This window comes from Spermophilus citellus, assembly GCF_964194105.1.
Source record: "Spermophilus citellus genome assembly, chromosome: X".
NCBI lineage: Eukaryota > Metazoa > Chordata > Mammalia > Rodentia > Sciuridae > Spermophilus > Spermophilus citellus.
In genome coordinates, this window is record NC_138190.1 from 68,960,140 (window position 1) to 69,032,228 (window position 72,089).

The 72,089-nt window shown below is 44.6% G+C and overlaps 1 protein-coding gene across 2 annotated transcripts; it reads right to left on the bottom strand.

Annotated features, from left to right (window-relative positions):
- Positions 1–10,749: 10,749 nt before the first annotated feature.
- Positions 10,750–56,075, bottom strand: LOC308639208 (uncharacterized protein CXorf49 homolog). 2 transcript variants are annotated; one of them, XM_081277365.1, is made up of 9 exons: positions 55,967–56,075; positions 55,618–55,668; positions 15,143–15,312; positions 13,605–15,060; positions 12,865–13,018; positions 12,260–12,339; positions 11,948–11,993; positions 11,317–11,358; positions 10,750–11,202 (listed from the first exon to the last, which is right to left on the bottom strand). In XM_081277365.1, exons 4-8 carry the CDS (start codon positions 14,916–14,918, stop codon positions 11,318–11,320), a joined length of 1,635 nt encoding a protein of 544 aa, XP_081133491.1. In that variant the 5' UTR covers positions 14,919–15,060; positions 15,143–15,312; positions 55,618–55,668; positions 55,967–56,075; the 3' UTR covers positions 10,750–11,202; position 11,317. The 2 variants fall into 2 exon arrangements, with proteins under 2 accessions (XP_081133491.1, XP_081133490.1); XM_081277364.1 differs by having other exon boundaries at positions 13,605–15,312.
- Positions 56,076–72,089: the final 16,014 nt, after the last annotated feature.

Here is a 72,089-nt window from a genome sequence, read left to right on the forward strand (position 1 = left end):
TAAAACTATTTAGTTTATATAATTCCTGTCCCCACCATTCATATTGTTGCAGTTATTAATATCAGGGATCATGTAGTTGACACCAGATGTTTAATGCTAAATCTAGTTTGTGCCTGTTTTGTTGTTGTTGTTGCTGCTGCTGTTGCAATCAAATGCTGATCCCATCATTTCTTTCCATGTGGCAATTAGTGTTACAGATGTCAAAGTAGCACCATGAACTTATTTTAAGGCTGTATAATGGTTGCTTCCTTCCCCTTTATCTAAAAGGGGCTGGAAAGTGATTGGGACACTACAATTTTACAGAGTAGAGATCCTGCTGCTGGGCTACACTCAGCTCAGCCAAGTGACAGCAAACCTCACTCCATGCATTAATTAGCCCTACTCAAGCTCCAACAATACTTCAACACATAGATTAGGGAGAGAAAACTCCCAAGTTAGCAACCAGTCCTCATGTAGAAACAGTTAGAGGGGGATCTCAGATCCCATTCCTGAACATATATTTATACAGCAAAAACAGAAGTTCTAAGATGATAGCTCAGAAGAGCCCATAATATCATAGCAGCTCTCCAAGAGTAGAGTAAATCAGCAGTTCTACAGCAGCAAACTGAGCAGAATTGGAGGTTGAAATTAATTCTTGCATTATGCTAAGCCTAGGAGATGAAACTAAAAGACACCAAAACCACAGGGCACACTCCAAAAAAAGATAATTATAACCAAATGAAACACACATATAGAAAAAAGGAATAAATCTCAATGGATAGGAAAGTCTAAAACCTAATAAAACATGAAGATATAGGCAAATAAGTCTTAACCTTAAGTTTATAATTACCCAACAACACTACCCATAGATATGGAAATGGATGAAATTCCAGTAAATTCAAATACATTTTGTTGTTGAGAAGAGGAATCACAGAAATGTTAGAACACTTTGGCTTTTGTCAAAGATTCAGGATGCTGAGACATGAGGATCATTTTTTTAATGGCAAATTGTTTTAATTAAGAACTTAAAGCCAAAATTAATAAAAAGAAACCTATGTAGGTAGCATTAATTTTAAATAATACTGGATTATCAACCAACTTTAGACTTCCAACCTAAAGACAGTTTTAAACTATCTCCCTGTCTTGTGATATGTCCCAAGAATTAGGAACATGATTACAACTACATCAGTTCCCAGTAATAAGAAGAAAGTAGGAACATCAAATTATCACAACTTGGGCTGGGGTTGTGGCTAAGTGGCAGAGCGCTTGCCTAGCATGTGTGAGGCCCTGGGTTTGATTCTCAGCACCATGTATCCATAAATAAAAACTAAAGGTCCATTGACAATTAAAAAAATATTTTAAAACATTATCACAACTTCTAAAAAATTCATAGGCTCACTAGGTATGGTGGCGCACACCTGTAATCCCAGTGACTCTGGAGGCTGAGGCAGGAGGATTGAGAGTTCAAAGCCAGCCTCAGCAACTTGGCGAGGCACTTAGCAACTCAATGAGACCCTGTCTCTAAATAAAATACCAAAAAAAGGGCTGGAGGTGTGGCCCAGTGGCTAAGCGCCCCTGGGTAGGCTTGAAAGGTAGCTGAGGAGGGACCATGGCTACCACACTCAGCTATTCGTTGTTCATGCACATCAAAAATTCCTTAACAACCTTGTTCATTTGTCTTCTAACTGAAAAAAAAAAAAAAGGCGGGAATTTGCCAATATGCCTTCCATATTCACTTCTGCCTGGAATTCAGGGGTAAGTGCACAAGTTGAAGTGTATTTTCTAGGTATCTGGTGAACCACAGGCTAGAGGAGTGGGATGCCAGGCACTGTACCCCCATCATCTGAGATGGTCAGATGCAACCTGATGCTCAGCCAGGTAGGTGAAACTGCCTGAGCCACACCACTGCCATGCCACAATCCTGTTGTCACAGCATTTGAAGACTTGTGATGGGTTAAAGCAAAGTTCACCAGAATTCCTAGCCAGTGTGTTTGACAACATGTAGACCTTCCTCTTGGAAATACAACCTCAATGACGAGGTGCATTCTCCATATGGAAAAATTCAACTCAAGACTACACAAATGTCCAGGATTCTCCAGTATGCATTTTCACTGCTTGACACAGTGACAAGGTGAAATTGTGACAACTTTATGTGGAGTGAAGCCAGATTGTGTGCTAAGAGCCACTGGACTTCAGACACTGAGTAAGAACCAAGGCAGGCCTAGCCTTGGGTCTTACACCAGCTTTCCACTCACACCTGAGGGTGCTAAGCTGGAGGCCAAGCACCTACTAGTCCCCCTGGAGCACCTGCCCTCATCCTTCAGGGACAGAACTCACCTCATGGAGAGGCCCACCACCTGGGAAATGAGTGTCTGTGAAGACTGTTTCCCATCATAAAGGCAAATGCACAAAAAGGACTCAGCGCTGTCGAGACACAGCCGTGCCTGCTCACAGTGACCCCAGGCTCACAGTAAGGTACAGATAAGATTGGCTGGCCAGAAAACAAATATGGCCAGTTCAAACTAAGCATGAATAGTATACTAAGTTCTGTGGAAGAAAGAGCAGAGAAGGCAAGGTAGACAGGATCTCTAACGTCTTCCCTTTCCCTCTCCCCACAGGCCAATCTCAATTCATTACATGTGATTTCAGGTTATGAGTTGCACATGTTCTGCCAGCTATTGCAAAAGAAGCCAGAGTCCACAACCTATAACTGGTGGCTGGCGGTACCTTACGTGTTCTAAAGAGAAATTCTGTAATTAAAAAGAGTGGTGACATAAAATCAAAGAAACTTCATTACCACCTAAATACACAGTGATTGGCATCACATCTACTGGAATGTGTGTAACTATTAAACTACTGAGTGCCTACAAGTCCATTCAGAGAAGCAGGCCCTCACCAGCCCAATCCTTGAATAACACAGCCCATGTGAAGGTTATATAAGCTGAAGCACAAACACTACTTTAGCTTTCAGTAGCCACCACAGCCCTGCTTCACCACACATGGACTTGAGAGGTCATGGTGTGATATGAACTCAAGATCGTGGTGAGTACTGTGTGCTTGAGACTCTTTTACAAAGGAAACCACATGTGATAGTAAATGCGAGTCTCAAGCAGGATGGGGACCTCACAAATATGGATTCGGAGGCCCCTAGGATGGGTGACATGTCCCACCTGCACCCCCCAGAGGGGGACAGAAGCCTCATAGCCATTTAAAGGCATCTGGTGTGAGCACCTCAAAGATGAGGTGCTCAGACACAACTCACAAGAATACCAGGGATCTGGGGGTTCATCTTCACGAGTAACCAAGTGTCTATAGCTTCAACATTCTTACCCACTACTTAGGTAAGTGACAAGATTCACTGACACAACAGCCTTCTGGCCATTCTCTGAGAGGTCTGCCCAATTCTGAGTTCAAGAACAGTCTGGCCCATTGGTGAATTTTTCAGGACTGGCCCATATCTATACTTTCGTTGAGTTGTAGCACATATACTCCATCACCCAAGGGCTCTTTGCAGAGGGGCCTTCACCTTCCTGTTCTTCTCCACCTCTGAGGAGGGCAAATACCTCTGAGCAGCTAGCTTTCTGTTCTCTACCTGCCTCCTGTTCTTGTCTAGTAAAGCTGATTCTTGAATCTCATGCTCTGAGGCAGACACACAGAAGTTGTGAGTCTTATGGCTTCGGTGCTCATCTTTCTCTTCAGCCCTGAAGAGAAATGGGTGCTTGTTTTATTTTACTGGATGATCTTTGGGAGCTTCTGACCACTTCTCTATTTTGTCTAGCAAATAAGGCACTTAGTTGCCATTGGGGTTCAATGCTGCTGGGTAACTTATCCAACTCTTTCACTCTGGTATGTTATTCTTGTTACTCTTATTCATATTTCATTGGCAGCGATGGCTGCATGCATGTCTTGCTTCTCCTAGCCTCTGTGCCTTGCTCCCCTGCAGGTTGTTCTGGCTCCTCCCAGGCCAAGGCCTCTGTGGGCTACGAGGCCTCTGAGGACTCCTCTGGGTATACAAGCAAGCACTGGGGCACAGGGTCTAAGACCACAAATGAGGCCAAGCCATCCGAGGCATAGTCCAGGGCCCAGGCATCCAAGAGCCAGAACACAGGCACCTGCTGCAGCAACCAGTGGCCCAGGCAGTAGCTCAGCAGGTCATGGTAGCATGGGGCTTATTGTCTTAGAACGGCTCGGGACAGCATTTCACATATGTGTTCTTCATACAGCTGTCCAGTGACAAAAAGCTGCAGCCGCACCTCTGACTGAGGGATTCAAATGAAACAGAGGCCACGCCAGTCGAGCCCTGAGGATATTAATTAGAGGTCAGACTGGGCAACTTAGTGAGACCAAGTCTGAAGTTTTTTGAAAAATATATATGTTAATAAAGGCCTGGGGATGCAGCTCAGTGGTAGAATACCCGAGTTCAATCCCCAGTACCAGGAAAAAATGTCTGTTGCCTGTGAGGAGTCACTGCAATCAAAAATCTGTCATGGTAGAGTGTCAAATTTTTATCACCTATTCTTTAAAGTTCTCATACTGAATTAATCCACATGGCTTTCTAGAGAATTCAGGAGAATCATTTAACAAAAAATGGAGCCAAATTCATTTATATTTGATTGATTGTTGTGTGTGCATTATGTCATCTTAACCTGGTTCAAAGAATCTGTCAAAAATTAGAAATAACTGAAATTTGGACTCTTACAATGTAGTTCTGAAATTAATTCTGGTTTTTCATTTATCTTTAAACAGGGAAAGGAATTGTAGCCAGATTATTGCATTCAAAGATAAAAATTTGAGGTGTTAGGTCACAAAATATTCTGGATTATGTAAAATAAGAAGAAAAAGTACAGTGAGGGTATAAACAATCATTTACATGTTAAGATTTGAGGTAACAATAAAAAAATTCTACAACCATGGATGCAAAACTGTATTCTTTTATGGTCAGAATCCTCAAACAATGACATTCTTATAGCTGTCAACACCAAAGTCGTATCAATATCATTAATAACACAGTGCTTTTTAAAATGATTATGTATTTTCTATATTTTATAGTAATACTGAGTTAACAAAAAATAAACTACAATAAAGCGATCCAGCTATCCCACACCTGCTTATTACTAAAAAGAAATGAAGTCAGCATACAAAAGAGATGTCGCATATGCATGATCATGACAGCGCTAAATTCACAATGGCTAAGATATCAGCCCAGGCACCTGTCATCAGATGAATGGATAAGAAAAATGTGGTATTTGTACACAACAGAGTTTTTTTTCAGCCACAAAGAATGAAAGCTTGGCACTGGAGGTCATCCTGCGAAGTGAAGTAAGTCAGGCACAAGGAGCCAAGTATCAAACTTTTTCTGTGTTACCTAGAAAAAAAAGAAAAGAAACATGAAACTAGAAGGGCTATTGGGATTTATTACTAGGGACTGGCTTGGCTATGAGGGGATGGAGGGAAGGGCAACAGAGGTGGGAGAAGGATGGATGGACATGATCCATGCACAACATATGTTCACATGAAAATAGAGTGAATCCAATTAATCTGTAAATTAATTAGTGTTAATAATTATAAAAAAGAAGCAACCCACACCATTTTTCAATTGTTTTCCTGCATAAATCACCAAACTCATGTACGCCAGATAGGCATTTTCTCTTGCATTTTGAATGTTGGTCATTCCATGAGCACATCACCATGAGGAAAATATTTTTAAACTGGGATCGATCCATGGCCTAAATTTCAGAGGAACTGTTGGAGCAGGCACAAACAGCTACAGATAGGCTCCCTTGGTGAGGCAGACTATGCTGTTTTATGTTTTTAGTACGTAGCCAAGGCCGAGAATAGGCTGCGTTGTGGTTAGTGTGTAGTCAAGGTCAGAGTCATTCTGGTCCAGCACATGTCCTTGAGGATGTAAACATTTGCTTGTGAGCATGTGTCCACTGATGTAACCTGTTGGCAGTGTGCCTTCTTTGCTTGGAGTGTCTATAAAATGAGGGCAAAATGGAACTGGGCAGAGCTAAAGTTGAAGCTGGAGGACAGAGGTTGTCTCCACCTCTGAATAAAGCACGTCTACTATCCTGTATCTTGCATCTCCTTCCACCTGCTGGGACGCCAGATCTGTTTCCTGGATAGGAGTCCCTATATGACAGGAACTCTTTATATAAATACTCTGATATGAAATGCAACTGCTTATGTGTGCATTGTTCATTCCTTTACTTATTTATTGCTGTACTGGGGATTGAACCCAGGGACACTCTACCACTGAGCTGGATCCCCAGATTATTTTAGTTTTTACTTTGAGGCAGGGTCTCACCATGATGTCCAAGCAATCCTCCTGCTTCAGCCTGCTGATTCCCTGGGATTGCAGGTGTGTATCACTGCACCCAGCATACTTCTATGTATGTTTCACTGACAAATATTATGTATAATTATGGTGTGTGGCATAATGTGTTGAAATACGTGCATTGTAGATTGCCTAATTGAGCTAAGTAACATGTATTATTTCACATACTTACCTTGTTTTTGGATGATGATGATACTGAAAACCTCTCATAGCAATTTTATTGTCTATGAAGATTTTAGACCGATACATCAAAAACATGAAAGCTCAACAAACGACTGGAGTACCATGTGGCGTTTCAATATGCATACATTGTGTAATGTGTAAATTAGGTTAAAAACATCAATCTTCTCATTTATCATTTCCATATAGAGAAAATATACAAAATATTTTCTTCCAGATTTTTCTTTTCACCAGACAACAAAGTTTGTGTTATGGGTATTGTTTAGAAATCATTTTCTCCATTTATCGCTACACGGGCAAAAGTGAGTGTAGTGCTCAACATGTTGGATCTTACAAACTTGATGCAAACACTGCCTAGAGAAGGGAAAATGGTCCCCAAATCATGCATAGCCAGGAAGCCAATATACTGTCAACCTCCAAGGACACACAAATGAACATGGTGGATACCCACGCCCTGAAACTTCATTCACCAACATGAAATAAGCCTTCTTTGGGACCAGATCAAAAGCACATTTCCTGCCAACAATCTGCAAATGTCCAAGGATACTTTTTTTATTAGTTGCTCAAAACATTACAATGATCTTGATATATCATATATCATACATTTGATTCAAATGCGGTATGAATTCTTAATTTTCCCACGTGTACAAATTGCAGGATCATACTGGTTATACAGCCACATTTATACATACTGCCATACTAGTGTCTGTTGTATTCTGCTGCCCTTCCTATCCCCCTCCTATCCCACCCTCCCCTCCCCTCCCCTCCATCACCTCTCTCTACCCCATCTAAGGTAACTCATTTCTCTCTTTTTTCCCTTCCCCCTCACATCCTCTTATAATTTTGTATAACAATGAGGGTCTCCTTCCATCTTCCATGCAATTCTCCTTCTCTCTCCCATTCCCTCCCAACCTCTCGTCCCTGTTTAATGGCAATCTTCTTCTCATGCTCTTCTTCCCTGCTGTTTTGAGCCCGCCCCCCCTTATATCAAAGAAGACATTCGGCATTTTTTTTTTTTTTTAGGGATTGGCTCCAAGGATACTTTTGTAAGATTTTTATAAGATTTCTGCTGCTCCAGAAATCTGAAATACCCTTTCTGGGGTACCTCCAGAAAACAAGTTAGTGCTTCAGGGAAAGGAAGCAAGACCCTGCTCATCCTCAAAAGTGAGTTTGACTGGGATTCACTTGCAGGTGATCTTCCCAAACATTGTGCTGCCACCAGTCCACGCTGCCTGAGACTTAGTGATGTCACCTGCCATCTCACCTCTCTCCCGTCGGTGGCCATGGGTGAAGTCCACTTCTGGCTCTTTGAAATGTGCAGTAAATAATTGTTGTGTATATTCAACAATTGCACACCGGGACTCCTTACCCCTACCTAACTGTAACTGAGTGCTCATTGATCAACCTTGCCCCACCCCTCCCTCTACTCTCCTGGGCCTCTGGTAGCCACCATTGGTTTTTGTATTTTAGTGAGGGATCTTCTTTGAGAGCGATCGTTCATCCTTTCAGCAGAAGTAAATGATACATGGGGAAGTTGTTGGAGTGGGGCACCCAGGAGGGTCCCCGTGCTGGCAATGCTGTGATTCTCACTCTGAGTGGTGGTTACCTGGGATTTCTTTCCTGCCAAACTGCCAGATCCCAGCTCAGGTCGTCATCATGCGAACACTGCAGCATGGCTTCACATGGGTATGGCTCGCATGTCCATCCTGGCGGCCACAGTGTACACAGCTGAACCCGGCAGGCACCTGAGCTGCCTTCACCCTAAAAGGAGATGGATCACAAGGAATTGTGGACGAGGAAAGGAGTTCTTGGAGACAGGTGGGCACAAAGTTGCCCAAGTTCACCTGGAAGTTTGTGAAGCAAGGACTAGAATCCATGCTTGTGACCTACCACCATGATGACTCTGATGTAGTGGATGTCACCTGATACTCCAGAATGCACTCTTTCGGGCCTACTCACAGCTGGGGATGGCTGCACTGGATGCCTCTTGCCAGCTGACTGTCTGGTACCCCTTTTGCCCTAGTTGGAGCCTGGTGGGGATTCCATCATTATTGCCCCCAGGGTGAAAGCTCATGCTTGGAAATAAACAGGTGGGAGATCGGATACCTGGTCCAAGTGGATTATCACTCATGTCTCCAAGGTGCAGCTGTATCAAGCACAGGCATATGGTCCAGCCAGCCTCCAGAGCTCACTCTGAGAAGAGTAGCACCAAGAGGCAAGACCTCACTTGAAGCTCTCCAGGCCAACACTAAGTTCCCCTGCATGGCAGAGGTGGCTTGGGGGAAAAGCGGATGTGTGTGGACACTGAATGAGGGAAGGGGTGTGAAGTTGGTTCCATCTGAACCTGATAGAACCTCAGAATCTGTCCCTAATTCTGGTCGTTCGGCACCAACAATGGCTAGTGGCATGGTGTACTTGTAACAGCAACACTATTGTGCTGTATCTGGTATGAGCAGGGGGCAGTCAGAACCTGTGCTCCGAAGGAAGAAGCAGGGCTGGTGGAAGCTGGTCACCAAGAGTCGAGTTTGTGCCTAGGCAAGGCTCGGTCAATAGGCTGCTCTGGGTCAATAGGCTGACCTGGGAGGATGGCCCCTTGCCTCCCAGGACAGAGCATGGTGCCAGAATTCACCCCAGTTGGAACTGACCTGAAGGTCTCCAGTGGCAGGAACTCCAGCCACAGAGTCTCCGGCCAGCTTCCTCAAGCAGATGTCAATCTTGCTGTGTTTTACCCCTCCAAGGAACAGCTACTTGTGTCAGGGTCTCAGCCACAGCCTAAGGAACCCAGGCCCCCTGCTTAGGGGGAGGTTTGAAGTGGATGGTGTTAAGTCCCTCTGCTGCTGATCCTTTCTGGCTCTGAGGTCTACCGTGTGTGTGAAGGTCTGTCTCCCTAAGCCTATCCCATGGGACTCAGAGGAGACACAGAGTGGAAGTCTAGGGAAAGGTGTTCCCAAGCCCGATCCAGTCCGCAGCAGGCAGTCCCACTCTTCATCCTCCACGGGAACATCCCACTTGGGTTCAGCTCAGGGCACGGCCATCGCCCAGAGGTGCTTGCTGCTTTAAAGGCAAGGGGAGAACCAGATATTCTGAGGTAGCCTTGTGCATTTGATCCCTCTGGTTTCTGCGCCCTGCCACCACAGCCTCCATTCCCAAAGTCATATCTTTTTTTTCCTCAATGGCCACCATCTCCAACTCTGGATGCAAACAGCACATGTGGACGTACAGACACACACACACAGACACAGACACACACACACACACACACACACACACGCCTTAAAAGCAACATCTTCATTAGTTTGACTTGCTTATTATGCAACCAGCATGTTTGGGATAGGAGCTGGAGAACCCCACACTTGTCTCTCCTCACTCAAAAATGAATGAATCTATCACTGAGTCTTAGGCACAGCTAGACCAACTATCCATCAGGGACAGTGACATCAGAATATGGAGCTCAGACAAAATCTCATGTGTCCTCAGGAGGCAGTCTGTGAGATTGTGCTTTTCACAATATCATCATGTCCAGGAGGCTCAGTGCCATGGGGGTGCTCAGAAGGTATCTGGATGGGGACCATTCATGCACACGCAGATCTCTCATCTACATTTGCCCTAGAAATGAACTGGACCTTTTCAAACGAGAGCTATGGAGCTGACAGGATCGGAAGGGCTGGTCGACTGACTAGGATATGGGAGGATGTGGACACTCTCGTGCCTGACCGTTTATTCCAGGTGCCCGCAGGCAGTGTCCTCTAGGTTGGCCCACAGACCCAGAGACCCCTCCTATAACCAGAGACAAACCACTTTTCTCCAAGTTACCTGTACCCTTGCATTGTTCTTTCACCCACTGGGCTGTGACCTCTGCCCCTACTCCTCTACTGAAAGAAGAAGGGAAATGTGACAGAATTTGCCCACTGGGCTTCAGAGGTGATGGGTAAGAGGGAACTAAGGATGATGGGCGATTTCTAGCTGAGCTGTCCCTCTATGTGGTGACACCTGAGGAAGACAATGATACCAGAAATAGGACTAGGCCTAGGAGGGGGAAGGTGAGCTCAACTGTGCCCTCCAAAGCCTGTTGAAATCATTCACTCAGGACAGGCCACCAGGGGGAGCCATGGGAGAGATCAAGGATGCTCAGGATGGAAAAGAAGGATGAGAGGGGAGAAGCAGGGCAATGAAAAAAAAAAAAAAGGCTGGGAAGGCAGGGGAACTGGGGCTCTGGATGGGCCTTAATAATTCCTGCTGAAAGGGGTGGGGGGTGAGAAGGCCAGAATGGGTCCTGCATGACCCTTCCCTCCAGAGGGAAGGACATTAGGAGAGAGCACCAAGAGCGCTGGTGGGCAAAGGGAGGACATGCTAGCAGGACTGGACCCAGGCCACATGGAAACCAAACCCAGGGCACCATGGAGCCTGAACACAGGGCTCCTGCTCAGAGGCCACCCAAGAACACCCGCCTCAGGGACAGGCCCACCACGAAATGCCGTGGGTACTGTTCCTAACCTGCTCTGAGATGGGGCAGCTCCCACCCATCTCCTGTCCCCTACAGGCCCCCACCACTCAGAGAGAGGGCAGAACACAGGGACATGAGGGGAACTTTAATTGTGAACTGCAGGGGGGCCCTGGCTGAAGAGCCAGAGGGAATGAGCTTGGCCGCTGCTCCTGGGCTTCACAGGTACCAGCAGCTCGCCTCACTGGAAGATGCTTTGTTCGGCCTGACAAGCAGAGCAGAGTCAGGGCCAACCCAGGACCAGTGCAGGCTCACAGCCACCCCCAATCCCCAGATAGCCAGGTTTGTGGGAAAGAGGGATGATAAGCTTGACACTCACTTCAGAAGACCTGGAACTTGTCATCCAGGGACTGCATGACCGCTGAAAGAGAGAGGCATGACCGAGCACTCCAGACACAGGAGTGCAAGAGACTGTCCCCCTGCCTCCCCTTCCCAGCTGCCCCTGGAATCTGAGTCCCCTCCAGCCCCTGTCCGATCAGCCCTGGGAATGACTCCCCCACCTGCCACTGGAACTCAATGTGGAAATGTCTTCTATGACAGAACATGCACCGGCAGTGCTCAAACACTGGGGTGTGGCAGAAGCATCCAAAAATGTGTTAAACGCAAACAAGCAAGCAAGCATACAAACACCGGACAACAACCATCAAGCAAACCACACCAACCAGCACTTAAAGGGAAAGTAAAGGAGGCGTCTCAAAAGGTCCTCAGAGAAGGAGACCTGTGGGACTCAAAGGCAGAGTACATGGAGCTTAGATGATTCACTGCTCTTTGTGCACGGCCCTGGCAGTCAAGGCACAGAAGGCTCCCGGGCCAGGCACAGCAACGTCCAGCCCTGTGATGCTGCCTGTCCCTGCAGCCCCACCCCGCCCCAGACACCTGCACCAGGAGACACTGAGGTCTGCCTCTGCCCCGCCCCTGCCACAGCCCCCCCCCACTCCAACTCCTCATACCTAGTTGTTCTTTGAGGTCCTCTATTTCTTTCTGTAGAGCCACACACTAGTTACAGAGACATCGGAGAAAGAGAAAAGAGAATGATATTCTGCTCTCCACTCTCTGCCTCCTTCCACTCGCTCCCACTCCTCAGGTCCCCCATATGCCAGAACCAGGTGACAACACAGGCAGAGGGAAACCTCAGGGGAAAGGTGGAGCCCGACGTCCCTGTGGTGCAGGATGCATGGGAGCACCAAAGTCAGCTTAACCTGCACACGCAGCCCACCATCTCAGCGGGAGCCAGCACTCCTAGAAGCCACAGAAAGTGGTACCTGGAGACAGCCCTGTGTTCCGGGTGGCTGCTGCTGCTGCCTTTCTAGAACTGGGTGATGCACAGCTGACTCCTGATCACCTGAAAGAGAACACAAGATCCAGCTCTCCAGCCTGCTTGGAAAATGGAGAGGACCTGGCTGGGTCTAAAGGGAGGCAGCATCCCCCTCTGCAGGCAGCAAGTTGCACCTGCTCTGCCCCACAGCTCCACCCCTCTCTCTTGGCCCACCTTCTCTGCTACCCAGTGTCAGCCCCAGCTGCCACTGTGGACCCCCCTGTGGCTCCGGGTTGGACACTAACAGAAGTGCAGACACAGCCAGCCCCTGGGAGGAGCCATGTGACTGAACAGGCCCCAATTCAAAAGGCCACGTTCTACTGCAAGTCTACTTCTGCAGATGGCATCTGGGGCACTGTTACAAAGCATCCCTTCACATAAACCCCACACAGGGAATCAAGTGGCCCGAAGCCAGCCTTGCTCACACCTAGTTTCCTGTGGGAACACTTCCTGCGTAGGCACAAAGGCCTGGGATCAAGGCCAGGGTCCCCAGAAGTGATAGAGTAAGAGGGTCCCACCCTTCTCCCCTCCCGTCCAACCCACAACACTCACCAGAGGCAGGGCCTCTGGGGGTGAGGCCTCCCTGACTCAGGTCCAAGGGCTGGGAGCTTGCCGGAGGCTGGGGGGCTCTGGTGTTGGGGTCACCACTGTTGAAGTCTCCACGGTGCATGCACAGGCAAGGTGTACCCGGCCAGTGTGCTGGACACTAACACAGATTTCTCAGTGATTCGGGTTAGGGGGTGTGCCTGTTGCGTATGATTAGGTGCGTGCGGGGGCTGGGGTGAGGTGGGGAATGAAGGGAGAACTCCAAGGCTCATCTTGTCAGCACTGTCTCCCTCTCTCAGCCCCAGGCCAGGAGGTGGACCCGGGCCAGGGAGAAGCGTGAGGGTCATGGAGAAAGCTCAGGCCTCCTGGGAGAAGTGCTGGGAAAAATGAATCTGGAGGCAGATGGGACTAAACACTCTGCTGTGTGGCCCAAAGTGTAAGGGGACTCCTGTTCATGTTAGCAGCCACAACTGCTTCCTACCCCAGCCCGTCTGGGGAGGAGGCAGGAAATGCACAAAGTGTGGCCAACAGGCACCAGCCCCTACTAGGTTCTTTGTTGATGTCCGCCCCGACCACAGAGACCCCCAGACAGTGGGCACCCGACAACAACCCGTGAACAAGAGGCAGAGAGAGTAAGGGCAAAGAAGTGTGGGCTGGGTGAGGAGAAAGGCAGAGTGAATGGACCAGGAGGAGGAGGAGGAGGAGGAGGAGAAAGAGGAGGAGGGGGACTGCAAAGGCCTACTCACTTGGGCTGTTGGAACTGTAGCTCTATTTGGGCCATTATCATCACCAGCCACAGGATGGGATTCCTGTGTCTTCTTCGCCATAGATCTCTTTGCAGTGCCACTGTGCTTGGGCTGCTTGGGTTCCAAGGGCACCAAGGAATACCTCTTGGACCTCCCAAACAGGGGAACACCCGGGATTGGGGGAAGGGTGGCCGTTTCCAGAGGAGCGGCTTTGAGTCTCTGCCCCCATATAGGGAAGACCCTGCCCAGGCTAAATTTTGAGCCACCCCCCAGGGATTTCTTCTCCTGGATGGCCTTCTTCCTAGGAGTGGCCCTGGGCAGGCCTCCTGAAGCACGAGGAGGAGGAGGAGGAGGAGGAGGAGGAGGAGGAGGAGCAGCAGCAGCAGCAGCAACAGCAACAGCAGCTGCTGCTGCTCCAGGGTAGCTGGGCCTCCTCCCTCCCTCGCCCCAGATCACGCTTTGCCTTTTCTTGGAGGAACAGGATGCCAGCTCTCCCAAGGCCTGCCTTTCCCTGGCAGAGGTGAGTCGGCCGGGAGCAGAGGTCGGCAGAGAGGTAGGTATTTGAAGGAAATTCCCTCTGGTCCCTACACAGGCGCAGTTGGCTGTGTCTCCCGGTTCCCTGGGGCTGCTGGAACTGGTCTGGCCTCCTTCTTTCGGGCAAAGGCTCACCCTCACCAGCTGTATCTCAGTGAATTCATCTGAAGACTCAGGATCAGAAGGGGGCAACTGGGCTTCCCCACTGCCCATCATCCTAGTTTTGGTGCCTCTCCCGGGGTTCCCCCAGGCCCGTCCCACCTGAGGCCCACTGGGGTGACGCAGAGGGGCAGCAGATGGGGCCTGCAGCGTTTCCAAGGAACCTGGGGCCAGCGCCCATCTCCGGCTGGGGCCCGCCTCTGCGTTAGCCCAAATGGCGGACAGTTCAGCCACCCAGCTCTCCGGGGACAGGTATCTGTGGGCGCCCGGGGTCTCCTGGCCTGTCAGCTGCTGCACACTGGCCACAGACTCCACAGCGAGGTGGGGCACGAAGTCCAGGGCATCCCCCTTCTTATCAGCCATGGAGCCAGGCCTGCCTTCGCCGACCCGCAGCACCGCCCCTCCTGCCTCTAGCTGTTCCCCCTGGGCCTCCAACTCGAACTCATAGCCCTCGGGGTCTGGGAGGCCGCCCTCGCCCTCCCCACTCCGCGGTGGCCCCAGCTCAAGGCCCAGGCCCGGTACCCGTGGGGCTCTGGGGCCTGCACTGGTGACGATGGTGCGCTTCACACCGTCCAGGCCAAAACCGTCTTCCTGAACCGAAGCCTCCTCGGTTGAGCTCATGTCGGGCAGGCCTGGCAGCTAGGGTCGAAGACAGAGGATCGCCCCCGTCCGAGCGAGAACAGTTAGGCCTTCGCGAACGCGGTCACCACAGGAGACACAGGAGATTCCACAAACATCGCGTGGTTTCACGCCTCTTCAATACCTGCATCGCGGCCTTCTCATTGGCCCGGCCCCTCCCCCCTGCCAACCGCCACGCCCCTTGTTGGGTCATCAACAGTAGGGACCTGGGTGCTTGGACTGCTGGGAAGTTTCTGGTTCTACTGGCCGTTTCCAAGCCAGTCCCAGCAGCGGAGTTCCCTTGTGGGTGCGCTCTTGCCCACGTTCCTGACCCACGCATTCTGGCTGGCAGCCTCCTTTCCGATGAGGGCCTCACCTCGGAGCCCCAGTTTCCCATCTGTACAGTGGGGGAAATAATATTGCCTGGATCAGGGTTCAATATAAAGACGGGTATGGAGCACCCAGCACAGGAAGAATTTGCAAGTCCCTGTTCCCCAGCAATACCTCCAGACCAAAAGGAAAGTGGGTGAGGAGATCCATAGTCAATGGTCAGTGCTCCTTGTACTACCTTTTTTTTTTTTAATGAAGGTCATAGAGCAGGTGTTTTGTGACTTGCAATGTGGCTGGATTTCCATAGGCAATCAAAATAGCACATGGATGCATGCCCAGGGTACTTTAGTAGCAGTATGTTGTTCGCCCACTCTATCAGAACCTATCCTACTCCCCACACTAGTTAATGTGTAGTAATGGGGATCCCTATGTCAAAGATGCCCCAAGAGATGTTCAACATCACTGATCCTAAAGATACAAACTAAAATCATGAATCAATTTTCGTAGACCACGTTTACAACAGTGAAAGAACATGCAAACCATGGGTGGAAGAGGTTGTGAACAAACTGGTGTTTTTGACATCCACTGGGGGTGTAGGTTGTGTGAGGGGGTGGGGAGGGGCCAGCCAATAGGGAAGCTAATTGAGCAGAATGAGCAGGGTGCAAATTCCCGAACTTTCACTCTGTGCCAGCCCTCTCCTTAGCACTGTAGATAAATATTAACTCATCCTCACAGGACAGTCCTAGGTTTAGGAGACCACAGTTGCCACCTTACTAAGGAAAGGAAACAGACTCAGAGCTAAGTTCAGCAAGGGCTGGGCACATCCTCTGGGGAAAAGCTGGTTATGTGTGGTGCACAAAGACACATGCACAAGAAAGTTAGTGAAGGGAATAATCTGGGAATACTCTGAATTCCCATTGGTCAGGGGCTGCAGGAAGGCAGTGTGAACTGTGTATCCAGTACACGAAAGTGAGGAAGTATCACTATAGTAGGCAGATTTTTGTTCTTTGGGAGACATACCCATGGGTGGGATAGCTGGGTCATATGGGGGCTCCATTTCTAGTCTTTTGAGGGAATCCATGTTTCTTTCCCAAGTGGTCATACTCATTTGAATCCCACCAACAACGGACAAACATACCGTTTCCTCTACATCTTCACCAGCAATTATCATTATTCGTATTCTTGATGATTGCCATTCTAACTGGGGGAAGATGAAATCTCAGGGCCACCCTGATTCCCATCTCCCAGATTGTTAAGGATGTTGAGCATTGTTTCGTGTACTGATCGCTGTTTGTATTTCTTCTTTTGAGAAATGTCTATTTAGATGTTTTGCCCATTTTATTGAGAGGGTTATTAGCTGTTTTGCTGTAAAGGTTTTTTGACTGTTTGTTTTCTTCATATATTCTTTTAAATCAACTGCCTGTCAGAAGAGTAGTGGGCAAAGACTTTCTCCCAATCTCCAGGCTCTCTCTTTGGGTTATTCTTTCCTTTGCTGTGCAGAAGCTCCTTAATTTTATGCCATCCCACTTATTGATTCTTGGTTTTATTTCTTGAGTTTTAGGAGCCTTACTAAGGAAGTTGGTGCCTTCACCAATATGTTGGAGAGTTGCCCCTACGTTTTCACCAGCAGGTTCACTGTTTCTAGTCTAACTCCTAGGACTTTGATCCACCTTGAGTTGATTTTTGTGGAGGCTGGTAGGTAGGGATCTAGGATCCATTCTTCTACCCGTGCTGTTATGGTTTACATATAAGGTGACCCCCAAAAGCTCATGTGTGAAACAATGCAAGGAGTAGGGGTGAAATGTTTGGGTGATGAGAGCCATAACCCAATCAGTGTGTTAATACCCTGATAGGGATTAACTGAGTGGTCACTAGGCAGGTAGGGTGTGGCTGGAGGAGACGGGTCGCTGGGGGGTGATGTACCTTTGGTGTATATTTCTTGGGCTGAGCTTAGCCTCTCTCCGCTTGCTGATCATGCCCTGAGCTGCTTTTCTCCACTACACACTTCTGCCATGATGTTCTGCCTCACCTTGAGCCCCGAGGAATGGAGCCGGCTGTCACTGGACTGAGACCTCTGAAACTGTGAGCCCGAAAATAAAGTTTTCCTCCTTAAAATTGTTCCGGTCAAGTCTGTTGCTCACAGCAGTAAAGAAAACCTGAGTAAAACATATGGATATGCAGTGTTCCCAGCACCATTTGTTCAAAAGTCTATCCAGGTGTGCTTTCCGCACCTTTGTCAAGGATCAGATGGCTGTATTCATGTGGCTTCTTTGTCTTTTCTACTCTGTTCCACTGGTCTTCCTTTCTGGTTTTATGCCAGTACCATGCTGGTTTTTGCTCCTATATCTGTAGAGTGTAATTTAAGATCAGGTATTGCTATGGCCCGAGGCTCATTCTTGCTGCTCAGGATTGCTGGGGTATTCTGGGTCTTTAACTCCTCCATCTACATTTCTGGGCTGTTTTGCCTAGTTCTGTGAAGAATGTCATTGGTATATTGATGGGGATTGCATTGAGTCTGTAGATGGCTAGGATTGGACCTTACCTTCCAATTAAGGCTGTCAGATGGCATATTTTGAAAATGGTCCTATATCTCACACCAGGATCAGAGCTGAGTGTAAAAGTAGCCACTGGTCCAGTTTCCGGGTTCTCTCAGGCTAATCCCGCGAACCACCTGCACACCGCCAGGCATACTCTGTTCCTTTCCTAGGCCTGAGTCCACTTGGGTGCAGTTTTTCTGTGCCTGTTTCAATCACACCTCACTCTTCCAGAAGCACTCTAGATCTCACGACAGGTACGTGCAGGGACAGTCTGATGATGCTTAATATGAACCCCAGGGGCTCCCCCACAGCAGAGGGTCCCTGGGTGGCCAATTCCAGGTGGCCTGCTGCCTCTGCTCTCCTCTTGCCAGTGGAACACTTTTACACACCAGCTCACTGTGCTGCCTCTGGATCATTTAAGACCAGACTGCCTCTCTGTTCCTTGGCTATCCCCACGCCAAATACTTTGTAGATTTTTCTCTATTTTAGCCTGGGTCGCCCCTCCCCTCTGTGGTGAACCAGCGTCCCTGGTGTGACCGAATTTCTGGGCCTCTGCAATTCTGGTACTGAAACTTGGTGAACAGTATCCCCGCTGCTAGATTCCCTAGCCATGAGGCAGCTGGAAAACACACCCTTCCTCAACCCTGCCATATTTATTTCCTCCTAACCTGGGAGGTAATGAATGCCCTAATTTCCCTCTGTCTTCAGTTTTTCCTGCTAAATTTTCAGCACTCTTTGGAACATAATCTTTTCCTGGAAGTGGCTGCAGATTGTTTGTTTTATAATGTTTTTAAAGGATTATTTGCCTGCTTTTCTGTCCTTGGTGAGTTCTGAGTAACATAGATCAGTCCTTCAGCTAGTCCTAAGACAGACCAGAATGGAAATATACAGTTCTTTAGGAGGTCTAGTCAACTTTCTTGGGATCCACAGAGCAGAGTCTCACACCAAGAGTATGGACAGCAGTATACAGGACTGCCACTGAGCAAGGTATGGGCATGGGGCAAGGACCAGAAAGAAGGACACAGTTATTTCCTACTGTCTTAAACGTGCCTGTTTCCTGGCTCCGCTTTGCCTGGTTGTGGAAAACGTAGGCTGTTTTCCAAACTTCTGAGAAACATGATTTTGATCATTATTCATTGATTTTTTGTTTGTTTTTCAGGAAGCCCTGGGAGCTACCTGCTTCACTGCGTCTGCGGATTTGCTCATGCCAGCCAAGTTTTTTAAAAGTTGAGAAAAAAATTCAATGCAGAAAGCAAAGTCTTTCACAGATGGCACTGCAACATTTGGCATCGAAGCACACACGAACACACAACAGACACAAATAAAGCAAAACAAGCAAAAGTGACAAAAGGAAGGGGAAAAAAGGAATAAAACCTGAGTCTAATATTACACCTTATACAAACCTTAGCTTATGATGGATCATGGGTCAAAATGTAAAGCGTTAAACCAATGACATTTTGGCAAGCAAATGTAAAAGAAAAATCATTATCACCTGAAGTTAGGTGAAGAATCCTTAAAAATAACAACAAGAATGCTGGTCTTGAGAAATTATAACTGCCATTTCTTATACAGCTAAAACGCAATTTGTCATATAATTCAACAACCTCAGGTCGACGCTGCTTGACCTGAAGGCTGGACCAAGATACATGTTCACCCCCAAACACGTGCATGAATGTTGGTAGAAATCTTATTCATAATCAACAGAAACTAGCATCAATCAAAGAGGAATTAATAAGAGCCGTACAACAGGACACTATTGAACAATATAAAGGAAGGAACTGTTGATACATGCAATAACAGGGATGAATTGCAAATGCATAACTGCTAAGAGAGGAATGCTGATATGAAATGGTCACATACTATAGAAGGCAAAGCTAGCTACAAGGACAGAAATCAGATCCCATGGTTGTCAGAGGATCAGAATAAGTGAGATGATTTGATGACCAAGGGTCAGAACGAGGGAGATTTTTGTGGTGGTGGTACTGCTGTGAGTCTTCAACAAGGTGGTCACTACATGGGTCGCTGTCCATGTGTCAAAAGTCTCAGTACTAACAACCAAGACTGGCAAAATAGTAGCAGCCTTCTCAAAAGTCATATTGGAAGGTAGAAAACAGTGGAACTACATCTGCTTCATGGTGCTTGGCAAAACTGATTCTCTAGCTAAAATTAAGTGCGAAGCTACAATTAACTATGAGATTACAGGTACTTTCTGTTCCTACAATTATCTCACGAGATCCTGTATACCATGTATCTTGACTAGTAAGTTCCTGGAGGAGAGGTCCATTCAAAACACTGGAGACAACCAAGAACAGGTGGAATCCAGGAAAGAGGGGATACTTCCAGGGGTTTCACAAAGCGATATTCTAAGGGCAATACCTTTGGATATCAATCAAGTTTGAAGCTAGGTCTAGAAGGTTGATCTCCAAAGACAGAAAACTGCATTAGTTGAAGATTTGGAAAAGACAGTTTGATAGGCCCATGAAAGAAATGTAAGCTCTTGCGGGGGAGGAGGGGTACTCTTCTCTCTTTCTAATTGATGTATTTCCAAGTCCTAAAAAAGTACCTGGCAGAGGAGGCTCCTGTAAAGACTGATGCAATGAAAGGGCAAAGTGGTGTTGTAGGGCACAGACGAGGCAGGGCTCCGAAGATAGCAGGAAACAGTTTTACTTGGCTGTAGCCAGGTTCAGAGGGTACAGCTTTTGCTATCATCAATTAATCCCCTGAGCCCCAAGTTCAAATAGATTCAAAACTTTGTACACAGCATGTAAGGGTAGGGGCTCAGAAGTTCAAACAAAAGCAGCTTCCTCTTTCACTATTCTGGGCAAGTTAACTCTTCAAGTATAGTGAAGGGGAGAATTTCTTCCCCTTTCTTCCCTCCACCTGCCAGCTGTTATGATAGAGCCCAATCAGTAGCTTCTATTATCTCAGAAATGTAGACATCTCTGTGAAGCTCCAGCTCAAGGCCAGAGGCCTTGTTGAGGATTTGTCTTTTTTTTTTTTAAAAATAGCATTCTGCATTTGCAAACACACTTCTAAAAACTAGTATACTGGATAAATGTTTGTGAAAAACTGATTTCTTCAAGCCCAGTGGCCAAGTAAAATAAAGTAACAGGAAATTTGGAAGTTTACCTACATTGAACTCTTTTGTAGAGACTCTTTTGCTGATGGTCCTAAAATCAATTATGGTGAAGATTTCTGGAGACGCTTCCTTAGGATTTTCTGTGGAGGAAGGGGTGCCACTACAGTGGGAGACAGCAGTTAGAGACACAGAGTGTGCAGGACCCAGCTAAGGAGGTTTCTATTCAGTAAAGGTGAGTAGAGAAAAAAATGGGGTACTTTGAAGGGAAGGTGAGATCAAAAGCAGTGTATTCAAAATGACACAAGTGATATCGTGCTTCCATGGTTGGAAGAGAACTGTGCACCAAGAAAAATCATTTAAAACGAGGCGTAGGAGTCGTCTTGTGATTGCCTGAAGGTTGTCAGGGCAATGAAAAACAAGGCCATCAGACAAAAGGGAAAGTGTTCCTTCATGAGGAAGTGCCACTATGTCGTCAAATATCTTCCTCTATTCGATTTCTCACAACAAAACATGGTGAAAATAAAAGAAGTGTTTCTGTTTCCTGGAAAACATCACAATAGAGAAACGGGGCAGGCAAAGAGATATTTGCATCACATGAAGTCATCAAAGAATTTGGACAGAAAATGCACAGAGAACTCCCACAGTTAAACAGGCAAGTAACCCAAGGAGGAAGTGGGGAAAAGACTTTGGAGGAGGTACCTCACAGGAGAGAAAACTCCAAAGGCCAGTGCGTGTGCAAGAGGCTCAGGCTCCTTAATAATCAAGGGATTACACATTGAAAGCAACATGGTATGTTTCATTGCACCAGATGGGCAAAAGTTTGTAGCTTGATATTAACAAATATTAATGAGGATGTAGATGAAGTGTAACAGTGAAACACCCTGTTAGGGGGGTGAATTGGGACAACCACTTGGAAAGAGAGCCAGCGTGAGCGGATAACGCTGGAGCTGGGCCTCACCTGTAAGTCAATGATTCTACACCCAGGTGTGGACACACCTTCCCAGCCATTTTATAAAGTGGCACACACAGTGAACCAGGCCCGTAGGGCTCACAGGAGTAAAACAGCAAGGCTGCTCAGGGCCAGATCCAACAAATCCAGGGCATCCTGCATGGCTGCTTCTGGGGCTAAGGGTCTCAAAAGTGGAATGCTGTGCCACAGAGAGAGGTTGCAAATGTGTACCAGAAAACGTGGCACAGAATGTTGGTAGCAGCACTGAGTAATAGCCTCTGAACTGGGAAAGACCCAAAGGCCCATCAGCAGGTAAATGGATGTACTGATGGAGACACTGTCAGTCCCCATTATATGCAACTTTGCCATCCAGCTTGCTAATTAAACTGTTTCCTAAGCTTTATTTGTAAGCCAACATCAATACCAGAAGGTACTTCAGAGTGATTAACAGGCATTAGGGAAATGGGGAAAAATCAGAGTCACCCAAAGGCCAAAGGCTAAATGTGTTCCCTGTTGGGGTCAAGATGGGGAGCTCGAGGATGGCGGCGGGAAGTGAGTGAGCAAGGTGGAGTGACTCCGTCATGATTCCAGCGCGAGCAGTAAGGCTGCAGCCCCCAAGCTGCCCGGCTCTCTCGGCCCCTTTTCCTTCTCCACTCCGCCTTCCCGCTTTGCTTCTCCCCCGCCTTCTCTCCTCCCATGCCATCTCTCCTCCCACGCTCACTCCCTAAATCTAGATCTCAATTTCTTTCCCCCACCCCGCCCGCTCTCTCACGTGTTCAGACACCCCGCGTGGGCCCCGCGGGGATGCGTCCCCTCCCCTAGCCCGCACCCCCTCCCCGGGCGTTCTGATGGTCGCACCTGGGCCGCGGCCGCCACCACCACTTCCTGAGGAGCACCTTAGTGCAGACTCTTCATCGCACGAGTAAGCCACCGACCTGCCGAGTAAAATAGAACAGCTGATGAGTAACAATTTAAAATCTAAGTGATCCAAAATGGTGGCGGACACAGAGAGATCAAGTCTCTAACCCCTTCAGCTGTGCGGGCATAGGGAGAAGTAAACTATCAAAATGCTGTTTGCTCAGGACCACTAGGCAATGTTGAGCTGAAGTAGATCCGGGGCGAATAGTCTGGCCTTCTCAGAACACACAGAGCCCGGATTGGCTACATTCTAGCTCCGGTTCGCCTGCTTCTCGTGACTCAGCACTAATGATCCCGCTGAAATAACTAGTCGGCCCGCCTGAACTCACAGAGGTAAAGGCCAACTGAGCATGACAGCCAGACCGAGGGAATCTGGAGTGACGCGGGACTAGCGGCGCAGAACTCCTGGCTACCGCTCCCACCAGTGCTGACAACAGAGGTCCCTTGCACCAGCTACCAGGGGAGTTGCTACCTGAGGGCAAACAAATTCGCTGGGGGTCCTCAGCCCCAAGCTCTACAAACTTAGGGTCTGAGGGAGGCAAACAGAAAGGGTGTGCCCAGGCATCCATGAAAACAAGGCTCCCAGGAGCAGCAGAAATGGTGTGTACCCAGTAGTGGGGTGAGTGTCACAGGTGAGCGGGGCCTAGCTTGAGGCAACACAAGAGAAGGCCGTAGGCACTCAGGATTGGAGACCGCACAGTCTGGGAGGAAGAGCGGATGCACAGTGATTGGATCCCACCTATCAAGAAGAGAAGCTTGGCCCAGTGGGCATAACTCCACCTACTGGAAGAGAAGTTAATCGAGCTCTATGACTGCATTTATTATTATTAATTTTTTAATGATTATTATTAGTATTTTTATATTTTATTTTCATTTTTTGTTGTTGATGTTGTTCTTTAACTTTTTATTAATGGTTTCAATTTTTTAAATTCTTTTTATTTTATTATTATTACTACTATTTTTAAACTTTAATTTCCATTTTTTTATTATCATCATAATTTTTTTTTGTTTTAAATTTTTGGTTTTTTTTGTTTTTTCTTTCTTTCTTTTCACTTTTTTTCTTTTGTCTTTTCATTTCTTTTCAATTTTCTTATTCCCCCTTCCTTGAATTCTACCTGCCTACATTCATTCTCTTTAGTGACTTCTTCCCTTCCCTTCTAATATCTCTCCTCCCAAGCATCAAATAAATTTATAAGAGTAAACAGTAACTCAGCAGTCAAACAGAACCAGAAGTAACATGAGCATTAAAAAGCAAGGAAGAAAAGGAGTACAAACAATGAAGGACAGCCTAAATATTCAGGAGGACCTAGAGTCATCAGAAAAATGGCCATATAAAGAATTCAAGGAATACCTTAGACAGATGGAAAGGAACCTTAAAGATCACATTGAAAATGAATTACAGAGATCCAACATGGCCGCCGGCGAGGAAGCAGCGATTCCAATGTCTCCACATTAACGGGATCAGAAAGACCCATTGGAACAGCGGCAGTCTACCTACTGAGGAACTTCTAGCAAAATTCCGTGAAGAGGGGACCTGCCGGGAATTGGTAGGTTTATTAGAAGTGTCAGTTTGTCCCAGACAAGTGGATCTTGACCGGCCACGCGGGCGCGGAGGTCAAGTCACGCAGCCACCAGCCGCTTCAGAAAGCGGCCGGAGGCCCAGAGCGGCACGGCCCGCCCAAACCCACAGACGGCACCCGACACCTCGCCGTCCCGAGAGGCCCCGCTCTCGCTCAGCGAACGGCCACTCCACCCGCCCGGATCTTAGCCACGCAGCCGCAGCTGCCCGGCTCTACCGGCAGCCCGGCGCAGCGAGAAGTGTCCCCGCCTGGCCCAGCAGATAGCCCGTACACTCCCGGCTCTACTAACAGCCCCGCCCACCCAGCGAACGGCTCCCCCCCCTGAGACAGCGTGAAGGGAATCTAACCAACCCTTTACGAAATAGCGAACTGGGAACTAAAACCAGAGATTGTGTCAGACCAGAGACAAGCCAGTTCCACCCCTCCCTTCGGACACTCCGGCAAGGAGCCAGGGGCCCGCCATAGCAGAGAGGGGAAGTCACCAAAGTTCGGCCAAAGAGATTCCTTCCCAGCGGAATCTACTTTAGCAGGTGTGTGACTCCCACCCACATCAGATACAAACAACCGGGAAACTTCAAAATCTCTCCGTGGGCGTGACCCTAAGGGCCAAAGGACTCTCGACCCCCAACTCCCCCTACTGCCAGTGACGAGGGCGAGACTGTAGGGACAGAGGGAAGCAGAGAAGACTCCCCACCCCCAAATCCCCCAACCACGAACTGAGAGGGTGTGACGGTAGGGGCAGAGGGAAACAGAGGACACTCCAGACCCCCAACTCCTCCTACCGCCAGCAGTGTGGTTGTGACTGTAGGGGCTGAGGGAAGTAGAGGGGATCCTAGACCCCCAACTCCTATTACCACCAGCAGCGACACCAATGGTCTTAGCTGCCAGATTCCGAAGGTGTGCCCACCAAAGGGGTCCGGAAAAATTAAACAATTGACTCCCAGACTACAGCTCCACAGCACTGGGGCTTAGATGAATGACAACGAGAGTGCTCAGTAGTTAGGGAAATAGAGCACTCGGTGGGGCTGAAAGTGTAACCAAATCCTTGGTGAACTGCCTCCGGTGAGCAGGACCTGGCTGGCTGGCAGGAGGATGGGGAGGAGGGGCCGTAGAAGTGAAACGGCTCTGGACCAACAGGATTGAGAGACTCCCAGGAACCGCCTTACAGGGATTGCTGTTGACACATTGAGGGCAAAACTCAGCCCGGAGGGCACAGCTTTGCCTACGGGAAGAGAAGAAAATGGATCTCTAAGACCTAATTTTATTTCCTATTTCATTTTAACTTTTTCTCTCCCTTTTCCCTCTCTCTCTCCCCTTCCAAGTTTTACGGCTCTTTCCATTCTCCTCTATGCTATCTATCTCCCTCTCCTTCTTTCCTTTCAAGAGCACCTACCTTCCCCTTCCCCCCAACTTTCATCCCAAGCATTACGTCATCCATTTCGCGTAACTGTCTAAATACAAATAGGTGTGCGCCCTTCCCCGTGCCTGCAAGGTAGCCGGAGCTGCAACCCACCAGCAGGTCAGACCCAGCAACCTGGGAGTGGCCGAGCCGCCCCACGCGCCTGCAAGGTAGGTGCACCTGCTACCAACCAGCAGAACAGGCCCAGCAGCCTGCCGATGTGGTAGGCACAGCGCCCCAATTGGAGGAGGAGCAGAGCCCCTGCCCGCGCCTGCGCGGGAGACTTAGCAACTATACAAGAGTAATACAAATATATAGGGGGAAAATTCAACAACACAACAGTCTCAGTAAGCAGAAAGAAACGCAAACAGTATGAAGAGACAAGGAAAGAAAGGACCACAAGCAATGCAGGTCAACTCAACGTTAGAAGAGGTAATTTCTGCAGCAGATGGAATGTCAGATAAAGAATTCAGGAGATACATGCTTCAGATGATCTGGAGTCTCAAGGAAGACATTAGACAGCAAAATCAGACAATGAAAGATCTCTCCAACAATGAAATACACAAACAAATCCAGGAAGCAAAAGATCAATTATACAGGGAGATAGAAGTTATAAAAAACAAACAAACAGAAATCCTAGAAAGGCAGGAAGCAATAAACCAACTTAAAAACTCAATTGAGAATACTACCAACAGAGTAGAACACTTAGAAGATAGAACATCAGACAATGAAGACAAAGTATTTCAACTTGAAAAGAACATAGACAGCTCAGCAAGACAGTTAAGAAACCATGAGCAGAACATCCAAGAGATACGGGATAACATAAAGAGACCAAACTTAAGAGTCATTGGGATACAGGAAGGCACAGAGCTCCAAACCAAAGGAATAAACAATCTATTCAATGAAATAATACGAGAAAACTTCCCAGACTTGAAGAATGAGACAGAATCCCAAATCCTAGAAGCCTACAGGACGCCGAATGTGCATAATCATAAGAGATCCACACCTAGACACATTATAATGAAGATGCCCAACATACAGAATAAGGAGAGAATTTTAAAAGCTATAAGAGAAAGGAAACAGATTACATTTAGGGGTAAACCAATCAGGATAACAGCTGATCTCTCAACACAGACTTTGAAAGCTAGAAGATCCTGGAATAACATATTTCAAACACTGAAAGAAAATGGGTTCCAACCAAGAATTGTGTATCCAGCAAAATTGAGCTTCAAGATGGAAGATGAAATTAAAACCTTCCACGATAAAAAAAAAGTTAATAGAATTTGCAGCTAGAAAACTATCTCTCCAAAAAATCCTCAGCAAAACATTACAGGAAGAGGAAATGGAAAATAACAATGAAAACCAACAGTGGGAGGTAGGACAGTAAAGGGGGGGAAAATAATCAAAGAGGAAAACAAACCATATTCAGTAACATAAATAAACAAATATGGCTGGAAGGATAACCCATATCTAAATAATAACCCTAAATGTTAATGGCTTAAACTCACCAATTAAGAGACACAGGCTAGTAGAATGGATCACAAAACATGACCCAACAATATGCTGCCTACAGGAGACGCATTTGATAGAAAAAGACATACATAGACTGAAGGTGAAAGGTTGGGAAAAATCATATCACTCATATGGACTTCAGAAACAAGCAGGAGTGTCCATACTCATATCAAATAAAATAGATTTCAAGCCAAAGTTAATCAAAAGGGATAAAGAGGGACACTACATACTGCTCAAGGGAACCATACACCAACAAGACATAACAATCATAAATATATATGCCCCAAACAATGGTGCAGCTATGTTCATCAAACAAACTCTTCAAAGTTCAAGAGTCTAATAGACCACCATACAATAATCATGGGAGACTTCAACACACCTGTCTCACCACTGGACAGATCTTCCAAACAAAAGTTGAATAAGGAAACTATAAAACTCAATAACACAATTAACAACCTAGACTTAATTGACATATATAGAATATACCACCCAACATCAAGCAGTTACACTTTTTTCTCAGCAGCACATGGATCCTTCTCAAAAATAGATCATATATTATGTCACAGGACAACTCTTAGACAATATAAAGGAGTAGAGATAATACCATGCATCTTATCTGACCATAATGGAATGAAACTGAAAATCAACGATAAAAGAAGGAAGGAAAAATCATGCATCACTTCGAGAATGAACAACAGGTTACTGAATGATCACTGGGTTAAAGAAGACATTAAGGAGGAAATTAAAAAATTCTTAGAGATAAATGAAAACACAGACGCAACATATCGGAATCTATGGGACACATTGAAAGCAGTTCTAAGAGGAAAATTCATTGCATGGAGTTCATTCCTTAAAAAAAGAAAAAAACAACAAATAAATGATCTCATACTTCATCTCAAAATCCTAGAAAAAGAAGAGCAAAATAACAGCAAAAGAAGTAGAAGGCAAGAAATAATTAAAATCAGAGCTGAAATTAATGAAATCGAAACAAAAGAAACAATTGAAAAAATTGATAAAACTAAAAGTTGGCTCTTTGAAAAAATAAATAAGATCGATAGACCCTTAGCCATGCTAATGAAGAGAAGAAGAGAGAGAACTCAAATTACTAGCATACAGGATGAAAAAGGCAATATCACAACAGACACTTCAGAAATACAGAAGATAATCAGAAATTATTTTGAATCCTTATACTCCAATAAAATAGAAGATAGTGAAGGCATTGATAAATTTCTTAAGTCATACGATCTGCCCAGATTGAGACAGGAGGATATAGACAACCTAAACAGACCAATATCAATTGAGGAAATAGAAGAAACCATCAAAAGATTACCAACTAAGAAAAGCCCAGGACCGGATGGGTATACAGCAGAGTTTTACAAAACCTTTAAAGAGGACCTAATACCAATACTTTTCAAGCTATTTCAGGAAATAGAAAAAGAGGGAGAACTTCCAAATTCATTCTACGAGGCCAACATCACACTGATTCCTAAACCAGACAAAGATACTTCAAAGAAAGAAAACTACAGACCTATATCTCTAATGAACCTAGACGCAAAAATCCTCAATAAAATTCTGGCGAATCGGATACAAAATCATATCAAAAAAATCGTACACCATGATCAAGTAGGATTCATCCCTGGGATGCAAGGCTGGTTCAATATACGGAAATCAATAAATGTTATCCACCACATCAATAGACTTAAAAATAAGAACCATATGATCATCTCGATAGATGCGGAAAAAGCATTCGACAAAGTACAGCATCCCTTTTTGTTCAAAATTCTCGAAAAAATAGGGATAACAGGAACATACCTCAACATTGTAAAAGCAATCTACGCTAAGCCCCAGGCTAGCATCATTCTGAATGGAGAAAAATTGAAGGCATTCCCTCTAAATTCTGGAACAAGACAGGGATGCCCTCTCTCACCACTTCTGTTCAACATAGTTCTCGAAACACTGGCCAGAGCAATTAGACAGACGAAAGAAATTAAAGGCATAAAAATAGGAAAAGAAGAACTTAAATTCTCACTATTTGCAGATGACATGATTCTATACCTAGCAGACCCAAAAGGGTCTACAAAGAAACTATTAGAGCTAATAAATGAATTCAGCAAAGTGGCAGGATATAAAATCAACACGCATAAATCAAAGGCATTCCTGTATATCAGCGACAAACCCGCTGAAATGGAAATGAGGACAACCACTCCATTCACAATATCCTCAAAAACAATAAAATACTTGGGAATCAACCTAACAAAAGAGGTAAAAGACTTATACAATGAAAACTACAGAACCCTAAAGAGAGAAATTGAAGAAGATCTTAGAAGATGGAAAAATATACCCTGTTCATGGATAGGCAGAACTAACATCATCAAAATGGCGATATTACCAAAAGTTCTCTATAGGTTTAATGCAATGCCAATCAAAATCCCAATGGCATTTCTTGTAGAAATAGAGAAAGCAATCATGAAATTCATATGGAAAAATAAAAGACCCAGAATAGCAAAAACAATGCTAAGCAGGAAGTGTGAATCAGGTGGTATAGCGATACCAGACTTCAAACTATACTACAAAGCAATAGTAACAAAAATAGCATGGTATTGGTACCAAAACAGGCAGGTGGACCAATGGTACAGAATAGAGGACACAGAAACCAACCCACAAAACTACAACCTTCTTATATTTGATAAAGGGGCTAAAAGCATGCAATGGAGGAAGGATAGCATCTTCAACAAATGGTGCTGGTAAAACTGGAAATCCATATGCAACAAAATGAAACTGAATCCCTTTCTCTCGCCATGCACAAAAGTTAACTCAAAATGGATCAAGGAGCTTGATATCAAACCAGAGACAAGGCATCTGATAGAAGAAAAAGTTGGCTACAACCTACACACTGTGGGGTCGGGCTCCAAATTCCTCAATAGGACACCCATAGCACAAGAGTTAATATCTAGAATCAACAAATGGGACTTGCTCAAACTAAAAAGTTTTTTCTCAGCAAAAGAAACAATAAGAGAGGTAAATAGGGAGCCAACATCCTGGGAACAAATTTTTACTCCTCACACTTCAGATAGAGCCCTAATATCCAGAGTATACAAAGAGCTCAAAAAATTAGACAATAAGATAACAAATAACCCAATCAACAAATGGGCCAAGGACCTAAACAGAAACTTCTCAGAGGAGGACATAAAATCAATCAACAAGTACATGAGAAAATGCTCACCATCGCTAGCAGTCAGAGAAATGCAAATCAAAACCACCCTAAGATATCATCTCACTCCAGTTAGATTGGCAGCCATTAAGAAGTCAAACAACAACAAGTGCTGGCGAGGATGTGGGGAAAAGGGTACACTTGTACACTGTTGGTGGGACTGCAAATTGGTGCAACCAATTTGGAAAGCAGTATGGAGATTTCTTGGAAAGCTGGGAATGGAACCACCATTTGATCCAGCTATTCCCCTTCTGGGCCTATTCCCTAAAGACCTAAAAACAGCATGCTACAGGGACACTGCTACATCGATGTTCACAGCAGTACAATTCACAATAGCAAGACTGTGGAAGCAACCTAGATGCCCTTCAATAGATGAATGGATAAAAAAATGTGGCATTTATACACAAGGGAGTATTACTCTGCATTAAAAAATGACAAAATTATAGAATTTGGAGGGAAATGGATGGCATTAGAGCAGCTTATGCTAAGTGAACCTAGCCAATCCCTAAAAAACAAATGCCAAATGTCCTCTTTGATATAAGGAGAGTAACTAAGAACAGAGTAGGGAAGAAGAGCATGAGAAAATGACTAATATTAAACAGGGATGAGAGGTGGGAGGGACAGGGAGAGAGAAGGAAAATTGCTTGGAAATGGAAGGAGACCCTCAGGGTTATACAAAATTATATACAAGAGGAAGTGAGGGGAAAGGGAAAAATAATACAAGGGGGAGAAATGCATTACAGTAGAGGGGGTAGAGAGAGAAGAGTGGAGGGGAGGGGAGGGGAGGGGGGATAGTAGAGGATAGGAAAGGCAGCAGAATACAACAGACACTAGTATGGCAATATGTAAATCAGTGGAACTGTAACTGATGTGACTCTGCAATCTCTATATGGGGTAAAAATGGGAGTTCATAACCCACTTGAATCAAAGTGTGAAATATGATATATCAAGAACTATGTAGGGCTGGGGATGTGGCTCAAGCGGTAGCGCGCTCACCTGGCATGCGTGCGGCCCGGGTTCGATCCTCAGCACCACATACCAACAAAGATGTTGTGTCCGCCGAGAACTAAAAAATAAATATTAAAAATTCTCTCTCTCTCTCTCTCTCTCCTCTCTCACTCTCTCTTAAAAAAAAAAAAGAACTATGTAATGTTTTGAACAATCAATTAAAAAATTAAAAAAAAAAGAAAATGAATTACATAAACAGTTAAAGAAGAAGTTAAGCATCTTTATCAGGAGATAGAGATTATAAAAAAATCAAACAATAATTCTAGAAATGAAGGAAACGATAAACCAAATTAAAAACTCAATCGAGAGTATCACTAACAGAGTGGAGCAAGTAGAAGCCAGAACGTCAGATAATGAAGACAAAATATATCATCTTGAAAAGTGTCTAGCCAACTAAGATAGACTGGTAAAAAATCACGAGAAAAACATCCAAGAGATTTGGGATAACAAAAAAAACAAACTTATGAGTCATCAGGATAGAGGAAGGTACAGAGATTCATACCAAGGGAATGAGTAACCTGCTGAATGAAATAATTACAGAAAACGTTCCAGAAATAAAAAAAAGGAAACAGATATACAAATTGTAGATGCATACAGGACACTGAGCACACAAAATCACAGTAGACCAATGCCAAGACACATTGTTATGAAGATATCCAATATACAGAACAAAGAGAATATATTAAAATCTACAAGAGAAAGGAGGCAGATCACATTTAGGGGTAAAGCAATAATGTTAACAACGGATTTTTCATCACAGACGCTGAAAGCGAGAAGATCCTGGAATAACGTATTTCAAACACTGAAAGACAATGGATGCCAACCAAGAATTCTGTATCCAGCATAATTAAGCTTCAGGTACAACAACGAAATAAAAATCTTTCATGATAAACAAAAGTTAAAAGAATTTGTAGTCAGAAAACCAGCATTGCAAAGCGTCTTGAGCAAAACACTACACGAGGAAGAAATGAAAAACAATAACCAAAACCATCAGTGGGAAGTGCCTCGGTAAAGACAGAGGACGGGGGAAAGCTAATCATGGAGAAACAAACGAAATTAGAAAAAAAAGAGATAAATAATCAAACATGGCAGGAAGTACAAACCATATATCAATAGTAACTCTAAACGTTAATGGCTTAAACTCTCCAATAAAGCGACATAGGCTGGTAACATGGATTAAAAAAACAAATCCAACAATGTGCTGCCTCCAGGAGACACATCTGATTGGAAAAGACATACACAGGCTCAAGGTGAAAGGTTGGGAAAAAATATACCACGCACACGGTCCTCGTAAGCAAGCAGGGGTGGCGATCCTCATATCGAATAAAATCGACTTCAAGACTGAGTTAATCAAAAGGGATAAGGAAGGAAGGACATTATATACTGTTAAAGGGAACCATTCACCAACAAGACATAACAATTATCAATATTTATGCACCAAATAATGGCGCTGCGACGTTCATAAAACAAACTCTCCTCAAGTTCAAGAATCAAATAGACCACAACACAATAATTATGGGTGACTTCAACACACCTCTCTCACCATTGGACAGATCCTCCAAACAAAAGTTGAATAAAGAAACTATTGACCTCAATATCACAATCAATAACCTAGACTTAACTGACATATATAGAATATATCAACCATCATCAAGTGGATATACTTTTTTCTCAGCAGCACATGGATCCTTCTCAAAAACAGACCATATATTATGCCATAGGGCAACCCTCAGTAAATATAAAGGGGTGGAGATAATACCATGCATTTTTTCAGATCATAATGGAATGAAACTGGAAATCAATGATAAAAGAAGGAAGGAAAAATCCTACATCACATGGAAAATGAACAATATGTTACTGAATGATCAATGGGTTACAGAAGACATAAAGGAGGAAATCAAAAAATTCTTAGAGATAAATGAAAATACAGACACAACATATCGGAATCTATGGGACACAATGAAAGCAGTTTTAAGAGGGAAACTCATCGCCTGGAGGTCATTCCTCAAAAAACGGAAAAACCAACAAATAAATGAGCTCACACTTCATCTCAAAGCCCTAGAGAAGGAAGAGCAAAACAACAGCAAATGTAGCAGAAGGCAAGAAATAATTAAAATCAGAGCAGAAATCAACGAAATTGAAACAAAAGAAACTATTGAAACAATTAACAAAACAAAAAGTTGGTTCTTTGAAAAAATAAATAAGATCGACAGACCCTTAGCCATGCTAACGAAGAGAAGAAGAGAGAGAACTCAAATTACTAACATACGGGATGAAAAAGGCAATATCACAACAGATGCTACAGAAATACAGAAGACAATTAGAAATTATTTTGAAAACCTATATTCCAATAAAATAGAAGATAGTGAAGACATTGATAAATTTCTTAGCTCATATGATTTGCCCAGACTGAGTCAGGAGGATACACACAATTTAAACAGACCAATATCAATGGATGAAATAGAAGAAGCAATCAAAAGACTACCAACCAAGAAAAGCCCAGGACCGGATGGGTACACAGCGGAGTTTTACAAAACATTTAAAGAAGAATTAATACCAATACTTTTCACGTTATTTCAGGAAATAGAAAAAGAGGGAGCTCTACCAAATTCATTCTATGAGGCCAACATCACCCTGATTCCGAAACCAGACAAAGACACCTCAAAGAAAGAAAACTACAGACCAATATCTCTGATGAACCTAGATGCAAAAATCCTCAATAAAATTCTGGCGAATCGGATACAAAGGCACATCAAAAAAATTGTGCACCATGATCAAGTAGGATTCATCCCTGGGATGCAAGGATGTTTCAATATACGGAAATCAATAAATGTTATTCACCACATCGATAGACTTAAAGATAAGAACCATATGATCATCTCGATAGACGCAGAAAAAGCATTTGACAAAGTACAGGATCCCTTTATGTTCAAAACATTAGAAAAACTAGGGATAACAGGAACTTACCTCGACATTGTAAAAGCTATCTATGCTAAGCCTCAGGCTAGCATCATTATGAATGGAGAAAAATTGAAGGCATTCCCTCTAAATTCTGGAACAAGACAGGGATGCCCCCTATCACCACTTCTGTTCAATATAGTTCTCGAAACACTGGCCTGAGCAATTAGACAGACGAAAGAAATTAAAGGCATAAAAATAGGAAAAGAAGAACTTAAATTCTCACTATTTGCGGATGACATGATTCTATACCTAGAAGACCCAAAAGGGTCTACAAAAAAACTACTAGAACTAATAAATGAATTCAGCAAAGTGGCAGGATATAAAATCAACACACATAAATCAAAGGCATTTCTGTATATCAGCGACAAAACTTCTGAAACGGAAATGAGGAAAAACACTCCATTCACAATATCCTCAAAAAAATAAAATAAAATACTTGGGAATCAACCTAACAAAAGAGGTGAAAGACTTATACAGTGAAAACTACAGAACCCTAAAGAGAGAAATAGAAGAGGATCTTAGAAGATGGAAAAATATACCCTGTTCATGGATAGGCAGAACTAACATTATCAAAATGGCGATATTACCAAAAGTTCTCTATAGGTTTAATGCAATGCCAATCAAAATCCCAATGGCATTTCTTGTAGAAATAGATAAAGCAATCATGAAATTCATATGGAAAAATAAAAGACCCAGAATAGCAAAAACAATTCTAAGCAGGAAGTGTGAATCAGGTGGTATAGCGATACCAGATTTCAAACTATATTACAGAGCAATAGTAACAAAAACAGCATGGTACTGGTACCAAAACAGGCGGGTGGACCAATGGTACAGAATAGAGGACACAGAGACTAATCCACAAAGCTACAACTAGCTTATATTTGATAAAGGAGCTAAAAGCATGCAATGGAGGAAGGATAGCATCTTCAACAAATGGTGTTGGGAAAACTGGAAATCCATATGCAACAAAATGAAACTGAATCCCTTTCTCTTGCCATGCACAAAAGTCAACTCAAAGTGGATCAAGGAGCTAGATATCAAATCAGACACTCTGCGTCTGATAGGATGACCCTGAGAAGCTTCAAGAAAGTGGTGTCACACAGGCAGCAAAAGGGAAGTGCTTGCCTTGGCAGAGGAGGGAGTAAAATGCTGAGTGATGTACCCATGTCGCAGGAATCAGAAGGTGTGAAGCCCCTCAGCTGACCAGTGGGGTCTGTTCCACAGTAGGGCCCAGAGCGCACACCATTCACCAAGACCAGTGGGAGCATGTTGGTTAGAGGGGCGGCAGGTCTAGTGGTTGCTCTCCTCTGCATGCCCCTTGGAATGGGGAAAGGACAGTTTCCCCAGGCCTAGGTTCATTACCTCCTCCCGTGCAATGATGGGTCCTGGCATGAGAGGGTGCGGGAGGCTCTCAGCTCAGCCCCACGGATCCAAGAAGTGGATGACCCTGAATGAGGAAGGACCCCCAGACATGAGGTGGTAAGGGTACCCTGTTCCCGTGCCTCAGTCCTGCCCTAAAGACACCAACTGCTATTTACACAGATGATGGTATCCCAGGCAGAAGAAGACAGCCAGAGTTTTTAAGGATGGCGGAAAGAGAATCTGAGATGAAGGCCCTGGGAACATGGTCAGGATCACAGTTAGGTGACTGGGTGCCTGGATCAAAACTGGTCCTTTCTCCTGTCCTCAAGTGGATGTTTGTGAGTGATAACACTTGACAATCTGAATCAAAAGTTCCACCTTGGGTCAGGGGTCTGTACAGTCAATGCTAGCCTGATTGGGAAGGCCTGTGGAAACCATGAAACTGGCCTCCACCACAGCTCAAGAAATTAAGTCCAAGGCAACATATGTTCCTGGAGGAGTGGGGCTGGGTTCACCAAACATTTGTTCCACCCATAGAGAAGTAAGGGTTGCAGGGAAAGAGAATGTAGGAGAATCATAGCAATAAGGAGAGTGGAGAAAGTTGTGAAAATTTTTGGAATCTATGGGACAGGGAAGGAGGAAGGCAGTGGAAAGGAGGAGAGGGACACGACATGCATCCACTGGATGGACGGGTGATGTTTCTGAGATGGGCATTGGAGAGAGAACATTTTGTGGTAGGCTTTGTTATCCCTGTTGGCATGCCTGAAATAGTCCAACCTGTCTTCTAAAGTCATTTTGAGGAGCAGGACTGGTGGCTTTCAAGACACAGCAGTGATTGTGTGGATACGGGTAGAAGTGGGTGACCACAGGTGTGTATGGGACACAGGCTTCCTTGCTGTGCCATCTTCTCCAGCAGGGCAGGTTTCCCAGGTGCAGATCCAGAAACACTGGGCCTTTGTCTTCCCTGGGCCAAGTGGTGTGCTCGCATTCCAGGACTCTATTGGAGATCAGTCATTGTAGGATAGATGAGGGAGAGGCAAGGAAAGATAGGTGAGTATGAGTGGGAATCTGGGGCAGGCAGTTGTGAAATTAATTGAGGGCTGATCCAGTAGGAGTTGTATGGGAAGCGAGGGAAATTCTAGCACTCCAAACCCTTACAGAAACAAAGGAAGGGTTTGCTCCCCAGACATAAGACTGCACAGTTTGGGGAAGCTGGGAACCCAGAGTCTCAAGGAACATAAGACTGAACATTGGCTCCTCACCGCGACTGGTAGGGCTTTCTTGTGTGTTCATTCTGGCCCCTTGGTGCATTCTTTACATACCACTATATGTGTTCTCAGGGGAATCCAAGGACTGTTTTGGGCTTTCAAATTTACAAATGTGTTTCCGAATCCGTGCTTGTTCTGCAACTTGGTATATGCAGTCATGAGACTGTCCTTGAAAAGTATTAACAGAGTTTCGTGTGTATCAGTACAATGCACAACAGCCAAATTATGGACAGCCTAGGTGCCATCTGGAGACAAATGTATAAAGAAAATGTGGTATATATACCCAAAGGAATTCTCCTCCGCCATACAGGGAATAAAATTGTGTCATTTGCTGGTAAATGGATGGAACTGGTAAGTGAAATACATTGGGCTCTGAAGATCAAGGGTCCAATGTTTTCTCTCATATGTGGGAACTAGTAAGAAATACATATGCACACGCACATTGTGAGTCAGGGCTCTCCTAAAAAATGGGACCAATAGAATGTGTGTTTCTCTTTATTTATTTGTTTTATGGACTGTGTTCACGCAACTATGGAAGTTGGAAAGCCCCAATATCTGTAGAGGGATGTAGCAAGCTGGAAACCTGAAGAGCTGATGGTTTAATGCCAATCCAAGGCAGAAGGCCTGAAGTCTAGGAGAGCCAATGGTCTATTCCTCATCCAAAGTTCAAAAGGCTCAAGACCCATTTAGAGCTGATATTTCATTTCAAGTCTGAAGGCAGAAAAAAACTCCCATATTCCAATTCAGAGGCAGTCCAACAAGAAGAATTCTCTCCTACTCAGTGGAGGGTCAGGTTTGTTGTTCAATGCAGGCCTGCACTGATTGGATGAAGCCCACTCACCTTTTGGGAGAGCAATCTGCTTTACTCAGTCTACCAATTTAAATGTCAACCTCGTCCCCATATGCCCTCACAAAACCACCCATGATGATATTTGACTAAATATCTGGGCATGTCATCCCCAGTCAAGGTGGCACGAGAAATTAACAATCACAATATAGTTACCGCTATTCATATATTATATATTTTATATACATATAAGCATTCATCACAAAACAAGGAAGTATACTCATGTTGATTATAATCCTCAATTCTATAACGGGTCATACAGGAACATAACTGGTATTTTAAACTACCTTCGACCACCCCTTCCATGTTCCCTTTACCCTTGGCAAACACTTCATCTGTGACAATGATCCCAGGTAGCCTTTTACTTGTGTGACCAAAGCTTTCATTACTCAGGAATGGTTCCATTGTGGTTTCTATCAGACTTAATACTGAGATGACCTAAGGGATCTCCCATATGCCAGAGGTATCCTTACTTATCTCCATTTCAGAGCAGCAGTCCAATTGTCCCCAGCGTTATCAGGACGATGCAGTAGTAACTTGCTTCTTCACCTTTGATTCACGGGCCTGAAGAGTCCAAAGCAGCTGGTGGCCATCTTACCTTACAATTCAATGGAGCCATTGCTGAGTCTCCTGGAGGGTATATTGCCCCCTTTGGGACTAAGACCTCTGGGACAGCAGAGAGCTGTCCTGGGGACAAGAAGCAAACATTCTGCTGGTGGATGACTAAGGTTAATAGTGAGTGGTGCCACTCCCATTCCATCCCTTGATTTCAGGACTTGGGAATCCTGGCTATGGTAGAAACAGCAATACACATTAGACACTGGATCAGAGTAGACAGTATCCTAGAGGCTTTGTCCCAGCCCTCGAGGGTATTGTGATCCAGCTGGCAATGCTGGTTCATTTTCAAAAGGTGTTCTAACACCCTCTCAAGCCATCCGTGAAACTGGAGTTTTCAAATGAGACGAGATTCCTGCTTCAGCTGGCAGATGGGATTTGTGCAGGCTGTGGACCTCACCAATGTACTTCTGGGTTCTTGTCTCACAAATTCAAAGATTAAAATCCACAGGCAATAATGGAACAGAATTGATATAAATGACAAGGGAGAGAACTCTGTGATGCAGGAGGGGACTTGACAGTTTTACAGTGTTGGGGCCTTCCAGGAAACTGAGGCAGCAAGAAGACACCCTCCCTCCAAACCCCGATTCTAGGTATCACTTCAGAATATTTTCAGATGTTTCACTCAGAGTAACAGGCATGAGTCTTTGGGGACAGGAAGAAGCAGAGGGGACACTCTCAAGGGAGGGAGTGAATCCTCTCAGAGAGGAGAAGGGACAAGTGCCTCTCCTGCTGTCCGGTTTTATTGAGGCTCCCAGAAAGTTTCCAGAGAGTCCTGCCCAGGTCCACCTCTTGGCTTTTGACTGACAGCAGGATGACATCAGACTTTCAAGTCCCCACTGCCATGACAACTCTAGGTCACTTTGGCCCATGCTGACCAGTTCTAATGGTATTCTTAACCAAATACTTTTACACATTTTATGGTTAGGAGGAATTATTCTTATGTCCCTAAATTCTGGGATCTTGTCTGTGGAAACAGTCACAAAGACCTTGCCCTTTAGGTGAGATCCTATTAACATTCCTGTGGGTCTGCCTTTCTCCTGCAGATAAGAGGTAGTTTGCTGTGGAACATGACATATCTTGTCCACTTAAGCCAGGCAGGCCTGCAGGTTACTTGATTCTTGGAAAAGAAATCAAGTGGTAGTTGGCAAGAAGGCCCATTTTAAGGAATCATTCATTTAACATCATGTTCCTACCTCTGTTTGCCCCCTCTCAGCTGCTTTAGGAATGTGGGGAGTTTGGAAAACCAGTGAATGGGTCCCTCATGGCATTTCATTTGCTGTGAACTGTCTTCCCGGATCAGAAGCAACACCATGATGGTAGAAGAGATATTCTATAATTCCATAGATGTAGTTTGTTTAGAAGTACCATGTGCAGAGAAGGCAGATCTGAACCCCCGGGGTACATGTCTTTTCCAGTGTGAACCAAACACTGTCCCTTGCAAGATGGAAAAGGTTCAAGGTAATCAACATGCCACCAGGTGACTGCATGATTGCTCTGATAAATTATGGCAAAGTGATAAATTATGGCAAACTGAAATATAGTATAACTCCTTCCAATGCAGACACAGTGTTCGTCTCTACTGTTGGAAAATGAGCACTCTGCATTGCTTATGGCCAGTCAGCCTTTGGGAGTGGAGTCCAAGGATCACCTCTATCCCCTCAAGCATGTCCACGTTTTTCATAAGACTACTGGGCAATGAGAAGTGTGGCTGGAGAAAGAGAGCAACTGTAGGGGTCACCCTTTCCACTTGATTGTTAAAATCCTCCTCTGTTGGGGTATCCATTTGGTGGACATTGACCTGAGACACACATATCTGTATGTTTGTGTGTGTGTGTGTTTCAGATTTTCGGTGCTTGGGATAGAAGGGCATGTGAAGGGCATATGCCTCTGAAGGGCATGAAAGACACATGCTTTACCTCAGGGACAAACTTCCACCTCCTCTTCATGTCTTTTGCTTATTCGGAGAGTTCCATCCACACATCTGTTCCCCAGATTTCCTTATCAACAATGTTCCAATCACATTCCTTCCAAAATTCTGACCATCATGCCAAACCATTGGCCACAGCCTATGTTTGCCTATATAGTTTCCATGAATAGTGAACAATGAGGGGTTCTTCCCAGAGTTCTGCCCACCAGGAGGATTTCCCTTCACCACTGTCCTACAGGGATGTCCCACAAAGGGTCTGGTGCTGCAGCTGTCCAGTTTCAGGTGCTAATTGCATAATTCACAGCACCTTCTGCAAACCAGACCTGAGTCTCCCTTTGTCAAATTGATCATAAAAAGCTTCTCATGATCCCACATGTGCAGTCTGGGGGAGAGAGAGTTGTATAGCTGAAGTGGGGACCACGGACACTTGGGGCATTTCATGTAACATACTTGTGCTTTCTCGGCTTGCTTGAGCTCAGTCACATACATACCACTTCCATTGGATGGTGTGCTGTGGTGCATGACCAGTATTATGGCTTGACGGTTCAGACAATACCCAGCTCCTCATGAGGCTCCATATGCAGAGTAACTGGCTGACCCATATTTAAATATCCAGTCCCTTGTAATGTCCAGTAGCAAGCCAAAAGCTGTCTCTCAAAAGGAGATCAGTTATCCATGGGGGATTGAAGGGCTTTGCTCCCAAATCCTAAGGGCTTGTGCTCTAGCTCACCTGTACGATCTTGCTAAAGTATCCAAACAGAGAATCTCTCTGACCCTGGCAATTCAAGTGCCATTTGATCTGCTGGATGATATGGCCCAAGAGGTAGAACAGGTAACTTGGCAGCCTGGACCTGTTACGGAGCCTCCTCTTAAAATTAGCAGAGTTCATTAAATTCAGTAGCTATAAAAAAGAAAGAAAGAAAGAAAGAAAGAAAGAAAGAAAGAAAGAAAGAAAGAAAGAAAGAAAGAAAGAAAGAAAAAAGAAAAAAAATTCAGTAGCTTTGAATGATGCTCAATAAAGGGGCCAGTGTAACTCCTTCCAATGCAGAAGATGTTGTTCCCCAAATCAAATGAGGCCCACTAGGAGTTGTGTCTCATTTTGGGTGGTGTGAGGGGAAGATGCAGCAATTTATCCTTCACCTTAGCAGGGTTATCTTGACATGCCCCACACCCCAGGACCTCTAGAAATTTCACTGGAGTAGAAGCCACTGCATTTTCATCAGATTTATTTCCCAGGCTGTGTTAGTTGGATGTTCATCACAGTGACAATCCATTTAAAAAGAGGAAAGGCTTACTTGGGTTCGTAGCTTCAGAGGTTTTAATCCATGATCGGCTGACTCTATTGCTCTGGGCCTGAGGTGAGGCAGAAAACGATGACAAAAGCTTGAGGCAGAGGAATACTGTGCATCTGATGGTGACCAGGAAATAGAGGGGGAGAGGCAAAGAGGAAGAGGCCAGAGACAAGAAATTTCCTTTGAGTACATGCCCTCAGAGACCTTCCTCCTCCAACTTGGTCACACCTCCTACAGTTTATACCACCTCCAATAATGGCATGGGGCTCTGAAACCCTCAAGGCATTATTCTTTTTTTTTCTTTTGTGGTGCTTGGGATTAATCTCAGGGCTTTGTGCATGCGATGCAAGCACTCTACCAGCTGAGCTATATCCCCATCCCAAGGCATTCATCTTATGAGGAGTTTAGAGTCCTCATGATCCAATAATTTCCTAAATACCCCACTTCCTTTTCCTCTGTGCTGAGGAAAAAGCCTTCAACACATGAGCCTTTGTGGGATGCTCCAGGTCCAAATCAAAACATAGTGTGTGACATGCAGATACCTTTCCAGTAAGTCTATAGCAGTTGTTGCTTCTTGTCCACATGTCCAATCTGAATAATGTCACTGATGGAAGAGACCCATGTAATGTCTTGTGGAAAGAAAGGTGACCAAGATCCCTTGGATTCAAATCAGGATACAGTGCTGGAGCACTGACAGACCAGCTATGCCAGCTGAAAACAAGCTGCTCCTGGTGGTCTTTACCAATGGGCGGAGACAAAAGAGCATTTTCCTCATCAGTCACTACACACCAGTGGATGATAATCTGCCCAAGAAACGAAACCACTACCAACACACCATCTAAAATTGGAGTCCTCACCTGGTTCACCTTGGGGCTAATCTACTGTCAATCTCCAAGTTGTCTTTTCTGTACTGGACAGTTAGGCAAGTTAAATGGGGATGTGCTAGGTATCACCAACCCTGCATTCTTTTCGTTCTCGGTGGTGGCACTAATCACTACAGTCTCTCTAGGAATGCAGTATTGCATTTGGTTGACTATTTTCCTAGGCAGAAGCAGTTATAGAGCCTTCCAATTGACCTTTGCCACCATAATAACCCTCATTTTTCCCACAGGGAAGCATTGAGGGGATTCTACCAGGGGTTGAGTATATCTATGCCAAATTTGCATTCGGGAACTGGCAAAATAACCATTATGTAGGATTCACTAGACACACTGTGAGTTGAACCTCAGCTAAAACCCCATAAGTACCTGATTGAGACTGAACCCAAGACCAGGAAACATGGAGTCTGCAGGTGATGCATAGTGGCCTAAGCATTGGCTCCTCTCTCACACAAATGAAAACCAGGGGAGATTCCTGGGGTCAGTCTTCCAGCATCGACTAGCAACTGCTGGGCTCTGGGGTGCACTGATGGAAAACCTGCAAGCAATTGGCAAAGAACCTGGAGCATAACTAAGCCTAAACCCCACCTCCAGGAACTCTGCCTTTGAGATTACCTCTGTCACTCCAGCAAACCCAAGCTGAAGGTAGAGCATGCATCATACTCCAGTGGACCCCATCTAACACTTATTTATTTCTTGAATTTTCCATTTAATTTTTTGGACCACGGTTGACCACGGGTAACTGATACCTTGGGAAATGACAAAGGGGAGAGAACAGTAAACATATAACACTATATATAAGGAGCTACTGTTTGTTAGTATAGATTAAAAAAAAAGAGTGGAGATGAATAGAGCATATACTTAAATGGTGGAAACAAAGGCCTCAATGAAGTACCGTAAAATCAAGGTTAGAGAGACCAAAGCGAGCCCTTGCTGCTCTGCCAACTTAAAGGGCCCTACACAAGTATCCCCATGTATACAAAATTTTAGGAATTTAAAAAGTTAGCGAAGATGGCAAGCCTGGGGCAATGGTCGGCAGACTCTTATTGACCTGAAGTTGATATAGGGGACAAGGTCTTCTGGTCAACACCTCGCTTAGGACTTGAGGCCATATGTACATATGTGGGTAAAATGTGCCTTCCCCTTCTCCCCAAGCTAAGAGCTATCCTAACTTGTATGGTCACCATTTTTCTGTGCTCCTTTAAAGTTGTATCAGTGGTAAGCAGTACTCTTAAACATTAAAGTAGGTTCTTATTGACTTTGTACTTTATATGAAGGATATCATATAGCCTATGTGATTGCAGATCTATGATTAGAATTTTTCCATGTTCTAATCCCTGGAACCTGTGACAGTGTTTGTTTACATGGCTTTATGGATTCAAGTGTATCTCCCTACTCTCACATTTGTATGTTTGAGCCGGAACCCCACTGTCTTTGCAGATAGTGCCTTTAAGAACATGAATATTCTTAAATGAGGCCATGGGTATGGAGCCTTAGTCCAGTAGGACTGGTGTCATTCTTGGAAGTAGACACACCAAGACTGTGTACGCAGAAAGGCCGTGTAAAGACAGAATATGGACATGTGCAACTCGGGAAGAGAGGCTTCCCAAGGAACCAACCACGCCAGCACCTTGACCTTGGTGCTGGGCTTCCCATATCCAAAACCATTTGAAAGTAAATGTCTGTTGTTTAACCACCTGGTCTGTGGTAGTCTGTTATGGCAGCCCAAGGAAACTGATGCATGTGGCAAAGGGGAATCAGGTAGTAGATAGACTTGAGATTGATTATCAGATGATCTTAAAATAGGGAGATTATCCTGGACTATGTGGCTCAATTATTTGGCTCAATGTTATCATAAGGGTCCTTAAAAGAGGAAGAGGGAGTCAGAAAAAGACGAGCCAGAGAGATGGTAGTGTGGTGTTTTAGTGACGTTTTCCACTGCTGTGACTAAGTGACCTGACCAGAAAAATTATAGGGGAGGAAAAGTTTACGTGAGGACTCATGGTTTCAGAATCTCAGTTCATAGACAGCCGGCTCCATTCATTGGGGCTTGAGGTGAGACAGGGGGACTATGGTAGAGGGATGCGGCTTACATGTGATCAGGAAGCAGAGAGAAACACTCCACCCACCAGATACAATATACATACCCCAAAGAATGCCTCCAATGACCCACCTTCTCCAGGCACACAATACCTGCCTCCAGTTACCACACATTAATCCCATTGATTCACTGACTGGGTTGAGGCTCTTGTACCCAATCATTTCTCCTCTAAGCCGTGCATTGTCTCATGCATGCACTTTTTTTTTATTGATTGTTCAAAACATTACAGAGCTCACGATATATCATCTTTCATACATTAGACTCAATTGGGTTTTGAACTCCCATTTTTACCCCAAATACAGATTGCAGAATCACATCTGTTACATACTCACATTATTACATAATGCCATATTAGTGACTGTTGTATTCTGCTACCTTTCCTATCCCCTACTATCCCTCCTCCCCTCCCCTCCCCTCCCCTCCCCTCCCATCTTCCCTCTCTACCTCCTCTGCTGTTGTTCAATTCTCTCCCCTTTTCCCCCCTCCCCCTTGCCCCTCATAACCTCTTATAATTTTGTGTATCATTGAAGGTCTCCTACCATTTCCATATGCTTTCCCTTCTCTCTCCCTTTCTCTCCCCCCATTCGTCTTTGTTTACTGTTAGTCTTTTCCTCGTGCTCTTCCTTCCTGTTCTGTTCTTAGTTGCTCTCTTTATATCAAAGAAGACATTTGGCATTTGTTTTTTAGGGCTTGGCTAGCTTCACTTAGCATAATCTGCTCTAATGCCATCCATTTCCCTGCAAATTCTATGATTTTGTCATTTCTTAGTGCTTCATGCATGCACTTTTCAGGGAGACCTCACATCCAAACCTTTACATATGGGAAGCACTCAGACCAATGGTTATTGGCTCTTAAGACGCATCAAGGTACACAGGACACTTCTAGAAAATGGGCAAAAGAGTAGAACCAACCTGAGAGCTTCCAGAAGGAAGGCAGTCTAGTCATCTTTTGAACATAGGCAATCTTTCTTCTAGAAACCATATGCACAGAAGTTTAGTATCTGTGTCTCCAAACTCCTCTAAGTGAATTCTTACAGATTTGTGGTATTACCTGCTTCTCTCCTTGGTTGCAAAGGTGTGACCTAATCTCCTTATTCACCAAATTACTTTGGATTAAATGCTCGACGTGGATATGAAAAGTGTTCAAAATCACTTGAGGCCCAGAAGGATGTTTTCCTCATTCAGGAAGAACTTACATTTGCTTTTAGCAGACCTCTCTGGTATTAAAAATGGGAATTACCTTCATTGCATTTGCAAACTTCAGATGATTTCAAGCTGGGCTGCGGTTTCTCCTTGAGCTGGTATAGTTAGGATTTCCCTAACTCCAAGCGTGTGGCTCTTCTGGATTGCAAATCAAAATCTGTGGCATTGTGTCATGCAACTCTGCTGGGTAGGCCCTGCATTCCAATTTTATCCAACCATTCTTGTAGAATAGGAAAGCTCTGTTCATCTTCACAAACGTTCAGCTACCTCTTTAGCCCTTATCAGACACCACTAGAACAAAACCGTACTCAGAGATCAGATTTCCCAGTTCAAGTATCATTCTGATTTGGATCTTGCATCTATAGTTTTCACTGCCTTATTTGCTTACCAATGACATCCACAATATTTTTTATGCCTTCTAGTGTCTGTTCCCAGTATCCACCACTAATATCCGTATGTTGAAGCATTAATCCATAATATCTCAGGATATGACTATATTCAGATATAAGGTTTTTAAAGAAGTAATTAACTTAAAATAAGTTAATGGGAGGGGCCCTAATTTAACATGACTGCTATCCATGTAAGAAGAAATTTGGTCTCTCTCTCTCTCTCTCTCTCTCACACACACACACACACACACACACACATGTACATAAATATAGAGAGAGGAGTGTGCGAAGACAGAAGGATAAGTCAGCCATGTGGTAAATTTCTCTTTGACATAGATGCCCAGCACACACAAAGGGAGAAAGATAATCTCTACAATGAAAAATGCTGAGAAAACTGGAAAGGCATGTGCAGAAGAATTAAATTGAACCTTTATATAACACCATATAAAAATGAACTCTTATTGGATTAAAGATTTAAACATCACACCTAAAGCTATACAAATAATAGAAGAGACACTCAGGAAAACTCTGTGACATTTGTTTGTACAATGAAATTTTGGATCAGACCCCAAAAGCACGGGCAACAAAAGGAATAATGGAGATTTCATGAATCTAAAAAGCTTTTGCAAGGCAAGAAGAAAATAAAGATACAACTCATGGAAAAGGAGAATTATATTTATAGTTATACACATGACGAGGGGGTTATTATCCAAAATATATGAGGAACACAAACAACTCAAAAGAAAGAAAACTACCCAATTTAAAAATGGTCAAAGACTTGAACAGTCATTTCTCAAAGGAAGACAGATTGTCAACAGGTATAGGAGAAAATGTTCAGCATCAATCATCATCAGAGATATGAAAATTAAAATTACAATGAGATGTTATTAGAAAAGAAGAAGAAAGAACTGGAGTCACAGTAAATGGATGCAACTGGAGAATATCAAGCTAAGTGAAATAAGCCAGACACGGAAAGTCAAAGGTTAAATGTGTTCTCTGATACATGGAAGCCAGACCAAATAAAGGGTGAGAGAAGCTGCAGAGTTTGGTGGGATTCCCTGAAAATACAAGGTATATCAGTAGAGTAGAGGGAAGGGATCGTAGGGGGAAGGAGGAAGGACAAGAAAATGGAAGAAAGGTGGAATGAATCTGATCAAAATTCCCCATGTACATATATGAATATACCACAGTGAATCTCACTTTTTTATTTATCCACAACGTACTAGTTAAAATATATATATGATATAAATTAACAGAAAAAAATCAGTGAAGAAGAGAGAACAGAGGGCTGGAGAAGGACAGGGTAAGTGGAAGTATTGGGGACTGAATTAGAGTCAATTATATTGCACGCTTATATAATTATGTCAAAATAAACCCCAATAGTATGTGTCATTAAAATGAACTATTAAAGTAAAAAAAAGAATTGGGCTCAGTGACACATACCCATAGTCCCAGTTGCTCAAGAGGCTGATATAGGAGCTTCACAACTTCAAGGCCAGCCCATGCAACTTACACATTGCCTCAAAATAAAATTTTACAAAGGAGCTGGGGATGAAGCTCACTGGTACAACACTTGCCTACCTTGCACCAGGCCCTAGGTTCAATCTCCAGTACCAAAAATATTAAAATAAAGACAAAATTTACAAATGTTGTCATGACTAAGGAAAAAAGGGAACTCTTGACACTGTTGAAAGTAATTAATAGCTATCATGGAAGACATTATGTACTTTATGTTTTTTAAATCTTTATCTTTTTTTTAGTTGGACAGAATATCTTTATTTTATTTACTTACTTTTATGTGGTGCTGAGGATCAAACCCAGGGACTTGCACATGCTAGGTGAGGGCTCTCCCACTGAGCCATGACCCCAGACCCATTTTGTACTTTCCTTAGAAACTTATAACTAGAACTACCACATGATTCAGCAATCCCACTACTAGTTGTAAATCAAAAGGAAATGAAATCGCTATGTTAAAGATGTGATGATCATGTGTGCTCATCACAGCACTGCTCAAAAGTTATGAGCCCACCAATGTATGTATGGATGAAGAAACTGTGTGTGAAATAGAATGCAATTCAGTCTTCAAAAAGAAGGAAAACCTGTCATTTGTGACAACATGTATGAACTTGGAGGACATTATGCTAAGTCAAATGGGATAGGCACAGGAAAACAAATACTAAATGATCTCACCTGCATGTGGAATTTAAGTAGTTAAACTCATGGCAGAAGGGACAGAATAGTGGTACCAGGGGCTGAGGAAGAAGGGAGGATGAAGAGATGTTAGTCAAATAACACAAAATTTCATTTAGAATGGAGGAATAAGTTCAAGAGAGCTGTTGTGCAACACAGGGACTACAGTTAATAAAAATGTATCATATACTTAATAATTGGAAAGAGGACAGATTTTAAGAGGTCCTTCCACAAAATGACAAGTATGTGGAATAAGGTGTGCACTATTATTTCAATTACGCTAGTTCACAAAGTATACATATTTGAAAACATCACACTGTACAACAAAAATATATACTATTTTAATTTTAAATTACCTGAAAAAAGTGAATTGGAAAGAGAGAACAGAAAAAAACAAATGCTTTACCCCCAAAAAACTTGTGTGATATTTATGAGGATATTAGGGGAAAAGGAGAACTTATGAGCTATTGGTGGCAATGTGAAATGGCCCAACTATTTTTTTAAAAAATAAAATAAAACTTTATGGTGGTTCCTCAAAAAAATTAAAAAGAGTTACCACATGATTGAGTGATTCTACTTCTGGGAAATACCCAAAATAACAGAGTGTTGGTTTACAAAGTGATAATTTTAAATTCTTGTTCATAGCAGCCACCTAGAGGTGGAAGCAAACCAAGTGTATATTGATGAATGAATAGATAATCAAGTATGATATATTACTTGGCCTGAAAATAGAATATTGTTTACTGTTGAAAAGGATGGAAATTCTTGCACATGCCACGTTCCGGATGAACCTTGAGGACACTATGCTGTGAAACGTGTTGGTTGTAAAAGGACAAATGCTACATGATTCCAATTTCATGAAGTACCTGAAAGATTCAAATCGAAGAAACAAAGTGGAATGCTGGTTTCCAGAGGCTGGGGCACAGGACAATGAAGTTGTTCTTTAGTGGCATAGACTTTGGTTTTGTAAATGAAGATGTTCTGGAAGATGCACAATAATGTGAATATATTTAACGTGGCTGAACTGAACATGGAAAAATGATTATGATGACAGATTTCATTTTTTGTTTCTCTCACCACAATTAAAGAAAAACTAGTGTGATTTCTCTCACCATAGTGGACCCTGGAAGAGCCATCTATATTATAATGAATCACATACCCAAATTTCTGTCTCTACAAACCAGAGTCACATAGATCTCCACATAGTTGCACACAGACATCACAAATTCACATGTCCAACCTGAAATCCTCACGTGCAGGGTAGGAAGCCAACAATAAGAACACAGTTTGACAGGACTACAAAGGTAAATAACAAGCAACACTAAACTACATTAATATGAGATACCCGTGGGATGTTAAAACCATAAATAGTGAAGAAAGGATGAGCATAAAGGTGAGGTCATGATTCCTGCTCGAGGGGTAATGGGGCTCAGATCATATGAGAACACCCAAAGAATACTGGGGTGGGGGCTGGCTGAGTTCTCTCATATGATGAAGCTAGCGATTCCATATAGGTGTCCTTAAAATTCATTTATTAAACTATATATATATATATATATATATATATATATATATATATATATATAGTACCATTCATAGTATGTTACAATTTGACAAGAAAAGAGGGGTGCTAATGACAGTATACATCTTTGTAGTGAAACAATCCTCAAAACCTACCAAGCCTGGATATGACTGATCTGTCTTCTCTCCAACAGTATGAATACATGAATTTTTTAGTAAATACAATAGGAAAACAGTTCCTTCATGATGGAATAACACCCTGAGCGGGAGGTGAAAATTAACTCTTGCAGTCAAGGGACAAACTGACATCAAGAATCTCCTGAATGGGCATGGTGGTGGTGGAGGGGCAGTTCTATTGGCCTGGGGTCTGACTCTGGCCCAATAGTGACTGGAACCAGTGGCCAGGAACTTGACCTGGTCACATGTCAGGTGGTCAGATCTCCCAGTGGTGGGGTATTGGACCAGGAATCCCCTGGCTGCTGGTGGAGTCGGCAGAACACACCTGGGCCCAGTCACCTGGCCACGTCAGCTTCTGCTGTGGCCACCTTGTGATGTCTGCACTGCCACTAGGAGAGGATGCAAACTTTACTAAAGCTGGAGCTTGGCAATGGGCTGTTTTCAGTAGGGAAGAAGGTTACAGTGCTCATATCTACTGTGATGCCTAACATAAAATGATCACCATGAGGTGAATGGGCTTCCTCTGTTTTGCCTTCCCACCACGATGTGCTGCCTCATCACAAACCTCAGAGCATCTGGGCCCACTGACAATAGACTTAAACCAATAAAACTGCCAGGCACAAGGAACCCTCCTTCAAAAAGTAAAATACTCTCATTAAGTCATGAACTCAAAAGGATGGCGCACACCTTATACAGGGTTCCTGCCAAAAATACTTAACCTGAATCTAAACATGATGGACTAATAAGGCAAATTCTACTTGAGAGGCTTCCTGCAAAACAACAATCTTCAAAAACATCACCGGCTTGCGAGGCAAAACATCAGCAGCATTGTTCTAGTTGAAAGGACACTAGATACTTGAGACACAAATGCAGTGCACAACCCTCTGATTAGAAAGGGGAGTTTCAGAAAACAGCTCTGATGGAGATTATTGGAACAATCAGAAAATGTTTCATGGGGGCATATAGTAGGCTTCTGTATTGCCTCAAGGTTAAATAAATGGTCTTGCTGTGATAATTGCACTAAGGTTTTGTAGGAGACCATTCTGATATGTGCTGACATATTTAGAGGTGATGTGTCATACTGTGTTCAAGTAACACAAAAGACTCAGTATCATGATTAAAAGTACACACTCACAAAGCCAGGCACAGTGGCATCTGCCTATATAGTCTCAGCTACTTGGGAGGCTGAGGCAGAAGCTCACTGGAGCCAAGGTATTGGGGGCCAGCCTGGGCAAGGCAGTGAGACCTCATGTCTTAAAAAAGTAAAATGAAACTAGATAAAAAGTACTTAAAACCCCAAAGGGGATGGAGAGATGAAAATATTGTGAAAGAATAATAACCACTGGTGAGTTTGGGTGAAAGATACATGGGGCACCTCACACTTTGCTTGCAACTCCTTTATGGGTCAGAAATTTAAAAAGTAAAACCTGGGATAAAGGAAGATGTTATGGACCATTTTATCCAGTGTATTTGAAAATATGGACAATTGTCACCAATCTCGAGACAACATAGCTGGCCTAAACAGACACCAGAAGGAACAGCATTCCATAACCATGACAGAAATATCTTCCATGACCATGACAGAAGAAATAGTGAAACGGAATCATTCCAGAACCATGAAAGAATCAAAATGCTTCACACACACACACACACACACACACACACACACACACATACACACACACACGAAAACCTGCAAGATTCCTTACCAAACTGACAAGGAACCTAGGAGTCAATATATTCACATTTCACAAACTCCTGGAAAAAAGACAAAAGGAAGGACACTCCCCAACTCATGTTATGAGGTCGGAACCACCTCCATACCACATCCTCACAAACTTAGTTTGGGAGAGGAAAAATCTCAGGTCCAGCACACACTCATGTCCTAGAAGCAAAGAATTCAGAAAGAAATGTTAGTCAACTTAATCCTACAGGGTACATAAGGGAGAATATAGATATGCCAAGATTAAATCAGCCTCATTACAGGAATTCAAACTGGATTTAACCTCAGGACATAAAGTACCATAGTTCTGTGCATTTACAGAAGAGAAATACATGCTCTGCGTGCTCTGAAAAGGTGCCGAGGAAACGTCAAGAACCATGTGAGATACATTGTTTAGCTTATTTCTAAAACTCTGAAAATATCATTTACTTAAAGGTCTATAAAGTCTATAAACACACACTGACATAGAGGCACCATCATGACCAAAGTAGACCTCATACCATCTGTTAGTTCATCCCTTCACTCAAACTCCAGACCCTGGCATACACTGATCTCTTTTTCTATCCTCGTGTCTTTTCTTTTCCATGTCTGTAAATGGACTAACATAGTATGCCGGCTTTTGCACGAGGCTTTCTTCACACAAAGAGACTGCAATGGGGCTTCAGAAGGGGTAGTATGCATTCTCTGGAATAGAGTAGTGGTGACTTGGTTTGCTTCATAATTACTTCCCAAACTGTAGGCTTAGGTTTCCTGCACTTTTAATTTTACATTTCACTTGAAACAGTTTAATTTTCTGTATCTTGGTCAAGGGTCTTCATTAAATAGCAATTCTTAATCCTTTAAGTTAGAGTGCACGATGCTTGGAAAGGTCAGGAGATCTGTAAAGGTCATGGGGGTGGGGCACACAGGAGGACCCCAGAGCTTCCAGCTCTGTGATTCTTACTCTGAGAGGCAATACAAGGAACTTCCCCCCTGCACAACCACCTCGGCCCCATTCACACTGTTGTAGGGCAAACAGTTCACCCTGGACTTCCCCAGGTATGGTTCCCATGGCAACCCTGGAGTTCATGATGTGCCAGGCTGACCCTGGCAGACATGACCCAAAAAGAAATTGGATGGTGAGGACATGTAGAAGAAGAATGCGGTTCTTGGAGACTGAGGACACATGGGCATCGAGTTGTCCAAGGTCCCCAAGAGTTTGTGAGAGAAAATGCTAGAATGGATGGTTTTGATATATCCTGACAACTGTCATGCTGAGGATGTCGTCTCACACCCAAGGATGCAGCTGGCTGGGCCTTCACATAGCAGGGGATGGCCACCCTCACTGCCTCTCTCTGCCTGGGAGGCTTGCTCATATCCCTTCTTCCCTAAGTGGAATCAGGCAAGGAGACCAACATTTCTGCCCTCAGGGTGAAAGCTCATGTTTGGAAATGAACGCATAGGGCAGGTAGGCATGGCTAAAGTAGGTAGGTCACTGAGGATGTGCCTTAAGGGACAGTATTTTATCCCTTGCTACCGGACTGCTCTCTTCTCTCTCTGAACCATCTACCCCAAGTGGAGTGGATTTCCCACAACACACCCTTCTTCCAGGGCACTTGGTACTGGTGAGATTTGAGTCAGGGATCCAAAGGTGCAGATATATCGAGCATAGGCACACGGTTCAGTCAACATCAGGACCTCACTCTAAACAGAGTACCATGAAGAGGCAGGATGGGGCTTAGGGCTCTCCAGGCTACCTCACTTCTAACTGAGTGGGAGTGGAGGCTGGAGGGAAAGGCTGGGTGGGGGTCACTGCTTGATGTAATGGGTACACCCTATTTGACTATGATGGAATTTCTAATGCAGATTTCATAATCTAACACTTATCCACCCAGAACTGGAAGGTTCAGCCCAACAATGCCCCGTGGTGTGGTATACACAGACTACAGCATTTTTGTGCTGAATCTAGTTTCAATATGGCAAGGAGAGATCATACACTCAGGGAGAAGAAGCAGGGCTGGTAAAGGAACTCACCAAGGGTCAAGTTCATGCCTGGAGACGATTCATCATTATGCTGCCATCCTAGTAAGGATGGCCCCTTGCCTCCAAAGACAGTGCCCAGTGCTCGAATGCATCCCAGTTGGAACCAGCCTAATGTCTCAAGCAGCAGAAACTCCAGCTACCCTGTCTCTGCCCAGGTTCTACAGGCACACATCAGCTTGTGGTGTTACCTCTCTAAGGAATAGCAACTTGGGTCAGAGTCTCAGTCACAGCCTGAGGAACCCAGTTTGACTGTTCAGATGGAGGTTTCAAGTGGATGGTGTAAGTCCCCACTGCCGATCCTTTCTTGCTCTGAGGTCTGTGACTGTCCTACCTCATACATGTCCATCGTTTCCCTGAGCCCATCCCACAGGGCACAGCAGGGTTACAGAGTGAGAACGCAGGGAAGGGTCCTTGTCCCATGCCTGACTTGCTCTCCAGGAGCAGTCCCCCTCTCCTCCTTCTCATCATCACTTTGTCCATTCCACCCCAGTCTCTCTCAAGTCAGGGCTCAGCCATCTCCTCCAGGAGTCCCATGCTTCAAAGATGAGGTGAGAACCAGCTACTGTGAGGTAGCCATCATTCCATGAGCAACACAGGACTATTGAGGGATAATATTCATCCCACAGTAGATCAAGAGCCTACAGCAGAGACTCCCAATTTTGAACAGAAATGAGCTCCTCTCCTTGAGTTGGGGGACTTTGCTTCTTACTACCCAATCCCTCTGTTACGGTTTAGATCTCGAAATGTCTCCTCAAAACTCTTGTGTCAGGCAACACAGCAATGTTCAGAGGTGAAAATGTTGGATACTGAGAGCTGTAACCTCAGCAGTGGATGCATCCACTTGACTGATTAATAACTTGAAAAGACTAGAGGGCAGGTAGGCATGGCTAAAGTTGGTGGGTCACTGAGGATATGCCTTGGGGGACTGTGTTTTATCCTTCCCTACTGGACTGTTCTCTCTCTCTCTCTCTCTCTCTCTCTCTCTCTGAACCATCTACCCCAAGTGGAGCAGATTTCCTCCAACACACCCTTCCACAATGATGTTTCTCCTGGAACCTGGGGAACCTGGCCTGTCCACACATGCACAATGATGTGGAGGAGGTGGAAGGTAAGCAATTACAAAAGCTAACATGTTAGTGTTTGCATACTTGGACATTTTCAGACATCAATCCTCCATGTTTTATGCATTTTGTTTTGCCATGTGTCTAGTTATAGAATGGAAAAATTTTACACCATCTAGTCTTTCGATGGTAAGGAGGTTGCCAGTGTTTGATCAAGTAGTAAAATTACCACACATTTTACAAAACACAGGAGCACAAGAAGAACATACAGGTAGGGCTGAAACCTTGGGCCATGGCAGAACCATCCACAACTGTGTTTAAAACAAATAAGCAAGCAAACACTGAACAAGCCACAGCAATCAGAACTTAAAGGGAAAATGAAGAAGCCATCTGTAAAAGTCCTGAAAGAAGGAGACTTCTGGGACTCAACGGCAGAGTCCATGAGGTTCAGACTGTTCTTTGTACACAGCCCCCGCAGTCAATACACAGAAGGCTCCCAGGAGTGGCCAGGCACAGGAAATTCCCTCCATGTGGTGCTGCCTGGAAGTGCAGGCTTACCCCACCACAGGCACATTCACTGGGAGACACCAAGGTCTCCCTCTACCTCAACCCCTGCCAAGGGCCCCTCATACCTACTTACCCTTTGACGTCGTCTCTATCTTTTTGTCGTGCCACACTAGTTCAGCAAACACTGGAAAAAGAGAAATGAGGAATAATATAGTATTCTGGCCTATTCCCCATTCTCATACTCACCACCACTCCTCATGTCAACCATATTCCAAAGACCACTGGCAACACTGGGATTCCTCAGTGGCAAAGCAGAGCCCTCTTGAGATCCCTTGGGTGCAGTAGAGATAGGGGCACTTAAATCAGCTTAATCCGGACACATGAAGCCCACCATCGAGCTGGGGATGGTATTTTTAGCAGCCAAACTAAGCATTCTGTGGGACACCCTTGCGATCCTCATGGTTTCTCCTGCCTTTCCTTACCTGGGTGACACACTGGTGGCTCCTGATCACCTGAAAGAGTACACAAATCCAGCTTCCCTTCCTGGGTGTGATGTGGAAAGGGCCTGGATGTGACTAAAGTGAGGTGACGTCCCCCTCTGCTGGAAACAAGTTGTATCTGCACTGCCCAGTTGTATCTTCTGCCCCCACCCTCCCTGTCTTTCTGCTTCCCAGTGTCAGCCCCAGTTGCCACTGGGGCCCCCAGCACTGTGGCTCTGGGTGGGACACTGGCAGCGCTGCAGCCACAGTCAGCCCCTAGGGGGAGACGTGTGGCCAAACAGGACCCAACAGAAAAAGCTGTGTTCTGCTGAAAGTTTACCTCTGGAGTTGTTGTTTGGGGGCAGTGGTACAAACTGAAAGCCCAAGGTTCGTCGTCAGAGATTAAAATGCACACACACAGATAGCAGTGACAAAGATGAAGCACTTTACTGCAAGCTGGTGCTAGCTTATATAGAAAGTGAGAGTCAGTTATCTTAAACCAGGAAGCTCCCAGAGCCAATCATAGTAAAGGTCAGGTCATCACCTAAGGTGCACGCACATCCGCCCTGCATAAGATTCATGGCGGGCATGAACTGTTCACGAGCGCAGAAGACCGGAGGGCCAATTAGAAGTTTTTCAAAACAACTTGTTATCCGCCCACTGGCAACTTGCCCACCGCCATGTTTGGAAGGCCCAGGGAGTTCTCTGGGAGACTCCCAATACAAACCACCCCATCTGAGAGCAAGGCTAGGACCCCAGAAGTGCCAGAAACAGGATTTTCCCTCCCATGCTCTTCTCCTCCCCTATTAAACCCACAAGATTCACCAGAGAGGCACATTCTCTACAAGTGAGGTCCCCCCCTGGCTCTGGATGAAAGGCTGGGAGCTTCCTGGAGGTTGGGGGACTCTAGTGTGTGTGTGTGTTGGGGTGCCCACTGCCAAATTCTCCATGATGCATGCACACACACAGTCTCCCCAGGTCATGTGCTGGAAGCTAACCCAGAAATTTCTGAGTTGGGTCAGGGGGTATGCCTCTTGAGTGTGATTACGTATGTGCAGTGGCTAGAGGAAGGGAACAAGGGGGGAATTCCAAGGCTCATTTCATCAGCACTGTCTCCCTCCATCAGTCCCAGGCAAAGAGTTAGAGCTGAGTCAGGAAGAATCATGGTGGGGAGGGGGCATTGAGAATGGCCACCCCCCCTGGGGCAAAGCTAGCAGGGAGCAATCAAGAGTCTGATGGGCTGAACACCCAAGCAGTACACCCCAAACAGCAAGGGATCACTGTCACATGAGTGGCCAACTGTGCTTTCCATCCCAGCCCCTGCCTGTGGAGGAAACAGGAAGCATACATGTTGTGGCAATGGGCACTGACACATACCAGATATTTTTTTGGTGTCTGTGCCTACTACAAACATCCCCAAATTGACATCCCAATGACAGGGGGCTCCCAGCAACAACCCCCAATATAAGGGGCAGAGGGAATGAGGGCAAAGAAATGTAGGCTGGGGGAGAAGAAGTGCAGAGTGAGAAGGAGGAAGATTGCCTGCAGGCCTACATCCCTACTGGGCCCTTCCCTACTGGCTGCATGCTGGGACTCCCATGTCTTCTGGGCCACAGATCACCTCCAACTGACACTCTTCTTGGACTCTTTGGGTTCCACGGGTGGCAGGAAATATCTCTTGAACTTCCCGAGCAGTGCAACACCAGAGACTGGGGGGAAGGTGGCCAGTTGCAGCAGAGTTGGCTTGAGTCTCTAACCCCATGAAGGGAAGGCCCTGCCCAGTTTAACTCTACATCCACTGGCCAGGGATTCCTTCTCCTGAAGGGTCTTCTTCCTAGGACTGGAAACAGGTCCCTGAAGCTGCAGAAGCAGGGAGCAGGTGTGTTCACAGGGAGCAGAGGTCAGCAGAGAGCACAGAATGGGAAGGAAATCCTCCCCATTAAGGGCACGGAGCAAATGGCTGTTCTTCCCGCTTCTCTGGGGCTGCTGGATCTGGCCTGGCCTCCTTCCCTGGGCCAAAGGCTCACCCTCATCGGCTCTCTCTCACTGAACTCATCTGAGACACAGGCAGCCCGTGGGCTTCCCCACTGAACATCATTCTACTTTTGGTGGCTCTCTGGAGTTCCAAGAGCCCGGCCCCCTCTGGGTTGCTGGGATGGTGTAGTGGAGCGGCAGAGGCCTGCTGCATTTCCAAGGTGCTCGTGCCAGCTGCCTCTAAAGATGGGGCCTGCCTCTGTGTCTGCCCAAACGGTGTAAAGTTCAGTCGGACAGCTTTAACGGGGACAGGATTCTGTGAGCACCCTGGAGGCTGGTCAACTGCAGCATGACTGCCACAGGCTCCACAGCAAGGTGAAGAGCTAGGTCCAGAAGTCCCTGGTTCTCTCAGTCACGGATCCAGGAACTGCCTCTGTGGCCCCTCAGCATTGCTGCTCCTTTCTCTCTCTTTTTGCATTTGGCCTCCAAGTTGTATTCCTAGCCCTCAGGGTCTGTGGAAGCCCACCCTGGACCATCTGGCTCCATAATGGCCCGAAATCGAGGCCCAGATCATGCTAAGTGGGGCTTCGGGGCCTGCAGGACTGACTCCAGCCCGCCTCCCATGCTCCATGACATACCCTCTCCCTGAACTGACCCCTCATCCACGGAGCCATTGTCACCAGTCCTGGCAGCCAGGTGTGATGAGACATAGTGGTCAGAATCACAGTAGGACTATGTAGGCCTTCAGGAACATTGTCACCACAGGGACAGCGCTAAATCACCAGGAACACCAGTAGGCTTCAGTTGTCTTTGATGCATGCCATGTGGTGGTGTTCTCATTGGTCCACTCTCCGCCAATCAGCATGCCCCTTGTTGTGTCATCCTGGGGGCCCTGGACAATAGTGATGAGGGCCCATTGATTGTCTGGAATACCCGTTTCTGTTTGCTCTTGAGTACCCAGATCCAATGGCGGGGCGGGGCGGGGGGGGGGGGTTGATGGACTACGGCTTTTTATCACTTTTACTAAAATGCCCGAAAAGAACGACTTGGAGGGTATGAAGTTTATTTTGTGTCATCGGTTCGGTGCATGTTCTGCAGGTCCAGATGGTGAAACAATAGCTGAAGGCCATGGAAGAAGGAAGCATGTCAGCTTGTGTCAGCCAGGAAGGAGAGATCATTCTGGGTAAAACATATCATCCCCAAGGGTACGCCCCAGTGACCTACCTACTCTAGCTCTGCCCACCTACCTATGTTTGCTACAGAATAATGCATTCAATTTTTTAATATTTAACTTTTTTATTTGTACACAATACATTTATTTTCTTTATTTACTTGTATGTGGTACTGAGGATCGAACCCAGGGCCTCACACATGCTAGGCAAGCGCTCTACCACTGAGCCACAACTCCAGTCCCTGCATTCAATTATTTAATCCATCAAATGGGATTAACCCACTGACAAGGATAAAACACTCATAATCCAGTGTATTCACCTCTGATCCTTGATGCTTTGCCTCACACAAGTTTTCAGGGGACATTTACAGATCCAAAAAGTATCAGAGGGTATGGAGTGGGAAGAAGCGGAAATCACCAAACTCAAGGACAGGGGTTCAGTGCTGTAGAAAGGTTGGGCTTCTCTGCTGTAGGCTCTTGACCTGACTGCGGGATGATTTTGGTGTCTCTGAGGTCCTGTGTTGTCTAGGAAATGATGTGCACGCTGATTTACCCAGAGTAGATGGTTCTCACCTCACCCCTGAAGCACAGGGCCACAACCTCTGCTAACAGAGACCCGGTGGGTTGGGTACAGAGAGGACGGAAAATAGGAGAGAGGGTCTGCTCCTGGAGAGGGGTTCAGACTTGGGACCACCCTTCCCCATAGTCTCACTCTATGACCCTGCCAGACCCCCAGGGGATGGGCTCAGAGAAACAGATTAGCATGCATGTCCAGAGAAATCAGGAACCTCAGAGCCAGAAAGGATCAGCTGTGCAGAATTACAACATCCATTTCAAACCTCCACCTGAGCAGATGGGCTGGGTTCTTTTTTTAATTTCTAATTAGTTTCATATGACAGTAGAATGCACTTTGACACATCACACATAAAAGGAGTATAATTTCTCATTCTTCTGGTTGTACATTATGTAGAATCACACCGGTCATGTAGTCATGTATGTACATAGTGTCCGATTCATTCTACTATCCTTCCTATCCCCATCCATACCCCTCCCCTCTCTTCACTCCCTCTGCCTAATCCAAAGTATCTCTACTCTTCCCTTCCCACCCCCATTGTGAATTAGCATCTGCATATCAGAGAAACTATTTGGCCTTTGGTTTGGGGGGATTAGCTTATTTTACTTAGCATGATATTCTCCAGCTCCATTCATTTACCGGCAAATATCTTAATTTCATTTTTCTTTAAGGCTGAATAATATTCTATCACATATATATATATATATATACATATATATATCACATTTTTTTATCCATTCATCTGTTGAAGAACACCTTGGTTGGTTCCATAGTTTAGCTCTTGTGAGTTGAGCTGCTATAAACACTGATGTAGCTGCTGCATCACTGTATTGTGGCAGGTATTTTTATTGTGAATGTTACCCCTTTTTTTTCTTTTTTTTTATTGTTGGTCGTTCAAAACATTACAAAGTTCTTAATATATCATATTTCACAATTTAATTCAAGTGGGTTATGAACTCCCATTTTTACCCCGTATACAGATTGCTGTTTCACATCAGTTACACTTCCATTGATTTACATATTGATGGGCTGGGTTCTTTATGCTGCAGCTGAAACCCTGACTCACGTTGGTATTTCTTGGAGGGGAAAGCTGACTCCTGCCTGAAGAAGCTGCACAGAGACTCTGCTGCTGGGGTTTCTGCCACCTGAGACATCTAGGTTCCGACTGGGGTGAATTCTGGCACCCAGCACTGTCCTGGTAGACACGGGTCATCTTCATCAGGGAAGCAGCACATCGATGGAACCCTGACAGGCACAAACAACCCTCGCCCACCCTCGACACCCGGGTTTCTTCCCTCTAAGCACATACTCTCTCCGTTCCACATTCACACTATCTGCACTACAATACTCATGCTGGAAGGAGTGTTACAGAGTGTGCAAGAATTGCAGACCACCATGCATATTAAGCCAAATTCAAAGGGAGAAAGGTTGTTAGTGAGCATGCCAGTCAAGCGGCTGGGAGCAGGCTCACACCTCAAAGAACTCCCAGCACCTAAATTTTGGAAGCACAGAATTTATAAATAGGCAAAACACACAAGAACAATTGAGGCCCATGTAGGTCAGAAAGAACCTGTTGAGGCATATATTGATTACATGCGAGAATTGTTCTGACTACACATTTCTGAGTCATTTTGTTATATATACACATCAAGGCCATAGTCAGGGATGTGGGAAGGGCCTACTGTACTGTCAACATTGATACCGCTGCCAGGAGGCTGAAAAGAAAGCATGTTAAGCAAACATACAATGGGGTCAGGTCAGAACAAAATGGAATTACTTTGGCTCTTCCATTTCATTCCCCCATTTCTTTTGATAGCACCACAATTCACAAAATCCCTGATTTTGGCTTAGTGGCAGATACTGGGCCCTGAGGATCATTATTTTTATGCACTTTTACATAAGAAACCTTTTTATAGCCTTAAGCTTGACTTATTTTTGGTAGGGCTGACACAAATATACATCTTTTATGTAAAAATGTGTTGTTGTTTTTTAAATGTCCATGTAGGACTGTGCTCAGGCTACACTCACCTGCCAGGTAAAGTCCAAGTCGGTCAAAACTGACCTTGTTTCTATCTACTCTTTTTTTTTTGTAAATATTTTTTTAGTTGTAGGTGGACACAATACCTTTTTACTTTACTTTTGTGGTGCTGAGGATGGAACCCAGGGCCTCACATATGCCAGACAAGTGCTCTACTTTTGTTTTGTCTTGAGCCCCAGCCCCAGCCCCTCTATCTACTCTTAAAACGTCAGCTGACATTCGTCAGGAATTGTTCTTGGGAACTTGTGAGAAGCCTCCTGGCTCCTTAAGCTTTTCTCTACCAGTGTTACCACCTGCAAGGATGGGTTGGATTCTGGCTGAGAATATTTGCCTTCTCTTATAAGCATCAGGGCTGTTTCTGTCCCCAGTGATCCTCCTCTTTGCAAAATGTGCACCCATTGGCTTCCTGCTCTCTAAGGTCTCCCCTCAATCTCCCTGAGAGCAGATCTGATGACTCACAGAGTTGCAGGGTCTAGAGAAGTCCCATTATTCCCTGACTTCCAGCTGACCTCAGAGGGCAAAGGCTAAGTTTTTCTCAGCCCTTTTACTTCCTTGACTTTGGTCTCCAAGTTTTGGGCTTTAAACATCCAGTAAACCAGTCTCACCGGTCTTAAAGAGGGGGTTATAGGTTATGACTTTAATATCTACAATTTTATAATTACCCCTTTTATTTAATTGGGGTCAGTACTAGTACTTCAAGTCAACATTATATACTCTCTGTTTTTTAGGTGATGACTTATCATCTCAAATTAACCCAGGTTGTTTTTGTAGAAGCAGTACCTCTGCAAAACACTAACAGGCAGCAGTTATAAAGTTTGCAGGAAATACAAAACAAAATTAACAGAGCAAAAACATATTTCATTTGTGTAATAGCTATGAACGAAGAAAAATGATTGTTATCATCTTGAACCTTTACTTAGTTATACATTATATCTCCTGTTTGAGATCACAGTGATTTTTACAACAAAAATCAATCTTTTGAACATAACTCTAAATGAGTTGAAGTTTAGCCTATTTTGCAGCCGTTTAACATGGAGTCAGGTGGGTGGGAGAGCCTTATCTTAGTGAGGCAGGGCTCTTCACAAATAACACAATACAACATTACATCTGAAACAAGAATCAAGGAAAGGCTAAGAGAGCTTTTTAACTTTCCTTTTGTGTGTGGAAAAAGTGGAAGAAGGTTTCCATGTATTACAGTGTCACCTTTAAACACATCAGGATCTTCTAATTATCTTTCAAAAATGCATTTAAATTTAAATTTCAGTATTAATTATAACACAAAATTGTATGTGTTTATATATATATATATATATATATATATATATATATATATATATATATATATATATCTTGTTGAGAACAGGTAACTTTATCCAGTTATCAAACATCCAGTAACATGAATTAATACCAACCAATCTGTTATTTTCATAAAAATCTAAAGCTTTTGTTACACATAATTTTTAGTTTGGAGAACATCAACTTGGAAACCAGTTCTCCTAATCCTTACATTTATCTAAAGTGCATTTTAGAAAACAGAGTAACAACAGTCACGGATTTGTATGGGTTAACAAAAACAAAAGGATAGCCTTAAATCTCTTATACATTTAGGGAACAGTGTAGAAATTGACTTAGTCAAGGCAAATAGATATAAGACAGGTCTTTAAAATTTCGTAGAACATGTAGACAAGGCTTAGACAGATATAGTTCTCAGATGCATATATATATATATACCTACTCACATACATTTTGGGTGTCAACAATATTGTTTTAACCTAAATGACAGTTGTTTGTTTAACCAGTTACAAAGTAATCATTTAAGACTTTAAAACAGGAACACACCTTAATTTCCTTAAGAATTTACTTTCCCAAGTAATAAAGCCCAACAAATGCAAGAAATTATATTGATAATAGTAAACCAATGTTTCAGACTTTACTGTGCTAATTAGAACCAATTTAATCACAAATACAAACTTTTTGAAATATACCCTTCATTTACATATACCCTCTTGTCACTTACTCAGAATCTCTTGTCACTTACTCAGTCCCTTTTTTATCACTTACTCATACCCTGTTTTACTTACCCAGACCTATTTGTCACTTGCATGAACCTTCTTGTCACACAAACCTTTTCTCTCTCCCTTACATCCTAATACAAGCCTTATATCTCATTTCCAACACAAAACTTATGTCTAATTCCCTCCACCAGGCTTATATCTAATTTCCCATCACAAGCAATCTTATAAGTAATTCCCCATCACAAGCAATCTTATATCTATTTCTCCACATTTAAATTTATATTTTGAAAACAACCTTCATAAAATTTTGAATTTATACAAATTACTCCATTTTAATAAGATGAAATACTTTATATGTTACTTTCAGTACTCTAATTGAAACTCAGTTGAAATGTTTGGACCCTTTCTTAAATTTATATCTGAAACAGACCTTATGAATGTAATCTGTGCCTTTAGCTTACACAACAGATTTCATCCCAGGAGAGGGTTGGACAATGATGGGATACTGTTTTAGCAAGAACTGTTTTTGTCCCAAAGATGGGTATCCTCTGGCCAAATGGGGTGTCTTGTGTGATCTTAGAAGGCTTAGAAGGGGAGACTATTCTTGTCTCCGGGTTATAAACTGACAGTGTTGGAACCTATTGCCGCATCCTTGGTGGCCCGCATTCTCCACCTCTCAAGGACAAAAGTGGCTGGAAGGCGGGGCAGAGGCCAGGTTCTCTTTGGCTATTTTTTTTTTTTTTTTTTTACAATCCAGGCTGCTTTGGCTGGTTCTTGGGCGTAGTTCTGTGCTCTTTAGGTTCTGGCACTGCTGCCCTGCAGGGGTATCCCTGCCCATGCCAGCACCCAGGGTGGTGTGGGGGAAACCCGCTTAGCCTTGACCCTGGTGCTGACCACTTTGGGCCTGTGCAGTGCCCAAGACCCTTGGCCCCCAGTGTGAGGCAGTGGGTATCCACCTGAGCCAGAGGGGGCGGATCCAGGAGCAAGCTGGTGTGAGTGGAAATTTCCCATCCTAGCAGCTGCCACATACCTCTGGGACCTACTGGCCAGCAGTGCAAAGAGGGACAACTGCGAAGATAAGTGACAGGACAAATGACAAACTCAGAGGACAGAATTTACATGGACAGGACAAAACTAACAGAAGACAGACTTAGAGGAGGAGTTTACTGGAACTGTCACTATGACAGCAGAAAGGGGTTAGCACCATTCACAAAGTACAGACCAGGAGGGCAGAGGAGCTTTTCCTACAGGGAGAGGCGAGTACCTCAGGTTGGCTTCCAGTCACCCCTAAATCAAAGTGAGCTCAGAGGAAGTCCAGCTCTCCTTTCCTCAGAACAAATAACGAGAGACCAGACAGGACAAACACATTGACAAGGAGTCGATTTTAGGCTAAGTATCTACCCAGAACCTATTTAGTCATTCATGCAATACAGCAAATCATGTAGTCAGACAAATCGAAAAGCAAGCACCAAACAAAACCAAACCAAAACCAAATATATCCAGAGAGAGAGAGAATCAGAACACCAAAATCCTCCACTACTGGTGCCCCAGTATAATGCCAGAGAACTGGGGAAGTTTCAGGCACTCCCTTTCTACTGCAAAACCAGAGCTGACTTACCCCCTAGGACAGTTAGAAGGACCCAATCCTTTTGGTGTCCAGGAATACAGCAGTCACTCCAGACCTCCCCAGATTCACTAGAAGGTATAGGGCTCCGGGGATTCATCAGGGGACACGTCCCCTGCATCTTCATCACTGATATGGAAGGTCCAGAGTGAGGCTGAGTCCCCTGGGTGTCCGGTGGTCTTTCTGGGGCCTGCAAAATGTTACAGAGTGTGCAAAAATTAAAGATCACCATGCATACTAAGCCAAATTAAAAGGGAAAGTGTCTTTTAATGAGCATGCCAGTCAAGCGGCTGGGAGCAGGCTAACACCTCAGAGAACTCCCAGCACCTGAATTTTGGAAGTACAGAGTTTACAATTAGGCAAAAGCCACAAAACCCACAAGAACAATTGAGGCACATGTAGGTCAGAAAGACCATGTTGAGACATATTTTGATAACATGTGAGAATTGTTTTGATTACACATTTCTGAGTCATTTTGTTATACACCAGGGCCATAGTCAGGGATGCAGGAAGTCCTACTGTACTGTCAGCAAAGATACAGCTGTCAGGAGGCTGAGGAGAAAGCATGTTAAGCAAACATACAATGGAGCCAGGTCAGAACAAAATGGCATTACTTTGGTTCTTTTTCATTTCAGGAATACACTACACCAGTAGCCACAGTTGGGGCAGAAACTTCCAACTCTAGGGGAATAAGATCGTGCACTAGAAAATTCCCTCAGAGCTGAATAGAAAGAGGTCATGCACTCCCGGTCGTGTGGGCTTGGGCTTTCCTGGAGAGCCCTAGGCCCTGGCCTGCCTCTTCACGCTGTTGCACTCAGGGTAAGGTCTAGAGGTGGCTGACCCATGTGCCTGTGCTCCATTCAGCTGCACCTTTGGAGCCCTGAGCCACATGTCACTTCAGCTGGCACCTGGGCTCCGGCTTGTTCATTTCAAACAAGATCTTACACCCTGAGGACAGAAAAGATGGTCACCATCCCAGACCCAACTAGGGCAGAAGGGGTGTAAGAAGCCCAGCAGTCAGCAAGAGGCTTCCAGAGCAGCCATTCCAGCCTGTGTGGAAACCCAGCAGGTGGTATTCCCGGGTGTGAGGTGTCATCCACACCATCAGTCGTTGTGGTGTGTCACAACTGTGGATTCTTGTCCTTACTGTCACAAAACTCCTGGGTCAACTCGGATAACTTTAGGTCTGTCCGTCTTCAATCTCCGAGAACCCCTTTCCCCAGCCACAGTTCCTCATCCCTATCCATTTCATGTTAGAATGACAGCAGTGCCAGGGTCTGCTAGGTTTGGTTGTGCATGTTGTGGCGTCCAGGGTGGCCTTGCAAACTATACCAGGGTGCAAATCCAGGGTGCGTGTTTCCTGATGACATCGTGAACTGGGCCCTGCTGTTGCACAGGGCAGAAGTCCCTGGTAACCACCACTCAGAGTAAGAATCACAGATTTGGCACCCTTGGGCACTCCTGTGTGCCCCACCTCAAGCACCTCCCCATCCCTAGACCTTACGGTCCTCTAATCTTCAGCTCTCCTGACTTTTCCAAGAGTCATTTATTTCTTCTAAAAGGATGAAACTTAGATCTTCAAGAAGACCCCCACCAAGATACAAAAATTAAATTAGATCAAGTTACGTGTAAGATGATAAGTGCACAAAACACAAACCTACAATTTGGCAAGTAATTATAAAGAGATGAAGCCTGGTGTTCACTACTGTGCTGTAGAGACCATACATTGTACCTTCAGAAGTCCCATTTGAGTCCCTTTCTGGGAAGGGAGCCAAATGCAAAAGGCTCCTTCTAGATCATCCCATTTATATGACTTGAAAAACACTGGAAAAATGGATCGGTACTTGCCTGAGCATGGGGGTTGAGTGAAGTGGTTAACTACCTCCTGGCATGAAGGAACGTGGGGGTAAGGGAAATGCTGTAGAGGTTGTGATGGTGCTTCCATAATGGTATGTACTCAAAGAAAGCCAAGATCTAGCCAGGTGCGGTGGCACACACCTGTCATCCCAGCCGTTCTGGAGGCTGAGGCAGGAGGATCCAAGTTCAAGCCAGCTCAGCAACTTAGCAATGCCCTAAGCACCACAGTGAGACCCTGTCTCTAAATAAAATACAACAAGTAGGCTGGGGATGTGGCTTAGTGGTTAAGTGCCCCAGGAGTTCAATCCCTGGAACCAGCAAAGATCTATGTATGTCAATTATCTCTCCATAATCTTGACTGTAGAAACACTGTTGCCTAAACCTTACTTCTCAAATGGATGTTGAAATTGAAATTTAGTAATTCCTTTAAATATGAGGATTTTGTTCTCTTAATGTGTTAATGCCCTGAATTATATTACTTTATATTCTTTTTTTTTAAGAGAGAGTGAGAGAGAGAGAGAGAGAGAGAATTTTTAATATTTATTTTTTAGTTCTCGGTGGACACAACATCTTTGTTGGTATGTGGTGCTGAGGATTGAACTCGGGCCACACGCATGCCAGGCGAGCGCGCTACCGCTTGAGCCACATCCCCAGCCCTTACTTTATATTCTGAAGTAAATAAAATGTTTTCTTAGATGAATCCAATTTAATCATGCCTTATTATTCTCTGTCTTCCTGGTTACAGCCTGTAGTTTGCTAACATTCTGTTTCTGTTTTCTTTTTTTCCTTCTATGTAATTAGTGTGTCATTGACCTGGGGTTTTCCCGTCTCCAACCATTTGTGTCAGGATTATGGACATTTATTATGTTATTTTATTATGTTAGGGATGTCTTATTCCTACCTCATCAGATGGGGTGGGAAGTGTCTCCCCTTTGCAATTTCCTCGAGGATTTTGTATTCTGGTGAAGATATTTAGTCCTGGGATAGTATAAATATTAAGTAAGCAGGTGTGTCAGTGTTTTGGTAGGCTTATATGGATCGTACTGTAATAAACACAGGAATTCAGGTATCTCCTTGATATGCTAATTGTATTTCTTTGGATATATACCCAGGAGAGGGATCACTGGATAATATGATGGACTTGGTTTTAGTTTTTAAAGAAACTTCAGTACAGTTGTCCATAATGTCTCTGGTGACTTACATTCCCATCAATAGTGTGTGAGGGTTCCTTTTCTACCACATCCTTGCTGACACTTGTTATCCTGTCTTTTTGATGTAGCCATACTTATTGGGCTGAGGTGGTATCTCACTGCAGTTCTGATTTGCATTTCCCTGATGATTAGTGATGTAGAGTATTTTTTTCATATACCTGCTGGGCCGCTCATGTGCTTTCTTTTGCAAAATGTCTTTTTAGGTCTATTGGCCACTTTTCAATTTAGTTATTTTTGTTGTTGTTGTTTTTGCTTATGAGTTTTCTTGAATTCCTCATATAATCCAGGTATCAGCCCCAAAGTAGCAGCTCATCAGATGTACAGTTTGAAAATATTTTCTCCACTCTGTAAGTTGTATCCCCCCCCCCGTGGACTGCTTCCTCTGCTGTGCAGGAACATTTTAGTAATTCCATTTGTCCAGTTTTGCTTACATTTTTAGTGCTCTGGGGACCCTATCCAGAAAATCATTGAGGGTACCAATGTCTTGAAGTATTTCCCCTACGTTTTCTGCTAAAAATTTCTGAGTTTCAGGCCTTATGTTGAAATCTTTTTCCCATTTTGTGTTGGCTTTTGTACAGGAAAAGGATCAAGAATCCATCATCTGCACATGAATGTCCACTATCCTTGGCACTATTTATTGAAGAAGTTGTCCTTCCTCTAACGTATGTTTTTGCTGAGAGTCAGTTGGATGTGGATGTATGCATATATTTCTGGGATCCCTATTCTGTTCCGTTGCTTTGTGATTGATCTTGATGTCAGCCCCATGCTGCCTTGGTAACTACACTCCCTGTAGTATGACTTTAAGTCAAGTACTGGTGTGTCTCTAGGTTTGTTATTTTTGCTCAATATTCCTTTGGCTATTCAGGGTTGTTTCTTCTTCCCTGTGAATTTTAGGCTTTGTTCTTAGAGTGTCATTGATATTCTAATGAGATTGCATTCAATATGTAAATCACTTTGGGAAATAGGGACTTTTTTCAAGGCATAATCTTACCATGTTGTGCTCAGGTTGACCTTAAAATCACAATTCTCCTGCTTCACCCTTCTGCACGCCTCTGACTAGAAGTGTACCTCACTATGCCTGGTTAATTATGGCCATTTTTACATTATTAACTCTTCTAATGCAGTAACACGGGAGTTCTTCCAATGTTTTATCTTCTTTCATCAGTGTCTTAAAATTTTCATTCTAGAGGCAACTTATTTTCTTGGTTAAATTTTTGCTAGGCATTTTTGGTAGCTACACTGAATGGAACTGATTCCATGATTTCTTTCTCAGCAAATTTGTTATTATTGTCTGCTGAGGCAGGCAAAATGGCTGAATAGAGGTACCTAGCACTCACCTGCTCCTCCAAAAAGAACCAAAGTAACAGGTGCATGTCAAGGTGAGTGACCATGGGTGGACACTGGAATTCAACAGTAGAGAAATTGAAAACCTTGTAAAATGTGGAGACCTGGGGCAGCCCTATGATAAGAGAAACCAAACATCCCATCAACAGCCTGCTGACTCCACAGCCATGAGAGAGTGGAATCTCCCCTCAAAGGGGTGAAGTTGAAATAGAGAGTCCCCACAATCTCTATCAGTACAGATACTAAAAATCCTAGCTAGGGGCCTATTCCACGGCCCAGGCCTTGCAGGCTCACAGACTAAATGCAGAAGAGGCCTGAAATGTGCACAGAAGTCTGGCATTGGTATAGAAGTTTACCATAGTTCTCAGTGAATCCTCAGGAGCCTATAACCAACTGTCATCTTTAGAAGGTGTCATGCAGGAGCTCAGAACCAGGAGACACATTTGGGATCCCAGCGGGTGGAAGAAGATGCGAGATGCGGATGGAATAGTGGGCATGCTTCATTCAGAGATGGCAACAGCTTCTAGCTTCCAGCTTCATCTTTAGCCCCTGTCAGGTCCATTTTGCCCCCATCAGTTCCAATTGTCCCCCAAGTCTTTTTCATAGGCCTTTTAAAATTTGTTCTTTTTAGTTATACATAACAGGAGAATCCATCATGACATAAAACAGCATGGGATATATCTCCTTCTAATCCAGTCCCCAGTGCTTCTCCTTCCCCTTCCCTCTCCTCACTCCCTGCACCCTTCCCTCTATTGGTCTTTCTGCCATTTACCCATAGTTACTTTTTAAATTTTTGCATATGCACTAGAAGATAAGATTCACTGCAGCGTAATACACATATGTACATCAGAAAGTTGTGTCCTATTCGTAAGCCCTTTTTATTTGCAGGCCAAAGAAGGCTCACTGCAATCAGGTTACATAAGTGGACGCATGCTCACAAGCAAAATGTTTATGATCTTGAGTACATACACTGAACCAATGTTTCTGACAGTGACTACACACTGACCATAACATAGCCTACCCATGGCCTAGGCTACATACTAAAAACATAACATAAACCATAACATAGCTTGCCAGACGCCTCATTGAATGAACCTAACTGTAGCCATGTTTGGCCTGCCTCCAGAGAATGGAACTATTGTCTGAAGTTAGACTGCATTAGGGGCCAGAATCCCATGCATATGCACCTCTATGGGACCTCACAATTGTTCCACTGCACTGGCTCAGCAGGTGACTGCCTCAAGAACCAGATTTAACTCAAGAAGGTGACTAGGACACACACCCACTGAAAGTGCTACATAGTAGGAAACAGGTGTTATAATGCAGAGAGCCACAGAGTGTGCTGTTCACATGAACCAGGTTGCCCTGTGAGACTGAGAATGTGGCCAGTCATGTGTGTTGCCCCATGGCAGCCTGGACTGCTCAGGATTGCCACTGCTCCTCTCCCAGCTCTCACAAGGGCCACTGTCACTAGCAGGGTAGACATGGAACTCTGAGTTTCCACTGTGCCCCCACCCGCAGAGGCTACTGGGGCAGACTTGAGCAACTCAGCTGTGGCCTGGTCTGTAGGCCTACTCCTGAGGTGCACAGCCTCAGAACGTCCAGAGACAGACATTGCCCACAGCCACGGTCTGCCTTGCACTCTTCCTCCCTCCCTCCCTCCTGCAAGCACCACAGCACAGAGGAAATTTACCCACTTCAAGACGTGACCCACACCCAGTTTATCCTTGGTGGGCACTATAAATGAAAAGGAGGGGAGAGAAAAGCCCCCAGCCATTACCTCGCCATCAGAGCGCTCAGCCTAGGAGGGTGTGGAGGGAAAGGGCCCAGCTCTGCCAGCTGCATTCTGCTCTCACTCTGCATCAGGAGCACCTCAGCCAGGAGGAATTTTACCCAGCTGCAGCCATGACTCACCCCCAACAGATCCTGGATGGGCACCCTAAATGAAACAGGGAGAGAAAAGCTCCCAGCCATCGGCTTCGCGTAAGAGTGCTCAGCCTAATGCATATGGAGAGAAGCTTTGCCCCGCTGTGCCAGCTGCATTCTGCTCTCTCTCTCTCTAGTGTGAGCACCTCAAATTTTTCCCAGCTTCAGCTGCCACCCACTCCAGCTCAATCCGCGATGGGCACTACTACTGAAAGAAATGGGGACAGAAAACCCTCAGCTGTCCCTCCATCACCAGATGTGCAAACCTGGGGTTTAGGGTACTGAGATCCATTTCCTGGACAGGCATATTCACAGAAGCAGCAGAAATGCATATCTCAGTTTGTCCTGCTTCCACACCTATGCAGGTGCCCTGCCTCAGTCACAGGGGCACT

Coding starts and splice junctions, on each gene's coding strand:
- LOC308639208 (XM_081277365.1), bottom strand. CDS start 14,918: ATGAGCTCAACCGAGGAGGCTTCGGTTCAGGAAGACGGTTTTGGCCTG. Junction 13,019..13,604: donor CTACAGTTCCAACAGCCCAA/GTGAGTAGGCCT, acceptor AATCTGTGTTAG/TGTCCAGCACACTGGCCGGG. Junction 12,340..12,864: donor CCCCAGAGGCCCTGCCTCTG/GTGAGTGTTGTG, acceptor GTTCTCTTTCAG/GTGATCAGGAGTCAGCTGTG.